A 51,859-nucleotide genomic window follows, 5' to 3' on the forward strand; every position below is an offset into this window, starting at 1 on the left:
TGGGACACATGCTGCTACAATTGGTGGGACACATGCTGCTGCAACTTGGTGGGACACATGCTACTGAAATTGATGGTGGCACATGCTGCTGCAATTGATGGTGACACATGCTTCTGCAATTGATGGTGACACATGCTGCTGCATTTTGGTGGTGACACATGCTGCTGTAATTGATGATGACACATGCTGCTGCAATTTGGTGGTGACACATGCTGCTGAAATTTGGTGGTGACATATGCTGCTGCAATTTGGTGGTGACACATGCTGCTGCAATTGATGGAGACACAGGCTTCTTCAATTTGGTGGGACACAGGCTGCATTTGGTGGGACACAGGCTGCATGTAAGGAGGGACTCTGCTGGGGGCAGGCGACGTGGCTAGTGACACGCTCAGGGCTCCCACTGATTCTGCATTATGGTGAGTTGAATGATTTCATTTTATATTACAATGTTATAATAGAAATAACGTGCTTCAATCATCCTGACACCATAACAACCATGGTGCCAGGATGATTGAAGCGCTAACACCAGGTGTTTGGAATATCTTTATCTGCTGATTGTTAAACTTTCTGGAATACACACATTTCTATTGTTGTGTAGGATCTGGGCCTGCTGTCCCTCCATCCCTCTCTCTCATTCATCTCAGACACTAACCACACCACCTTAGAGCCACTCCCACTATTTCACTGAAACCACGCCGATTTTCACCAAGTGGGAGGGGTCAAAAAGGAAGGGTGGGGTCTGGCACCCCTCCCCCCATCCTAAAACTTCACCAGCCACCACTGCTTGCGTCGCCCTTCCATGTGTTCCTTGCTGTGAAGGCCAGTTATTGGTGAGGGCAGTGGCCAGTTGTTTGTTACTGATGTAATATTGGTGAGGGAACACATTAGATACCTTTGATGCCATTGTGCTATGTGCTGGGTGTCCAATGTGCAAGTTCAGTTGAACTTGCACAATTTCTAACCCGCAGCAATGTGAACCTAGGCTGAATATTTAAGAGTTTATGTTATAAGGCGAGCAGCCATCTTGTACTTTTAAGGTGGTGGACCTATTTCACTACATATATATTCGGCTGACGATTTCCTACAGTTTTCACCTCATTGGGTTTTTTGGAACTTTTATGGACTATTAATATATGAATTGCACATATACTATCAGGTATTGATTTTTTGATATTCTATTTATCTGTTCACAAATGTTTATAATGTTTATTCCATAAATGCCAAACCAATAACAAACCAAAGTGTTTGGAGGCTTGTCTCCACGCCCTTCTGCCCCCAACTCCTGTCTTTCCCCTAACTACACTTGGCTCTTATGCCGCATACACACGACCGGACTTTGAGGGACTAGGTCCGACGGTCTTTCCGACGGACTTTCGGCGGAGTTCCGACGGACTTTCCGAATTAACGGACTTGGCCACACACAATCACACCAAAGTCCGACGGATTCCAATGTGATGACTTACGACTGGACTAGAATAAGGAAGTTCATAGCCAGTAGCCAATAGCTGCCTTAGCGTCGGTTTTTGTCTGTCGGACTAGCATACACACGAATGGATTTCTCGGTCCGGCGGAGTTCTGGTGGAAAAATGTAAAACATGTTCTATTTCTAAAGTCCATCGGATTTTTGGCAAGCAAAGGTCCGATGGAGCCCACACAAGATCGAATTGTCCGATGGACTCGTTCCGTCTGACCTTTGCTGTCAAAAAGTCCGGTCGTGTGTACGCGGCATTACTCCCTTACTTTTCCTTCCCTCCATCTGTCTACTGTTCCCTCTCGTCTTCTGTAAGGCAGAACCATGTAATCATGCCGAGGTGTTCTTGCAGGGATGCTTAATGATCACAAACGAGATCCATTCCCTGTGCAGTCTCAGGTCTACTATAAAAAAAAATCTGCCACTTGACACATAGTAGTACCTCTTAACAGAGTATACAATGGATGCACCCATAGGGATAGTTTTTTTCTTGCCCACTGTTCTTCCAAAAATAAGGTCTCACTATACAATGTGTTAGGATATTGTTAATGTACTGTACGGTATGTGTAGCTGTACCTCATGTCAATGAAATTAATAAACCCTTGCTCTTTAACCCCTTCCAGCCCGCAATATAGCAAAATTATGGCTGAGAAGTGGGTCTGTTATCCTGACTGGGTGTCATATGACAAGCAGGATGAGTCGTGATTGCGTGCCCGCAGGAGCGCGCAGTGCAGCAATTGGTGGCGTGGTGTGTCAGTCTGAAACACTGCATCTTCGATCGAGGTAAAGAGCCTATGACGTAGACTTTTTACCATGTGATCAGCTGTATCCAATCAGGAAAAGACGCGTATTGGCTTTTCCTCTACTTGCGCGAGTAGAGGAGAGCTGATTGGCTGCTTTCCTGACAGAGGGGGTTGTGCTGATTGATTATCAGTTCAGCCCCCTGAGGATGCCCATCCATGGCCACCAGGGATACCCACTTATGACCACCGGGGATGCCCAGCTATGACCACCAGGTAAGCCCACTAGAGTCCACCAGGGATGCCAATTAGGGATGCAAATCAGTGATGCCTGCCAGTGCCTCCTGATGAGTGCTGCCTATCAGTGCCATCTATCAGTGCTGCCTATAAGTGCCCTGCAGTGCCACCTATCAGTGCCCATTAGTACCCTTCATTACCGCTTATAAGTGCCCATCAGTGCTGTATATCAGTGCCGCCTATTAGTGCTGCATATAAGTGCCAATCAGTACTGCCTCATTGGTGCCTGTCAGTGAAGGAGAAAACTTACTTACAAAGTTTTGAAAAACCTTTCTTTTTTTAAAAGATATTGTTTTTTTCTATTTGTAGCATAAAAAATAAAAGCCCCAGTGGTGATCAAATATCACCAAAAGAAAGCTCTATTTGTGGGAAAAAAATTGTTAAAATTTTGTTTGGGTACATCGTCGCACGGCAACGCAATTATCATTGTCATCAAATATGATAGTGCTGAAAGCTGAAAATTGGTCTGGGCAGGAAGGTGTATAAGTGCCCTGTATTGAAGTGGTTAACCAAGCCTATTTCTGACATTTGTTGTTTACAAGTTAAAATCTGTATTTTTTGTATATTGTGAAAGATGATGCTATACTGAGTAAATTGATAAATAACATGTCATGCTTTAAAATTGTGCACGTTCGTGGAATGGCGACAAAAGAATGTAATAGAAATAAGCAGGACAGGGCCTCTTTAATGTGAGAACTGGGGTCAAAAAGACCTCAGATCTCACATTTCCACTCGCGATTGCAGTGTGATTCAAGACAAGGTGATTCCCCGTTGTGCCAGATGACACGTCAGAGAAAAGAGTCATTTAGGGTCAGATTTGTCCGCCGCAATGTCGCAGTACCGCTAAAAAATCACAAATTGCCGCCATTACCAGTAAAAACGGAAAAAAAAAAAGTCCCTAAATCTATCCCATAGTTTGTGGACGCAATAACTTTTGCGCAAACCAATAAATATACGCGTATTGTGATTTTTTTTAATTTTTTTTACCAAAAGTATATAGAAGAATATATATCGGCCTAAACTTTATATATTTTTTTTGGATATACATTATAGTAGAAAGTAAAAAAAAAAAAAAAAAACGCAGAGGTAAAAAAGTAACATTAATACATTAAACCAGAACTAAAGGCAAAATTTATGTTGTTAATTTTTTACGTCTGCGTCCCATAGGGCAGATTTCCCTTCACATCCTTTCCAAATTTTGTCTTCAGTTACACTTTTACCACCTCCCGCCTGCAGAAATAACGGGTGAGTGGTGGCTCTATTGTTCTGGGATGACATCATATGACGTCGTTCCACTCTCGCCAGTGCATCACGATCTTGGTAAAGAACCGATGACAAGGCTCTTTACCCATGTGATCAGCTGTGTCCAATCACAGCTGATCACGTGTAAAGCTGTGTCCAAACACAGCTGATCACATGTAAACAAGGAAATGCTGGTTGTCGGCATTCCTCTCTTCACACTGACAGAGTGTGAGGGGAGGAGAGTCAATCAGCTCCATTTCCTCACAGGGGAGATCTGCACAGATAATCAGTGTCCTGATTATCATTGCAGCTTTGTCAGTGCCCAGCAGTGATGCCAGTCAGTGCCCAGCATTGATGCCCAGCAGTGATACCAGTCAGTGCTGCCATCAGTGCCTGCTCATCAGTGCCGCCAATCAGTGCCACCTATCCATGCCGCCTATCAGTGCCCATAAGTGTCGCTTATCAGTACCACCTATCAGTGCTGCCTATTAGTGCCTCCTTATCAATGCCACCTCATCAGTGCCCATCAGTGCAGCCTATCCGTGGCCATCAGTGCAGACTCCTCAGCGCACATCCTTGAAGGAGAAAGATAGAAACTAAAGCCGCGTACACACGTAGCGGTATGTCCGACGTACTTAGTCTGGCGGACTTCCCGCCAGACTGTCCGTCGGACTTTCCGAACGGGCTTCCTAGCCCACATACGGCACTTTTTGAGCGGACTAATACGGCGTACTAAGTCCGCCGTACTATCCGCCCTACTTTTGAAATGAACGAACTCGCCCACACACGTGGAGGAAAGTCCGCTCATTTCGAGCGCGTCTCCAGGTAGGCGGGGCCCGCGAAGGAGACGTCGCTGGCCCGCCGCCTGGTACGGACTTAAAGGGAAACCCCAACGCCGAAAAAAATCGGCGTGGGGGTCCCCCCCAAGTCCACAACAGACCCTTGTCCGAGCACGCCCCCCCCCCCGAGCCGTACCAGGCCGCGTGCCCTCAACATGGGGGGTGCCTTGGGGAAGGGGGGGCCGCGCGGCCCCCCCACCCCAAAGCACCTTGTCCCCAAGTCCCGGAGGATGCTGGGACTGTCGCCATGTGACATCAACCCATGTGATCAACCCATGTGACACCGCCCCTTGTCCCTATATAAGTGGCAGCGCAGCGCGTCCCTGGCATTGCGGCCGGAGAGATCGTCGAGTCAACATCTCCTGGAGAAGAAGAAGAAGAAGAAGAACGGAAGGCGGCGGCGGCGGCGACAGAAGACCGGGCCACCGCTTGTAAAAGAGCTATAAGAAGGCGCGGTGGCCCGGCAGAAGAACCGAAGAGGGGGACAAGACCCCCAAAGTCGGAAGAAGAGGCCGGCGGCGAGGAAGAAAGCCGGACTCCTCCGCTAGCAAAAGAGCTACAAGAAGATAGCGGAGGAGTCCGGTGAGAAGACCCCCGAAGACGGAAGACCCCCGGAGCTGTGCAATAAAGTATTTTATCTCGTGTGTTGTGTTTTTTTTGTACTTTTATTTTACAGGTAGGGTGGGGGGCCGGTATCCGGGGGCCCCCCTTATTAAAGGGGGCTCCCGGATTCCGATAAGCCCCCCGCCCGCAGACCCCGACAACCAACGGCCAGGGTTGTCGGGAAGAGGCCCTTGTCCTCATCAACATGGGGACAAGGTGCTTTGGGGTGGGGGAGCCGCGCGGCCCCCCCTTCCCCAAGGCACCCCCCATGTTGAGGGCACGCGGCCTGGTACGGCTCGGGGGGGGCGCTCGCTCGCCCCCCCTTTCCTGGCCGGCCGGGTAGCGTGCTCGGACAAGGGTCTGTTGTGGACTTGGGGGGGACCCCCACGCCGATTTTTTTCGGCGTTGGGGTTCCCCTTTAAGTCCATACCAGGCGGCGGGGCCAGCGACGTCTCCTTCGCGGGCCCCGCCTACCTGGTGACCCACTCGAAATGAGCGGACTTTTCTCCGGGCGGGAAAAGTCTGCTCATTTCAAAAGTCCGGTGGCAAGATTGGTGTGCAACACGGCATTCTAAGTCCGCCGTACTTTCGGGTCAAAAAAGTATGTTTGGCGGACTTGAGTTTGCCGGACTTTTCCACCGGATTGTTTGATCGTGTGTACGCGGCAAAAGAAACACTTATTTTTCAAAATGTTTTTCAAAAAAAAAAAAAACCCTAGTGGTGAATAAAATTCACCAAAAGAAAGGTCTATTTTTCTCAAAAAAATTATAATAATTTTGTTTGGGTGCAGCGTTGCATGACCACGCAGTTGTCATTTAAATTTTGGCATTGGCCTGGGCAGGAAGAGGGCAGGGCTGTCTTAATAGCATCATGGGCCCCTGGACAAAGTGATGCTCTGGGGCCCCTACAATGGATACAGTGCAAGTAAACAGACATCAAGTAGGTAGGAGGCAGACAAACGGAGCTTCCCCCTTTGGATGGAGCTCCACATTAACCAAATGAACAATCATTCTGTACAGCAAAGAGACAGTGGGAAAATACTACATACATAAAGTAACAAAGCTGTCCTGTGCATATAATATATCTGCTAGATTGATGCCTCCCCAGCACTATGGCCCCTCTACACCCTATATAACGCCCAGCACTCTGACCCCTCTACACCCCAGATATCCCCCCAGCACTCTAACCCCTCTACACACCAGCTATCCCCCCAGCACGCCGACCCCTCTACACCCCAGATATTCCCCTAGCACTCGGACCCCTCTAAATCCCAGAAATCCCCCCAACACTCCAACTCCTCTACAACCCAGATATGCACCAGCGCTCTGACCCAGCTACACCCCACATATCCCCCCAACACTCTCACCCCTCTACACCCCAACTATCCCTCCAGCACTCTGACCCCTCTACATCCCAGATATCCCCCCAGCACTCTGACCCCTCTGCACCACAGATATCCCCCCAGCACTCTGACCCCTCTACACCCTAGATATTCCCCCAGCACTCTGACCCCTCTACACCCCAGATATCCCCCTAGCACTCTCACCCCCCTATACACCCCAGATATCCCCACAGCACTTTGATCCCTCTACACCCCAGATATTCCCCCCAGCTCTCTGACCCCTCTACATCCCATATATCCCCCCCAGCACTCTGACCCCTCTACACCCCAGATATCCCCCTAGCACTCTCACCCCCCTATACACCCCAGATATCCCCCCAGCACTTTGATCCCTCTGCACCCCAGATATCCCCCCAGCACTCTCACCCCTATACACCTCAGATATCCCCCCAGCACTCTGATCCCTCTACATCCCAGATATCCCCCCAGCACTCTGACCCCTCTACACCCCAGATATCCCCCCAGCACTCTGACCCCTCTACACCCTATATATCCCGCCCCCCAGCATTCTGACCCATCTACACCTTAGATATTAACCCAGCACTCTGACCCCTCTACACCCTAGATATCCCCCCAGCACTGTTACCACATACCATAAGATACCCCTTGTATTGTGACCCCACTACATCCCTGATACCCCAATACACTGTGGCCTCTCTACATCCCACAACCTCTACCACCCAAACTACCCCAAGCATTGCTACCCCCTATAAACCCCAGATCCCACCTCAGCATTATTTTCCCCTATACACCCTTGATAGCACCATTATTCCATCCATGTAGTACCCCCTTTTCCATTGGAGATAAAGTGCATGTAAACTTTTGCCCACCTCCAGCACTGGACTCACCTATACCAATCAAGCAGGCAGAAGGATGGGTGGAGGAGGGCGCATCCCTCCGGGCATTCCAAGCCCTTCCGTGCAAACAGTGCTGGGCAGCTGGGCTCACCATGACACCATCCACAATGCTACTTCCTCAGATGGGCACTCAGTGCTGCTGACTCAGCAGCTCCCACTCCAGGTCCTACCCCGCAGCCTTCGAGTCCCGAGCATTCAAGCTGCATGGGGTGGGGTCAGAGCATCACTGGCGCTCCTGCCCTTCCCCTCCCTGCTGGCTGTGAAATAATGGGTATCATTCTGCACAGCATGGCGTACCGCTGCCAGCCTGCCTCCCCTGTGTATCCATCACTCTCAGTGCCATCATAGGGCCCCCAATTTTGGGGCAGCGTGGGCCCAAGGATCAGCTGCTTTGGGGAAAGTGCAGGGGACACCCAGGCACCTGGGGCCCCTGGGGAGTGCCCAGGTGTGCCCACTCATTAACACAACCCTGGAAGGGGGTGTAAGTGTACTGTAGGCAAGTGTTTAACAATCATGAATGCTGAACAGCAAAAGAGATGTGCCTTAGATAAATGGTAGTCGGTCTGAAAAAATAGCCCTCTGTCATGTGCATTTCAATACATTCATTAAAGATCTTATTAGTATTTTTATTTTATGTGCATTACATGAACAGATAGTTCATAGATAGATAGATAGAGACGACATTGTCTATGTGAAGCACTGTGTCATGATTGTGACAGATAAAACAAGGACTGTGTGACAGATCAATGACTGATGCTGACAGATTGTAAAAATCCAGTAAAAGAGAACTGAGCGGATCTAGGATTAAAGTTTGATATACAGCAGTTGTACTCAGATAACTGATTAATCCCAGGAATAAAGTATTCTCATTCTCCAGTTACACAGAATCGGCTAACTGCCCGAGGTACCGCATATGCAATTTATTCCAAACAGCATGCAATTCGTTCTCCCAAGCAATACATTGTTACCACTGTGATATATTTGCAAAGCCAACCCTCTGGGTCAGTCTGGGAAACATAATTATATATAAATATATGTTTTTTTTCTCTTGGCCTGTGTACCTTTTTTTTTTTTTCTGCATCTGAGCTGTTTTCCTCCTCATACAGGATAACAAGACGGCAAAAGCTACTCAGAAGAACCTAAAAACACCCTGCACTTAACGCTTTTCTTAGCCCGAGGCCCTTTTTACATATTTGAGAAAAAAATGTTGACAAAATATTACTTCCTTAATCATGGCTATGTAGAACTACTCCTGCAGGAGTCGCTGGCTCTGGTCCAGCACTTTGAGGCCTTCACTGACAACACCAGTATATCTTTCTGTAAACCCCAGCAGGCACACAAGAATTATACTCACAACTCTTTAAAAGAAAAACAGACTGCATTTGCAGGTTAGAATCATAAAAGTATACAACAGGGTATATTGGCACATGAATATCAATAAGTAGTATGAACACAATAGTGCCTGTATGATTGACCTTGCAGGTCTTCTTGAAGATATTTCAAACTCAAGCATACACTGTGACCCCCCCCCCCCCCCCAAGGGCATAAACAGTAGCTCTCCATATGAGATGAAACCCCCCAAGTAACCAACTGGAGTAACAAACATAGACCAACTATACCATTTGTAAGCTCTCAAAGATGCTAGATTTAGGCCTGCAGTAAAAAGCCTTATGCCGCGTACACGCGATCAGAATTCTCATCGGAAAAAGCTCTGATGGTTTTCCCGACGGAATTCCGACGGAATTCGGCTCAAGCTGTCTTGCCTACACACGGTCACATCAAATTCCGATCGTTTATAACGCGGTGACGTAAAACACATACGACAGCACTAGAAAAAGGAAGTTCAATAGCCAGTAGCCAATGGCTTCTGTCTCGTAGTTGAATCTGAGCATGTGTGATTTTTGGCGTGTCAGAATTGCATACACACAATCGGAATTACCGATAGAAAGTTTTTCTGTTGGGAAAATTGAGAACATGCTATAAATTTTTGGCTGGCGGAAATTGGGACAGCTAAATTCCGATGGAGCATACACACGGTCACATTTTCCGATGAAAAACTCTCATCGGTCTTTTTCTGGCCGGAATTCCGATCATGTGTACGCGGCATTAGAGTTAAATGCAATTCTGACCTCAGGGTAATGTGGTTTAGAAAAGTCTTTTGTGATGGATTTTCTGCTGGCTACGTTGGGGCCATTTAAGAACATTGATGCATAGGATAATGATTCACAGGATAATGATAATTAAGGAGGTTGACTTAACCACTTAAGCCTCAGACCATTTTGCTGGCCAAAGACCAGAGCACATTTTGCGATTCGGCACTGCGTCGCTTTAACTGCCAATTGCGCGGTCGTGCGACGTGGCTCCCAGACAAAATTTACATTTTTTTCTCCACAAATAGAGCTTTCTTTTGGTGGTATTTGATCACCTCTGTGGTTTTTATTTTTTGCGCTATAAACCAAAAAATAGTGACAATTATGAAAAAAACACATTATTTTTTACTATAATAAATATCCCCAAAAATATATAAAAAAACAATTTTTTTTCCTCAGTTTAGGCCGATACGTATTCTTCTACATATTTTTGGTAGAAAAAACACAATAAGCGTTTATTGATTGATTTGCGCAAAAGTTATAGTGTCTACAAAATAGGGGTCCATTTTATGGCATTTTTATTATTAATTTTTTTATTTACTAGTAATGGCGGCGATCTGCGACATTATGGTGGACACATCGGAAAATGTTGACACATTTTTGGGACCATTGTCATTTTTACAGCGATCAGTGCTATAAAATTGCACTGATTACTGTAAAAATTACACTGGCAGTGAAGGGTTTAACCACTAGCTGGTTAGGAAGGGGTTAAGTGTGTCCTGGGGAATTTTTCTAACTGTTAGGGGGAGGGGCTGTGTGTGACACATCACTGATCATAGCTTCCGATCACAGGGCTTGTTTACATTAGCATCTCCCCGCTCTTCAGCTCCGTGAGGCGATCGCGGGTATCCTCGTGGACATCGAGTCCGTGGGACCCAGGATCCAACTCATAGAGCTCCCGGCAGGGTTGCGCGCGCACCACCAGCGGCGCGCATCTGACCACACGGCGGCAAATTCAAAGGGACGTACCTGTACGCCCTTTTGCCCAGCTATGCCATTCTGCTGACGTAAATGTAAATGAGACAGTCGGCAAGTGGTTAAGGAAAGAGGGAACTCTTTTGGTGTGGATGGATACTTGAGAGAGGCAGGCCCAGTTGAACTCAAGGCCTTCAAGGTGCCATGAAGTGCACATTTGCAATAGTTGAATGAAATGGCGGGCATAGCTGCAATAGTTTGGTAGGCACAGTGTCAGCACTCTGGAGTACAGAGCAGATAGCTGGACTGTGTTAGGCCCTGCCAAGAACAGCATGAACAACTCACACAACAGCAGGTGACTGTAAGTCATTTGCGGATTCCTGGCTCTTGGGTACAGCAGTGTCCTGCAAACTCAGCACAGGAACCATTCAGCATACACAACACAGCGCAGCACTTATTATCCCTTCCTGCTTTGGTTGCCTTGCTCCCCAACTGCCCCACTCTTCCCTGGGCTTTCCATTTTATACGACCCCCTCCTGCTCTCAGGAGCACATGGGTATTGTAGTTGCTCCCCAGTGATGGTTATGGCTTGCATCCTCCTCTAGACTACATCTCCAAGAGTGCTCCTGCAGCATTCACTGCCCTCTTGTGGAAGAAAAAGAGTTCTGCAATCAGTAACAACCTGTGTTACAGGTAGCACCATTTAAAGCAATCCCTACCTATGATTTAATGCTCTTGGCACAATCAAACACTCTAGGTTCAACTAAAAAAACAAACAGGTTTTTTTTTTTTAAGAGGAAACCCTAAAATCATAGGCAAGGCATATAAATACCAAACACAAAGGTGTTTAGTTACTAGTAGCACTGTAAAAACAATATGTGCATTAAAAGGTGCTTAAAAAATTCATCATAAGGGCCGGTTCACACAGCGAGGCGATGCGAGGCGACACGGCTCGCCTCGCCTCGCTCCCGCAAGTCGCCCCCATTCTGTACAATGGAACCGTTCTGAGAGGAGCGACTCGAGTCGCTCCGACTCAGAAAAAAGGTTCCTGTACTACTTTGGGGCGACTTCGGGGGCGACTTGCATTGACTTCTATACAGAAGTCCTCTGCAAGTCGCCGCTGAGGTCCGTGCAGGTCGCGGCGAGGCAAGTCGGAGACGCCTCGCCGCGCATCGCTGTGTGAACCGGCCCTAACAAGGTCAATAGTGTCACCAAACATGAAGATAAAAATATTTTAAAAAATAATAAAATCTAAAGTGAATATTCTTCCACCAGATCTAATTGCACTCACCGGCTTATATTGTCTCTCTTATTTCAGATAGGCAATCAAAGTTCAAACAGAAATCCCAATAACTGGATTCCAATATAGTAGGACAACGCTCTTCCTCTGCTCCTCCTCGTAAATGGTAAGTATATCAAATAATAATTCTTTGATAATTTGGCTGTATTAGTTTTGTTGCTTAGGCTTGTTTTCCCCTTTATTTTCAACTGGTGATTTGATCTGGTCATTGACACTTCCATCCAACGATCTGAAGTCATCTCAGCTGATCTTATGTGGAATGAACAAGAACGACAAGCCATTGATATCACTCCAAGAGACCATTAGAGAGTGACCTGAACTGGATGGATATCAATGGCTTGTCGCAACCGAGGTGGTTGGAGGAATCCTACCCGCTGTGCCATTGTATTCTGACAGCGGGACTTCTCCACTGTCAGGATACACTAATTCAGCAGCTGCAGCCAATTGTCCACAAAAGTTTTCCAACATTTTCATTCAACAGAGATCGATCGTTAGATTGATTTCTACTGAGTGAAAACGGCCATGCGTAGATCGAAATTCTGCCCTGCTCCCCCACCCCCGAATTTTTTTTATTACAAATACTTTAGCTGCTAACTTTTAATATTAGGACATTTAGCTGTCCTGGAATCCAGCGATGTCGGCACCCCAGCTGTTTCCTTTACAGGCAAGAAACCGGCAAAGGAAACCTTGCGGCTTCACGGCCGGTTCCATACTGCGCATGCACGAATTGCGCTGTGCTTTGTGAATGGCCCAGCGATGGGGCAAGGAGGAGGGGGGGGACAAATGTCCGGGGGACCACACTGCATTTTTCCGCAGCCAGGTCTCCCAGAAATGGGAAAGGGTACCTGTCAAAAACAGGTACCCCTTCCCCCCGAAAGGTGCCAAATGTGGCACCGGAGGGGGGGGGGGAGAAAGCAGAGCTTCCACTTTTGGGAGGAACTCCACTTTAACATCTGCTATGGCCAGCTTAACATCCTCTGGAGCTCCCTACTTCAGTGTGATCAACTATCTCCTCCTCTGTCCACTTTTTAGGGTACAGGGCCCTTCTAATCATCTTGTCTTGAATAAATTGTATTGTAACTGTGCTGTCTCCCATTATACTGTACAACAAGATGAAAAGTGTTGGCACTATATATATATATATATATATATATATGTATGTATATATATATATATATATATATATATATATATATATATATAATATATCCTGTATGATTATAATAATAAGGTAGGAAGGAAAGGAAGAAAGGATAGAAAATACAAGAATATCTGAAGCTTGTAGGAAAACCGCAGTGATTATCATTCCTTTCCACAAACTAGCTGACAAGGAACCATAAAGAGCTTATAATTAGATTTTTCCACTTATGGAAGGAAATAGGGATGGCAAAAAGGAAGACAGGAAGGAGACATAAAAAAGGCCTTCAAAATTGTAGTACTCTTTGTAAATTAGATGTGATGCTCCATTGACAACCATGTAAAATACCAGCATCTTTGCAGGCCGCAGTCCCCGGTCTCTTCTCTGTATACACTGAACTGCATCCTCAAAAGGACAAAAAAATGGCTATCACAGATCCTATATTTTTCTTCAGGGCATTGGATTACTCACTCTTACCCAACTGATTTATGAATAATGTGGAACTATGGGGGGGGGGGGAAAGTGACATATACCGTATGCTGCAGTCTGTCTATAGGATTAATACATCATCAGTTTTTGGTTCTAAGTCTCTCCTGTAACATATATTTAGTAACTATAAGCCCTTGTACACACGATCGGAGATTCCGACGGAATGTGTCCGATCGGAGCGTTTTGTCGGATATTCCGACTGTGTGTGGTCTGCATCAGACTGTTTCCGTCGGAGTATCCATCGGACCAAATTTTCCAACTTGCCGGAAATAGTTTCCGACAAAATGCTCCGATCGGACACACTCTGATCATGTGTAGAGAATTCCAATCGGACAAAGTGCCACGCATGCTCAGATCAAATTCCTACATCAAAGTTATTGGCTACTAGCCTGAACGTAGTCCCATCGTAACTAAATTACGTCATCACGTTCTGAAAGATCGGATTTCCCGACAACTTTGTCTGACCGTGTGTATGCAACAGTTTCGGACAAGATCCATCGGATAAAATCCGACGAACAAAATCCCACAGATTTGGTTGTCGGAATCTCCGACCGTGTGTACAAGGGCTTAGTCCTGCCAGTAGATTTGTTGCCGCCCCCTACATTTAAACCCATCGATTTAATGTAATATTAGAACCAAAGATATGGGATTTTTAAGGTGCCAAAACACGAAAACACATAATATAATAAATAACAAAATAAACATTGTATTAGAAACATCTAAAAATAAACATATTATTGTCATAAATACCCATACAATACATGGAACAGATGCAACAGATTGGATCTCTACATGTTTTGCCATAACGATGGCTTCCTGTGGAGAACTTTTATCAGGCACTGCATGTATGAACACTATAAATTGAAAATAACAAAATTTAGACAAAATAGTAAAAAAATATGATTTAATAATAACAAACACTGCATCACAATATTAGACCAATTTCTCAAGTGTGCAAAGGCCTGTGCATTATTTCATAGGTCTCCATTACCTGGATGTTGATAAGTATTTTGCATTACAATCCAATAGATGTTTGGCTCCAAGAACCACAAGGATAGACCAATATGGATAAATTGGTGAAATCACTGAGCGAGGCACAAAGACGCCCCCTATTGGCCCATCTAAGAAGGAGATTGCAGGTGTAAGTGGTCCATATAAGACTAAACCATCAACAGAGATAAAGTAGTTGTTTTCTGCCTACCTGTAAAAACAGTGGGCAGCAATGAATCCTAGTTGGAAGGTAGTAGATCCAAAAATTTCCCAATTGTTTTCCTGTTCCACAATGGGAGAGTGAGCAATGGATAGTTTTCAACTAGATAACTAGATTTAAGGTTCAAAAGAACCGCCTTGGACCTAGGTCAAAGAATGGCATATGAGCTAATTATAACTACTAAATACCTCCTTCTATTGCCTTTAATGAGAATCCCCTTTTAGTAAAAAAAAAACTGCTTACCTTACAGGATACCAAGCAAAAAATTCCTCTACCTCTTCTGTACAGAGCCACGGTTAGTTTACCACTGACTGGCAAATTTTTACATCCCTTCCACCTCCAATGGCGCCGGTGGCAGGGCAGATGCCAATAAAGAGCAAGTACACATGCCAGAGCCACATCGGAAATTACGTCAAACATCCATTGATACAAAAAATCTCGTGTCAGATGATGCGGACTAGGCGCCATGCTGGAAACAAGCCCATAGGCTGCAGAAAATAGCCACCGCCCCTAATGAGACATCACTGAAGAAATGATCAAAAACCATCTGAACAGTGACATTTCACTATAGGGACCAGGCAAGAAGCACCGCTCTATGGCACCACCCCAGTGAGCCATACAGGATTCCCAATGCTCACCAATGAATGATGCCCCGGGCGTCCGTGTGATCACCTAATCCCAGTCTATAAGCCAATTGTAGTCCCATCAAGGACTCTACCTGATGTGTACCGGGGAGTTTTCTCCCCAAAGCTTGAGACAAATGTCTCTAAATTTAGGATCAGGTAAGTAAACGGTGATTAAGGAGCCTAATTGAAAAATAAAAAAATTCATTTATATGAAAATATTGATATTAACATAACCAATTCCATTAAGAATTATCTATTGGAAACAAAGCAAACAATGTAGCAGGCATAACACTGTACACTAAAGTTACAAATATTTTTTCAAATTACAAAAGTACGGTAGGTAAATGTAAATTAAGGCCACTTCATGGAAAACCATAAAGTTTATAGAAAGGGCTGGAAGCTAATGGATTCATTCATACCTGAATGACTAGTGGTTGCCAGGGTGTGAATCCATCTAGTTTCGCGCTGCAGAAGAATTCTATCCACATCATCCATTTTTTTTCTCTGCTGACTGTCTGAACTCATATTTATATTAATTTTGCTTCATTTTGGTTATATTTTTAAATTGTGTTTTTTCTTTACAATTGAAGATGGCCTATTATAGAGGGGCCGCTTTTGATGGCCTAATGGATAAAATTCACCAAGCCCAGGGGGCTTCATTTGGAGGAATCATATTGGATCGCTTCTTTATTAGCCTAAAAAGACTTTTGGAGAAAAAATGCTTAATTATTTTGGAATAAAAAATACTTCCAGAAATATATTGGGGATAAGATTGTAACATGGGGTCTGAGGATTAAAATTTTTCCTACTTTACACAAGATAGAATTAGAATATAAGAATGTATGGGAAAACAATCTCCAATCCTGTTCCTTCAAAATTATGGAATCCCTGTACCAACGGTACCAAAAAGATTGAAATTGTCCACAATGATATTGAAAAATGATATGTCTATACTGGCAATCTGACCGCTGAAACCTCTTTCGAACCAGAAGGAAATTGCCCTTAATAATCACATGTAGCGCCGGCTCCTGAAGAGCACATGTTATGTCTTTTTTTCTATTTAAATTTCCTAAAACCACAGTTGGGTTTTGGAGTCAATTATACCAATTTATGGTTTCAGTACCAGTCTAGCTGGATTGCACTATGTTCTGCTTGGCTACAGGTGGTGCTGTCACCATTGGCAAGTGTGAGAACGCAGTTTAGCTAGGCGCATTGAGTGCCATTCTTTCTCAGAACCAGCCCAGTGGGAGTGTCATCTTGCTGTGCATTCTGGGAGAGGGTACTTAAGGTACTGACATCACGTGCTTCTGGGTTCCAGTCCAGAAGATCTTTCTGTCTGTTTGGTCCTTGTTCTCCTGACCAGCCCCCATGGCCCTCATGGCCTGGGGTGCGGATCCATCCAATTCCGAGTCTCAGGGCTGGCTAGCCCAAGGCAAAGTAACTGGAAGGAGGATTCAAAGGTGGTCCAGTGCCGTCTCATCTGTGGAGAGGCCCAGCAACTGGAGAAGCAACCGGGGAGGACACTTCGGGAGAAGGCCACGCTGAAGGCTGGCTTCTCAGAAAGAGCCTGGAGGCTCAGTTGAAAGACACCTAGCGAATCTACACTCGAACGGTATCGCCGGACCGGCTGCGAGATACTGGTACCATATGATGGCTCTCTAAATTTGTCTACATCCTTCATTTACATCTAAGTGGCAGAGACTTTATTCACAAGTGTTCTACAACAAGTCTGTGGCAGAGACTTTATTCACAAGTGTTCTATATCAAGTCTGTGGCAGAGACTTTGTTCAAGTGTCCTATACAAAAGTCTGTGGCAGAGGCTTCGCTTAGTGAGAGGAGGTCTATCCGGTAGCTGTGAGAATCCAGTTGTGAGTGGCAATTCTCTGGATTTCTATAGTGAGAGACTTCCTATCTTGTACAGTTCCAAGAGTACCTGAATTTCCTACGTAACCCTCTACCCTTCATTGAGAGACTGTTCTGTCTACTTGTTGTCCAATAAATATACTTAAAGTGGACCCAGTGTCAGTTTCTACAGTTCTTTGGGCCACCTACCTTGGGAAACCCCTAGACGCACACGAGGTCAGAAAGGTAACGGTAAGCCCAACAAAACCAGCCGCTCCTTCGGGGGTCGGTGCTACACACATATAAACCTTTGTCGCAGATATCCTAAAAACAAAAGACAAAAAATACTGTCGTGATAGAATCGCATATGACTCTAATACTACCTATAATGAATTCTCTGAGAATAAAAATCTGTCCATCAAAAGAATTATTCTAATCAGGATCCTAATGACTCTGATGGTTCATCTATGTTTTCTTTTTTTTCCTCTCAGGCGTGTTCTATCCAGACACAGGGAGCAAAAGCTGGTCCTCAAAAAGGTGAATGTGATGATCTGCCATCTAATCTATCGGCTTCTACGCATACTTCACATGATCGTACAGGGCAAGGTTTTCGTTCTCAGAGTAAAACTTCACATAAACTTCTTTCTTTCACTGTATCTGGTGATAATGTTTCTGCACTTTCTTCTTGTTCAGCACACAATGTTTCAACTCTACCTAGTAAGCCAATCCTTGACCAATACTAATTCTGGGGACATGCACGTCACGCCCCCTTTGGGGCACCAATTTTTGCTCTACAACCCACACCAGATCCCAAAAAGTTTTTAAATGTATTCACAATACCAATCAAGAATTTGAACAAGACATGCTTCAAGTGATGCTTTCTTATTCACTAACAGATGATCAAATCCAGGTTTTGAGTCTGGATCTGACCTTTTGTCCCAATCAAGAGGTTGATGGTTTTGAGGTCATAAAGGATGTAAATCTGTCTGCTAGGAAACTTATGTACAAAATATTTTTTGATAAGGATTACAAAACCTCGCAAGTAGCATCTTCTTTGAAAGAGATTTGGAAAAATGAAATAAAGGCTCTGAACAATTTAATGGAGCTATGGGAGGAAAGCAATCCTCTTGATGACCCTCTAGAGTATCCTTCACACTCCTTTCCTGTTGAAAGAAGCTTTCTACCACCACACATGTACAAACCAACAAGGCACGCTCGTTCCCTGTTTTGCAGGAAAACCTGAATATTTGGGCGGTGTAAGTAGAGCAGTGGATGGTGTCAGTAGGGCAGTGGGTGGTGTCAGTAGGGCAGTGGACGGTGTCAGTAGAACAGTGGGTGGTGTCAGTAGGGCAGCGGACGGTGTCAGTAGGGCAGCGGGCAGTGTCAGTAGAGCAGTGGGCGGTGTCAGTAGAGAAGTGGGCGGTGTCAGTAGGGCAGTGGACGGTGTCAGTAGAGCAGTGGGCAGTGTCAGGGCAGTGGGCGGTGTCAGTAGGGCAGTGGGCGGTGTCAGTAGAGCAGTGGGCGGTGTCAGTAGAGCATTGGGCGGTGTCAGTAGAGCAGTGGGCAGTGTCAGTAGGGCAGTGGGCGGTGCCAGTAGGGCAGTGGACAGTGTCAGTAGGGCAGTGGACGGTGTCAGTAGGGCAGTGGACGGTGTCAGTAGGGCAGTGGGCGTTGTCAGTAGGGCAGTGCAAAGTAACAGATTATATATCAGACAGTGCCTGTGCTCCCCCAATAGAGACCTCCATTACAGCGAGACAAAAAAAAAACCTTACCTTCCAGGAGCCGCTGAAAAGATGTGTGTGTGAACCTGTTAGGGGGCGGAGTCTGTAATACCATGCTTTCTCCTGCAAAAGCGTCCCTGGTTGCTAGGACACCAGTCCAGTGGCCCTCCATTCACTGTCTCTGGTGGCATCAGTGCTGGTGGCTGGGTGGGAGAAAGAGAGTGCACAGACAGTGCAATGTGACCTGGGTGCAGGACATTAGCCCCACTGGAGCGGAGGAAGAAGGGGGGGAGGTGTGTGCTGTTTTGGGGTACAGAGCTGACAGAGGGGAGGGGGTAGCTGACAGAGGAGCAGGGGGTAGCTGACAGGGGGGAGGGGTAACAGAGGAGGGGGCTGACAGAGAGGAGGGGTGCTGACAGAGGAGGGGGGTGGCCGACAGAGAGGAGGGAGGGCCGACAGAGAGGAGGGAGGGCTGACAGAGAGGAGGGGGCTGACAGAGGAGGGGGGCCGATAGAAAGGAGGGGGTCTGACATAGAGGAGGGGGCCGACAGAAAGGAGGGGGGCTGACATAGAGGAGGGGGGCTGACAGAGAGGAGGGGGGGCCGACATAGAGGAGGGAGGCCGATGAAGAGGAGGGAGGGCTGACAGAGGCTGACAGAACGGAGTGGGCTGACAGATGGGGAGCCTATGTTGCTTTGTCAGGTTTTCAAGAGGAGAGAAACCCGGGCACAGCTGTCAAAACCCCAACTATCCAGGTCATTCCCATACAGGTGGCAACTTTCGCATGACCGCAGTGCGGCCCGGGGAAATCCGCCCTCCACTGTGCATGCGTCAGATTTCTGTTTCGCGCATGTGCAGTGCGGTCCGGGGAAATCTGGCCTCCACTGCGCATGCGTCGGATTTCCGCTTCGCGCATGCGCATTGCGGTCCAGGGAAATCCGCCCTCCACTGCGCATGCATCGGATTTCCGTTTTGCGCATGCGCAGTGTGGCCCGGGGAAATCCGCCCTCCACTGCGCATGCGTCCGCTTTCCGTTTCACGCATGCGCAGTGTGGTCCGGGGAAATCCGGCCTCCACTGCGCATGTGTCCGCTTTCCGTTTCGTGCATGCGCAGTGCGGCCTGGGGAAATCTGCCTTCCACTGCACATGCCGTCCGATTTCCGGTTCGCGCATGCGCAGTGCGGTCTGAGGAAATCCGCCCTCCACTGCGCATGCGTCCGCTTTCCGTTTCACACATGCGCAGTGCGACCTGGCAAAATAAGTTCGCATAGGAAGCGCTATACAAGTCACTGACTCACACATGATCGGAATTTCAGCCAGCAAAATACAGATGAGAGCTGCCAGAAAAAATTTGAGAGCATGTTGTCAGTTTTTCCGTTGATTTTTCCGATCATGTGTATGCAATTCCGACTCCAAAAAAAACTCACGCATGCTCAGATCCACCTACGAGATGGAAGCTATTGGCTACTGGGTATTGAACTTCCTTTTTCTAATCCCGTTGTATGTGTTGTACGTCACCGCTTTCTTGATGGTCAGATTTTGGTGTAACTGTGTGTAGGCAAGACAGCTTGAGCGGAATTCTGTCGGAATTCCGTCGGAATTCCGTCGGGAAAACCATCAGACCTTTTTATGACCATAATTCGGATCGTGTGTATGCGGCATTAGAATCATTAACCACTACTCTCTGAATTTGGTCTTTTAGCCAGTTTTCTATCCATTTACAAATGGATTTTTTTCAAGCCTGAGTGTAGACTTTACCTTACACCAGGGTTTCTCAACCAGGGTTCCATGGAACCATAGGGTTCCGTCAGAAGTTGCTAGAGGTACCTCGGGGGGTAGGGGGGGGGGTAATTCTTCCCAATGACCACAAGTGTAAGGACCATTCTTCCCACCGACCATCACACTAATGTATCATGAGTTATAGATTTAAAATTTTTAGCAGGGGTTCCCCGAGACTGAAGAAATATTTCAAGGGTTCCTCAGTGTTGAAAAGGTTGAGAAGGCTGCCTTACACATTAGCTGTGTGTGGGGAATGGTGTCAACCGCTTTTGCAAAATCCGAGCATACCACGTCCACAGCCACCCCTCTGTCCAAGGTTTTACTTACCTCCTCATAAAAAGAACACAGATTTATTTGACAACTGTCTTTTATGAATCAATGCTGTCTGTTGCTTTAAATATTTTTTACCAGCAAAACTCATCTATGAGCTCTTTTATTTTACTTCTCAGCGAACTTGCTGGTGAGTGTTCTCATAGTCCGTTGATCTTCCTGCTCTCAGTGCATTATTGCAGCCTCACCGTGCCCATCATTGCAACCTCACCATGTCCATCATTGCAGCCTCACCGTGTCCATCATTGCAGCCTCACTGTGTCCATCATTGCAACCCCACCGTGTTCATCATTGCAGCCTCACCGTGTCCATCATTGCAGCCTCACCGTGTCCATCATTGCAGCCTCACCGTGTCCATCATTGCAGCCTCACCGTGTCCATCATTGCAGCCTCACCGTTTCCATCATTGCAGCCTCACAATGTCCATCATTGCAGCCTCACCGTGCCCATCATTGCAGCCTCACCGTGCCCATCATTGCAGCCTCACCGTGCCCATCATTGCAGCCTCCCTGTGCCCATTATTGCAGCCTCACCGTGCCCATCATTGCAGCCTCACCGTGCCCATTATTGCAGCCTCACCGTGCCCATCATTGCAGCCTCACCGTGCCCATCATTGCAGCCTCACCGTGTCCATCATTGCAGCCTCAATGTGTCCATCATTGCCGCCTCACCACGCCCAGCATTGCCACCTCACCGCGCCCATCGTTGCCGCCTCACCGTGTCCATCACTGCCACCTTACTGTGCCCATCATTGCTGCCTTACCATGCCCATCATTGCCACCTCACCATGCCCATCATTGCCACCTTACTGTGCCCAAAATTGCCGCCTCACCATACCCATCATAGCAGCTATACTGTGTCCATCACTGCCACCTCACCGTGTCCATCATTGCTGTCTCACCATGACCATCATTGCCACCTCACCGTGCCCAGCATTGCCGCCTCACCGTGCCCAGCATTGCCGCCTCACCATGCCCAGCATTGCAGCTATACTGTGCTCATCACTACCGCCTTACCGTGCCCATCACTGCCGCTTCACCGTGTCCATCATTGCTGTCTACCTGTGCCCATCATTGCAGCTATACTGTGCCCATCACTACTGCCTTACCATGCCCATCACTGCCACCTTACCATGCCCATCACTGCCACTTCACTGTGTCCATCATTGCTACCTCACTGTGTCCATCATTGCTACCTCACCGTGCCCATCATTGCCGCCTCATCGCACCCATCATTGCCGCCTCACAGTCCCTAGCACTGCTGCCTCACTGTGCCCAGCATTGCAGCTATACTGTGCCCATCACTACCGCCTTACCATGCCCATCACTGCCACCTCACTGTATCCATCATTGCCGCCACTCCGTGCCCATCATTGCCACCTCACCATGCCCATCATTGCAGCTATACTGTGCCCATCACTGCCACCTTACCGTGCCAAACATTGCCGCCTCACCAGTCAGTGCTTGTGCCAGTGGATTACGCACAGTGCGCATCTTCAGCTGTGTCACGGAGCTCCGTCAGAAATGTTCGCTGGTCTAGGACAGTGATGGCGAACCTTGGCACCCCAGATGTTTTAGAACTACATTTCCCATGATACTCAACTACACTGCAGAGTGCATGAGCTTCATGGGAAATGTAGTTCCAAAACATCTGGGGTGCCAAGGTTCGCCATCGCTGGTCTAGGAGGAGAGCTGTTACAAAGGTCCCGCCCTCCTCCCAGACCAGCTTGTGTGATAGACAGAACACTGCGTCTATCACACGAGCTGGTCTAGGAGGAGGGCGGGACTTTTGAAACAGCGCGGCTGAACATTTCACACACTGAGTTCCGTGACACAGCGTGACCCTGCTTTGAGCTATGCTGTGGCTGCAGGGCAGACAGCCTATCAGGAAATGTCCCGGTATCCCGGTAGGCCAGTCCAGCCCTGCACACAGGTAGCACCAATACATAAATCCAATCACTATGGAATGTGTCAAGGTAGATGGTGATTGTCCAAAAATTGTATGAGAAGGTGTGAAAGTGGTGAAGATACCTTGTTCTAGTTACATCATCCCATCCTTGTGTCAGGAAGTCTGCTTAGGTCACCTGAACAGAATCCACAATCGCCGCTGAGACACGGAAAGCCGTGATCTGTGTGTGTAAACATACAGTTTCCAGTTCTCTGTGGGAAGAAAATACAGATCATCTGTTCATACAAAGTATGAACAGCGATCTGTCATCTCCCCTAGACATTCCCTTCCCCTTTCAGTTACAATCACCTCCCAGGGAACACAGTTAACCCCTTGATCGCCCCCTAGTGTAAACCCTTTCACTGCCAGTGACATTTTTACAGTAATCAATGCAATTTTATAGCACTGATCAATGTATAAATGCCAATGGTCCCAATAAATGTGTCAAAGTTGTCCGATGTGTCCGCCATAATGTCGCAGTCCCGATAAAAATCTCAGATCGCCGGCATTACTAGTAAAAAAAAAAAAATTTAGAATAAAAATGCCATAAATCTATCCCTTATTTTGTAGACTAACTTTTGCGCAAACCAATCAATATACGCTTATTGCGATTTTTTTTACCAAAAATATGTAGAAGAATACATATCGGCCTAAACTGAGGAAAAAAATAGTTTTTTTTATAAATTTTTGTTTTTTTTATAGATTAATTAAAATAGTTTTTTTATAAATTTTATAAACAATTCAAATTGTTTTTTTTATCAAATTTTGGGAATATTTATTATAGCAAAAAGTAAAAAATATTGATTTTCTTTCAAAATTGTCGCTATTTTTTTGTTTATGGCGCAAAAAAATAAAAACCGCAGAGGTGATCAAATACTATCAAAAGAAAGCTCTGTTAGGCCGTGTCAGCCAAGACATGTTTCCATGTTCTGTATTTTCTAAATGTTTATTGTATATCCTATCTGTTAAAACCAATAAAAATTATTGGAAAAGAAAAGAAAGCTCTATTTGTGGGAAAAGAAGAACGCCGATTTTGTTTCTGTGCAACGTCGCCCAACCGCGCAATTGTCAGTTAAAGTGACCGAATCGCAAAAAGTGCTCTGGTCAGGAAGGGGGTAAAATCTTCCGGGGCTGAAGCAGTTAATGAAGGAACAATATTTAGTAACTCACATGGTTGATGATTAAAACTGGCACATCTAAGTATGTAGGGATCCAGGTTAAAGCTGTCCACATAGACCGTCCTCCGCAACGCCATCGACGTCATCCCTTCCATGCTGTGCTCCATGAGCGCTTGAAGCCTCACTTTCAGATCACTCTATTGCGGGGTAGTCTTCCCGGTCACAATTGCAGACCGACAGCGGTGAAAGCCAGCGATGCGGAGGACGATCTATGTGGAGCTTTACCCCGGATCCCTGCATACTTAGAGGTGCCTCTCTCAACAGCGTGAGTTGCTAAATGTTGTACCTTCATTAAATGTAACCATATTGCTACACTTAGAGGTGCCTCTCTTCTCTTTTATACTCTGGAGCTCCTGATGGATTTTGCTTCCAATCCCCTTGTGGAGGCTTCCATTTGTTAATAGAATTTTTATAGTTACAAAACCTGATCACATTGCTATAATCTTTTTATATGGACTGTAAACTGAAGGACTTATGAATAAATGGTTGTGGAACAAAATCATCTGAGTTTCCATTATCTCTTTTGGGGAAATTCGCTTTGATATGCGAGTGCTTTGGCTTACAAGCATGTTTCCGGAACGAATTCTGCTCGCAATTCAAGGTTTTACTGTATATGTGATAGAGTCTTGCTACCCAAAAAACAAAACGAATTATGTATGTACTAGAAACACAGTGTGGGTTATTTATGAAAGGCAAATCCAATTTGCACTGCAAGTGCACTTGGAAGTGCAGTCGCTCTAAATCTAAGGGGTAGATCTGAAATGAGGGAAGCTCTGCTGATTTTAGCATCCAATCAAGTGCAAATGCAATGCTGTTTTTTTATTTTCCTTGCATCTCTACCTCTAATCTACAGTGACTTTACTTCCAAGTGCACGAGCAGTGCAAAGTGGATTTTCCTTCAGTAAATAACCCCCAGTATGCGTGTGTGAAAGGTATTCAAAAGACCAGCTGCTAGCACTGATCACATCCCCATATGCATAAAAATCAATATATAAGAGTGCAGCGCTGAATCGTGAAATATAAACAAATATCAAAAATCATTGAATCAAAAAACACATAAAGTGCAAAATTAAATGTCCATTCAATAATGTGCAGAAAAGTCCATATTAAAAAAAGGGAAAATTCCACAAATGTGAAATATGTGAGCCAACGGCGCAATAAATATATTTGTGTATAATTAAATTGATATGTGCCCAAAACCCCGTGTACAAAAAATGAATTTCTGTGTTTGCTGCAGTCAAAAATTGTGTTCCACCCTTGGGTGGAGAAAAAAAAGAGGGACTTATTGATTGAATTCCACAAATGGATGTTGATTGATGAACAAATAAAAATATTGAAATCCTATGTAAAACGTCCAGACCACCAACGAATCACCTCACTTGTGACCCCCCCCCATGGGTATAGGCTCACCTCTGGGAGTGCGAGCCCCCAAACTAAGCAGGGTCAGACAATGCCTGTGAGCCCCCCCAGGACGCAGTGAGAATCCAACACATATGGCTCCTAAACTTCTCCCAAGATCTCCTCCTCAGTATGTCATCAGCAGAGTATATACAGAGAAAAAGACTCCAATAGTGCTTGAGTTGTTTAAAACACTTTAACATGCGTTTATTAAAATGTACAGTGTACTCACAATAAATGTGTGGGTGCTTCCAGCGCACCACACTAATACGGACATGAAATTAAAATGCAACATCGAGCCGCACATCCAAAATCTCGATCAGCTCCTCAAATCGCTATAGAGCCCGAGTGCCTTCACCGTCCTAGCCCCTCCCCTAACAGTAACATTTGAGTTCAGTTTTGTAATTTATTCCCAACTACAGTTTATATTGATGTGCTTTAAGGAGTCACTTCATTCCGTTACACTTATAAAGAGCTGTCGGATAATGCCTGCCTTTCTCCCTCTCTGTAGAATGTGTCTCGACTAGCGGCATAATCCCCGGACGTTGGGGAGGCCGGGCAAAATGCAGCAGTCCAGGGCACTGCGATGGATGTTCATGTTGTGGACGCCGTACCACTTCCTGTCATAGTACTCTGCTTCAAAGGTTGTTTCGAAACCGTTGAAACCTCCAATCACATAAAGGAGATCCTCCAGTACTTCAATCCCGAAGTTGCTGCGTGGGCTGAACATGGAGGCGATCTCGGTCCAGATGTTGTTGGCTGGGTTATAGGCCTCGGCACTGCGCAGTTTGCCGCCTGCATTAGATCCTCCGACCTGTAAGAGACAACACGTGTTACCGTGTTTACTTCATGTGGCAAACAGGTTTCACAAGGATGATGGGTATGGTCTTAAAGGTCACCTTAACATGAAGGACCATGGCTGAATATAGCATGTGACCCTTGCAGTGTGGAAGGGCCCACTGTATTTTTTTTTATTATTGTTCTTAGAGTTGGGCTTTAAGAGCATACTCTTCTAGATTCTTGCATTTACTTTTTGTTGGCCTTATCGACTTTTCTTGACTCTTGACCCAGGGATTCCCTAATGACGTATGGGTGATCCCGCCCCCCTCTGATGTAACGCAGGTGCGTTACATCAGAGGGGGCGGGGTCACCCATACGTCACTGGGGAACCCCATGGCTTCCCTCACCAGTGTCAGAGGGGGCGGGGTCAGGTGACAGGTGGCCCCGCCCTCCTAATATAAGAAACGTCAGTGCTGGGATCCCCGCAGTGTCTCCGCAGTGGAGACAGAAGACTGATGCATGTATGGACAGCGCAGGACTGTGAGATCCCCGTCGCTGGATCAGATCAGCCATCGCTGATCGCAAGAGTGGATTACCACCGCTGGAATCTTTTTTTTATTTTTTTTATTTTTAATAAAGGAATTTTTCAAGTGTGTTGTCTTATTTAAACATTTTTACACTTTCTTTGTGAAATGGTAGGGGTACTTTTGTACCCCCTTACCATTTCAAACAGGGGGGCCGGGATCTGGGGGTCCCCTTGTTAAAGGGGGCTTCCAGATTCTGATAAGCCCCCCCGCCTGCAGACCTCCACAACCACCGGCCAAGGGTTGTGGGGATGAGGCCCTTGTCCACATCAACATGGGGACATGGTGCTTTGAGGGGTCACAGACCCCCAAAGCATCTTCCCAATGTTGAGGTCATGTGGCCTGGTACAGTTCAGGAGGGGGGGCGCTCTCTCGCCCCCCCCTCTTTTCATGAGGCCTGCCAGGTTGCGTGCTCGGATAAAGGGTCTGGTATGGATTTTTAGGGGGACCCCCACGGCAAATTTTTTTTATATTTGATGCGGGGTTCCCCTTAATATCCATACCAGACCTGAAGGGTCTGGTATGGATATTTAGGGGGACCCCCACGTCAATTTTTTTTTAAATTTGACACGGGGTTCCCCTTAATATCCATACCAGACCTGAAGGGCCTGGTAATTGAATTTAGGGGAACCCCCACGCTTTATTTTTTTTATTTATTTTTTTATCAATGAATGAATTGTCGGCTAATACAGAGAACACTTATTGAGTGTTCTCTGTATTACGGGAGCCGACAATGGAAAGTGATTTTAAAGCGGGAGTCCGCCGGGAGTCCGCGTTTTTTTTTTTTTTTTTTAAAGCCAGCAGCTACAAATACTGCAGCTGCTGACTTTTAAAATAGTGACACTTACCTGTCCAGCGCGCCCGCGATGTCGGCACCCGAAGCCGATCTCTCGATCGGCTCTCGGGTGCTGCCGCCGCGATCTTGGGTATGGGAATCAGAAAGTGGAGCCTTTCGGCTTCATTTCCTGGTTCCCTACTGCGCATGCGCGAGTCGCGCTGCCCAATAAGGATGGGCCCGCTGCCTCTGGGATCTGTGTGTTTCCCAGCAGGCAGCGGGGCATTTTCGGAAAGGGGCGTAATCTACGCCCCTTTCCGCAGAGAGCTATCCCGGAAGTGGGTGCAGATACCTGTACTGTACAGGGACCTGTAGGGAGGATTCCAATGAGTGGAAGGTCCACTTTAGGGTGGACCTCCGCTTTAAAATACTTTTTTTCCTTGCGAAATGACACTTTGTGCAGGGACAGTTCTAAGCATGGGAAACATGCGCCCCTTCACAGGCATACTATAGACACCCCCCAGGTACGAAATTTAAGAAATATTACACTTTTATTGTTTCACTTTAATCATTATTAAAATCAATGCTCCTGAAAAAAACGCAGTTTTTAAAACTTTTTTTTTGCATTGATCCATGTCCCCTGGGGCAGGACCCAGGTCCCCAAACACTTTTTAGGACAGTAACTTGCATATTAACCTTTAAAATTAGCACTTTAGATTGTGAACGTTCGAGTCCCATAGACTTTAATAGGGTTCTAAAGTTCACACAAAGTTTAGGTCTGTTCGCAGGTTCTGGTGCGAACTGAACAGGGGGGTGTTCGGCTCATCCTTATCAGGGAGCCTATAGAGGAGTGATTCTCAACCAGGGTTTCCTTGGAACCATAGGGTTCGTCCAGAGGTTGCTAGGGGTTCCTTCAGCACTGAGAAATTTCTGCCTCTCAGATAAGTTCCCACTGACACCATTGATCTTTTTAGCTATTTAGGTAATTCCTCCCAATGACCACAAGTGTAAGGACCATTCTTCTCACTGACCATCAAGCTAATGTATCATGAGTTGTAGAGCTCTAATTTTTAGCAGGGGTTCCTTGAGACCGGAGAACTATTTCAAGGGTTCCTCTTTGTTGAAAAGGTTGAGAAAGGCTGCTATAGAGAAACAAAAATGATCTAACCATAAATGGGTTGAGATAGACAACACTCTCAGATAAAGAAAGATACCTTTAAACTGTTCAGTTTAAAAAGGAGGTTCACTCTGGAAAAAAAGAAGAAATGTCAGCAACTACAAGTCCTGTAGCTGCTGACTTTTTTAACCCACCCACCGCATATATACTGCGTCAGGGCGGTCCTATTGCAAGACACGACACACCTGTATGTCGTTTTGTGTATGAGTCACTGTGGGCGCACGTGCGAGCCCGCTGCACAGCAGGGGAGCCGATGAGCGGATCTGGCGGACGCGATGTCCGCCTGCTATCTGCGATAGCTCCTCAGAGAGGCAGAACGAATTGCCATTGTAAACAAAGTAGAGTTCAGACAGTAGAGATCAGTGAGATTGTCTGTTCCTAGTGATCAGGAACAGTGATCTCTCTGTACTCCCAGTCAGTCCCCTCCCCCCACAGTTAGGAACACCTCCCTAGGATACACTTAACCCCTTCATCGCTCCTAGTGTTAACCCCTTTCCTGCCAGTGTCATTTATACAGTAATCAGTGGCTATTTTTAGCTCTGATCACTGTAATGTCAATGGTCCCAAAAAAGTGTCAAAAGTGCCGATCTATCCGCCGCAATGTCACAGTCCATCTAAAAATCGCAGATCATCGCCACTACTAGTACAAAAAAATAATAATAATAAAAATGCCATAAATCTTTGTCCTATTTTGTATACACTATAGCTTTTGTGCAAACCAATCAATATGCGCTTATTGCGATTTGTTTTACCAAAAATATGTAGAATAATACATGATGGCCTAAATTGATGAAGAAATTATTATTAATTTTTTTTGGTGGGGGGGGGGGGTAATTATTATAGCAAAAAGTAAAAAATATTGTTTTTTTATTTTTCAAAAATGTCGGGCTTTTTGGTTATAGCGCAAAAAAATAAAAATCGCAGAGGTGATCAAATACCACCAAAAGAAAGCTATATTTGTGGGAAAAAAACAACAACAATTGTGTTTGGGTACAGCATCGCATGGCCACGCAATTCTCAGTTAAAACAACGCAGTGCTGTATCGCAAAAAATGGCCTGATCATTAAGTGAGTAAATCCTTCTGGTACTTAATGTGGTGCTCCACAAAAAAAAAATTCCTAAAAAAAATATTATTCTTTTTTTAAACTCACCTCTAAATGCCTGTTGCTAGGAGGTCTGTCGTAGTCTACCTCCTTCAGTGCCTGGGCTGGTGACATCAATTCCCCTCAGCGCAGGAAGGGCTCAGCTCTGCCCCCTCGCTTTTGGCTTCACAGCCAGCTTGGCTTCACAAGTTGTGCTGCACATTGTGAGTGGTCCCAGTCTTCTGGGACCTGTGATGTGTCCCAGAAGACTGTGGGGAGGGTGGGAGAGGAGAACTTCTGCTCAGATCACCTAGGAGATCTGAACGGAAGTGGGAGCGGGTACCCTTTAAAACTAGGTACCTGCTCCCCCCCCCCCCCCTCCCCAAAAAATGAAGTGCAAAAAAAGTGACAGTGGAGAAGGACTTAAAGCAGAACTTCCCCTGTAGGGTGGCATTCCGATTTACGATTACCTATAACATTTTGCATACATTTGTACAAACTATGGGCTGGGAGAAATTGAAAACCTTCTCTGTTTTTCTCAAAGAAGTTCAACAGGGGTGCTGCTTGCACTGTGCGAGAATGCACCTACAAAATATGGAATATTTTTTTTCTTACCTTGGGTTTGATTCGCTAAAACCGGTGCAGCTCTGCAAAGAAACCAATCAGCTTCCAGGTTTTTTTTTGTCAAAGCTTAATTGAACAAGCTGAAGTTAGAAGCTGATTGGACACCATGTAAAACTTCACCAGATTTTGCTCTCTCCAGTTTAAGTAAATCAACCCCAATGAGTAAATGGAGTTCCCCACCTTACCTTAGGCAGTAGGTTGGTGATGTATTGCCTACGATTGTTGGGGTTGTGCTCAATCCACTTGATGATGGCTTCAAAGACGAATTCCTCTCTTTTAACAACAAGATTGTCTTTGGTAATAAGATCCTCAAACTCTGTTAGGGACAGATCCAGAAACTCCTCGGAGGTCAATGCTATTTTGTGAAAGTGGTGAAGAATGTACGCATGGCTGTTCTCATGCAGCTTGGGGCAATGAACCTGTCTGGAGAACCTGCCAATGCCAATGCAGTTCTCAGGACATAGCTGGCCAATGAGGAAATCCGAGCATCGCCATTTTAGACCCAGGATATTGAACTGCTCTGCGGCCATTAACAATGCTTGTGCGTTCTCGGAATTGATGGATACTGCATTGGTGTAGATATACTGGAGGACCAAGCTCATTATGTCTGGGGAAATTCCGGGTATATGACACACATTATTTTCTCTCTCTGTCCATCTTCCAGAAAACAGAGCCCTGGGAGGAGGAGAAGAATTAATGTTAGACTTCTTTTATTAAAATAAAGTTTTTCATCATTTAATATGTTGTTTTTTTGGGGGGGGATTTGCAGTAGCACAAATGCTACACATAGGTCTGTAGTTGATGGAAGCCCAGGTAAAGTGAATGTTGTATGCGCATTGTAGACATACAATTTAATAATAAAAATGTTTTATATAAAAGTGGGTACTGACAAAAGGCCATAAAAACAATGCATGGACATGCACAGAACACGGGGTACAGCTTGCGTGTTTCGGGGGCGCACCCCCATCCTCAGAGCTAAGCCAAGCTAAGCTATGTATTTGGATGAAATGCTGATTCAAAAGTTGGGATAAGGCTTAGGAATGCCAAGCTGAGGAGCTTCATAGAGGGGAAGTGTACAAAGCAATGCATGAGATTTCAGCAAGCCTTCAGCTCCAGTCTGGGAGTGTTGAATGCAGATCCTACATTCACCTTTATTGGCCAGAAAAGTCTCTAATTTGCCCTCAGGTTTAGCTTCACTTAGTTGCTGGGGCCTAATCCTCCCTGACCTTATGGCTAGGCCATGCCCAACAGCCATTGAAGCAAAACGGTCTCTGTGACCAGTGGAGGCCAACTGTCACCAGACAGGGGAAGGCAATGGGAGGCCATTATACCATGGAGGTCAATTTCCATTGAGTACTAATGTTGGCTGCAGTTCTTGGACAAGGTTATAGCAGATTGATTAGAGCTAAACGGGTCTAATTTGTGTGCCAGTAATGATTTATCTACACTTACCTAAAATAAAGGCTGCATACAGAGAGAATGATCTTATGGGCTTTGAACTCGGCATCGTCCACCTTTATGATAACATCACAGAATTTGTCCTCCAGCCGCAGCTCATGGAATGTGGTCCAGGCCATTCTTCTAATTGTCTGTTCCAGGATGTCAGTATTGGGACAGGCGGATAGAGCCCTGAAATCCCAATCCATGGCCAGGCCTGGAGGTCCTGCTGTGTCCTTCCGTGACATGTCTCTGTCTCCACTGAACTGACAGTTGGCTGTACTGCTGAGCTTACCTGACATTTTAAAACTGACCAATCAGAAGCTGCTTTACTACGTATTGGCGCCTTGTCATTACAGACAACGCTATTGGTTGTCTTTTGCATTGATAGCAAATCATTATCAATATAAAATACATCTGTCACTTTAAAGCCGCATTAAACCCAAAAACAAACATTTATTATATTGCAGCTTTCCAAAGATGTGGGGGCTGCATTCATTTTCCTTTTTTTTTTTAGGTTTTTCTTTCATTTATTTTCATCTGGTGATCCAGCCAGTAAGTCTGTTATTCTCCCAAAAGGTCAATCTGTCCTGCAGAAGTAGCAGTTAGAGGGATGAGACAAACCCTATAACACTGACAGGGGTACTTACAATGATCAGATTTTATTTATGCATGTAAAACCTTTATCCCAAAAGGAGCAAAACTGATTATCAGCGCAGATCCCCCACATGTTAGGAAAGCTGCTTATTGGCTCTCCTTTCTACTCTACGCCCTGTCAGCGTGAATAGAGGAAAGCCGATAGCTGGAACTTCCGAGTAACGCTGTGATCAACCGTGATTGGACACAGCTAATCACATGGTAAAGAGCCTACGTGATAGGCCAGTGATGGCGAACCATGGCACCCCCCCTCCCGATGTTTTGGAACTATATTTCCCATGATGCTCAACTACGATCCAGGGGGCATGAGCATCATGGGAAATGTAGTTCCAAAACATCTGGGGTGCCAAGGTTTGCCATAACTGTGATAGGTTCGTTACCGTGCTTGGTGATGTGGTGTATCGGAGGAATAAAAAACTTTTCTTTTTTATTCAATCTTTTTTTTTCATTTTTTTACAAAAAAATAAAAACCCCAGCAGTGATTAAATACCACCAAAAGAAAGCTCTATTTGTGGGAAAAAAATAATAAAACTTTCATATGGATACAGTGTTGCACTGCAGTGCAGATCACATGTGCGATGCGATTTCAGCCATACAGCTAGTACAGCTGAATTTGCATTCCATTCGGACCAAACTTGCACAAGACCATTTTTTTAATTCAGAATCGGATCGCATGGATGTTCACAGCCCCTGCGATCCGATTTATGTTCGAATTGACAGTTCGCACTGAGATCTGCGAACCAATCTGGGGGTGTCATTAACTTTGTATTGACACTCCCAGCAGTTTGCATATGGCAGTGTGAATTGCCTGCGAGTCGGGTGCGATGTGGGAACCTGCACTGGATTCGCAGGGTTCTCACATCGCACTAATGGGAACCGAGCATTAAAGTGCGACAGCGCTGAAAGCTGAAAATGGACCGGGGGCAGGTAGGGGGTAAAAGTGCCCGGTACTGAAGGGGTTAAGTAACTCAGAAGTAAAATGCATCATCCTTGAAGGGAACGTTCATGTTTTATGGTGTGATTAAGCAACTAGAAGAAAGCACAAAGACAATTTATTATTATTATTTTTGATAAAATTGTTATTTATTTATAAATTTATTTTTTTGAGAACTTTATTATTTCATGAATATACACAATAATTATATTTTGAGCTTTGGCACTCTTTCAAGTTTTGTGTTCCACTGGGACCTACACCTATGTGCGTTCCAGCAGTTCCCCCTTTCCAGCAGCGATTCAGCAGCTCAGCTTCCCCTCCCAGCAGTGACTCATCCTTCATCTTCTCCCTGCAGTGACTCCACAGCTCCCCAGTGATCAGTAGCTCAGCTCCCCTTCCCACAACTGACTGAGCAGCTCCCTTTCCCTCCCAGCAGTGACCAAACAGATCAGCGCCCCCTGTCACATACATCTAGGGTTGCCACCTTTTCTTCAAGTCAAACCTGAACACTTTAGCGGCACACAGCTAATTTTTTTTTATAGTATAAACTCTATATTTTGCAATTATGGTAAATAACATTTCTAATCATATGAAGTTAATCACAAGAGTCCCCCTTTACATCAGAGTTCACAGAGTTCCCCTTTTACATCTGAATCTGCAGAGTTCCCTTACACTGTAAAAAGGTACTCTGCAGACTCTGATGTAAGGGAGAATTCTGGGGGCTCTAACATAAGGGATGCTCTGGGAACCCTGATTTAAGGGGGAACACTGAGAACTCTGATGCACGGTGAGGACTCTGATGTAAGGGGGAACACTGTGGACTCTGGTGTAAAGGGGAACTCTAATATAAGGGGTGCTCTGAGAACTCTGATTTACCTTAGTGTACTCACTCAGAGGCAGGAGAGAGAAGGGGGAGACTTTAGTCACAGACAGGGATTGATGGTGAGCTCACTCACGCCTTGGCACCTCTCATCCAGATGTATCTAAGGCTGCTGGACTTCAAATTTCCAGCCCCCCACTTTCCTTTTCTGAGGCACAGCACCAGGGATTGGAGTGTGGGCAGACACAGAGGGGTAGGGGCAGGAGGAAGAAGAGGAGATTGAGCCCTCTCTCCTCTCCTGTGTGTATGTGTGTGTGTAGGGGGGGATTGTTAGTGCTGGCTTTGGGCAGTGTGAAAAAATTGTAACAGACACTCTTAACTTAGACAACTGCAGCCAGCAACCCTGCTGGGAGGCCATAGTCCATTCTGAATAATGTGTCCGGGTTTCAAGTAGCTTGAAACCTGGACACATGATTCCAAACCCGGACTGTCCGGGTGAATCCCAAACAGGTGGCAACCCTAAACTTTCCCCTTGAATGGGAGTAGCATCTATGTTCCTCCAAAGAGTGTCTGCCTTTTGTGGCTCTTGAACTTTGAGAGCATGAGCACGAGCATGCTGAGCTGAAAAAATCAAAGCAATCCACATAAGGAGGCACTCTTTTCCTAAAACTTACCACATGATGGTCTCACACCTTTGACTTTGAGGGTCTTTTGCATAAATGGTGACTGACTCATGGTTTGAGAACAAATAGGAAGGCCAGCTGAAAAAGAAGGATAGCAGGCCAATTATCTGGGTAAAAGTCATATTCCCTTTAGAATATAAGCTCTACGAGCAGGGCCCTCCCGTCCCTTCTGTATTGAACTGTACTGTAATTGTGCTGTCCCCCCTCTACATTGTAAAGCGCTGCTTAAACTGTTCACACTATATAAATCATGTATAATAATTGTAGCACTACTGGTTAGATTTGGTCTTACTGTTACCTTCTGTTCTCCTCGTTTCACGTCTAGGGGTGTCCCGTGGTAAATGGCCCAGTAACTCGAGAGACTGACAACCGATCCACTTGAATGGATTTTATTTGCAAAACGTAGACAATGAACAGTCTCTTAAATTGGGATCAGAGGGTTGGAAAGGAAGTTCAGGTACTCTTAGCTCTTGTACACACGGTCGGAGATTCCGTTGGAATGTGTCCTATCGGACCGTTTTGTCAGATATTCCGACTGTATGTGGTATGCATCGGACTGTTTCCGTCGGAATATCCGTCGGACCAAATTTTCCAACTTGCTGGAAATATTTTCTGACAAACTGCTCCGATCGGACATACTCTGATCATGTGTAGAGAATTCCGATCGGACAAAGTGCCACGCATGCTCAGATCAAATTCCTACATCAAAGCTATTGGCTACTAGCCTAAATGTAGTCCCATCGTAACGAAATTATGTCATCACGTTCTGAAAGATCGGATTTTCCGACAACTTTGTCCGACCGTGTGTATGCAACAGTTTCGGACAAGATCCGTCGGACAAAATCCGACGGACGAAATCGGACGGATTTGGTTGTCGGAATCTCCGACCGTGTGTACAAATGCTTAGTGTCAAAGTCAAAATGTTGAAGAACTTGCTTACTTTGACTGCATCCAGAGAATAGCCATTCGCAACTGGATGTTCACTCAAGTTGAACAGTCCTTTTCTCACAAGGCCTACTCAGGAACAAATCTCTGCCACAGACGTTGTTGTAGAACAAGTAGGGAAACTAAACTTGAAGAACACTCATAGGATACCTGGATCTTTCAGCCAGCTTGGCGATATCCACTAGACCGGATTCTCTTAGGTACTTCAGCCCTTCCAGGCTCTTATTAAGAAACCAACCCGTATGTGGTCTTCTTCTGAAGAGTCCTCCCCTGGAATGCTTGAAGTCACTGGGTCTCTCCCAAACCAGAGACGGCACCCAGCCACCTCAGAATCCTCCTTTAGTTTCCTTGCCTCGGGCTAGTCAGCCCTGAGACATCAAAATCGGGTGGATCCGCACCCCAGGCCATAGCCTTCCTGGGGGCTGGTCAGGAAGACCAGGACCATGAAGTCAGTAAATCAATCTGGACTGGAACCCCAAACCACGTGATGTCCGCATCTTAAATACCCTCTCCCAGAAAGCACAGCGAGAGCGCAACTCACCCTGGGCGGGCTCCGAGAGAGCAGCTTAAGCACCTAACCAGACCATAGTTCCAGAAGAGACAGTGCCCCCTGTGGCCAGGCTGAACATCTCACAGTCCAGTCAGACTGATGCTGAAGTCTAAATTTACACAATTGTACCCAAACCAAACTGCAGTTCAGGTATAACTTTAACTTTGAAAAACGCATAGCGCTTGCTCTTCAGGAGCCGCCACTACATAATAATAATAATAATAATATTCACCCTTTCTTCAAAGCAAAGACGAGAAAGATTCTCCTTCAATTGTCAATACAGGTTTTTATCCTCGTTAGAGATTGGATATAGTATTGCTTTAATGCCTGCCCGCAGTAAATGCGATGTTTGAAACCTTGGACTGCATTTTTTTTCCTCAAGAAAAATTGGTGTAAGATACCTTATAACATGAAATCTCTGTTTTGGTAGGAAACTCAACACGGCCATACCGGGAGTGACAGGAAGTCTGTCCTGTTCCCGCAAGATGGGGCGCAAAAGGGATAAAGATGTGTGTGTGTATATATATATATATATATATATATATATATATATATATATATATATATATATATTCTATTATACTTGTTATAAAAAAATATATATATTTTTTACTCTTACCTCCACATTTCAACTGCTTCATCTAAAGTCCCAATCTCCTTTTGAATACACCAGATACAGGGATGGAGCGCCTAACCGTGCCTCATTTAAAGTCCCAAACCCCCGTTTTATAAGTTATTGTCAGAAAAAGTGTTTGGGGACCCGAATCCTGCCCCAGGGGACATGTATCAATGCAAAAAAAAGTTTTAAAAAACAGAAGTTTTTTCGGAAGCAGCGATTTTAATAATGGTTAAACAATAAAAATTAAATATTCCTTTAAATATTGTGCCTGGGGGGTGTCTGTAGTATGCCTGTAAAGTGCCGCAGTTTTGTCGTGTTTAGAACAGTACCACAGCAAAATTACATTTCTAAAGGAAAAAAAGTACTTTAAAACAGATCGCGGCTATAATGAATTGTCAGGTCTCAGCATAAATAAAACTTATTGAAAAAAACGGCATGGGTTCCCCCCCACCCAGTCCATTACCAGGCCCTTTGGGTCTGGTATGAATATTAAGGGGGGACTCCAAACAAAAAATGAAAAAAAAAAATCCCAAAATCCATACCAGGCCCTTCAAGTCTGGTATGAATATTAAAGCGGGAGTCCGCCGGGACTCCGCGTTTTTTTTTTTTTTTTTAAGTCAGCAGCTACAAATACTGCAGCTGCTGACTTTTAAAATGGTGACATTTACCTGTCCAGCGCTCTAGATCGACACTCGGGTGCTGCCGCCGCCATCTTGGGTATGGGAATCAGGAAATTTCGGCTTCATTTCCCGGTTCCCTACTGCGCATGCGCGAGCCGCGCGGCGCAATCCGGACGGTCCCCGCTGCCTCTGGGAACTGTGTGTTTCCCAGCAGGCAGCGGGGCACTTGCGCAAAGGGGCGGGCAGTTGCGGAAAGGGGCGTAATCTACGCCCCTTTCCGCAAACAGCTATCCCGGAAGTGGGTGCAGTTACCTGGATTATCCAGGTAACTGCACCCCCCTCCCCCCTGAAAGGTGCCAATTGTGGCACCGGAGGGGGGGGGGATTCCGATGAGCGGAGGTCCATTTTAGGGTGGACCTCCGCTTTAAGGTAAACCCTGCGCCAATTTTTTTTTTAAATGGCGTAGGGATCCCCCCCCCCAAAATCCATACCAGACCCATACCAGTGGGCAGCATTTAGCAGAAATGATGGTGGATATGAATGATTCCTCTATTTACATATCAATGCGCTGGTCTGTGGCTATTTACATAACAATGCAGATTATTCACATGTAAACACAGTGTCTGCAGTTGAGTCATCTGTACACAGCAATAGGGCAGAGCTAAGCAGCATTAGTAACAGAACTTCACACTGAGATATCGGGACACAGCAAGGGGCTAAAACTTCAAGGGACAAGGGAATTTAAACTGGGATAGTTGGCAAGTATGAGGCTAAGGGCCACACAACAATGACAGGGCCCAGGGCAGCTGCCCCTTTTGCCCTGCCTTAAAGACGGTCCTGGGACTTTTTGTAAAAAAAAAAAAAAAAAAAAAAAAGACGCCCCTGGGTATGCTGCCATGTTGGCATCAGGAAAAACGTTTGCCTATAGTTCTGCTTTAAGACACTCAAGCAATTAATTTCCATTTCTACTGAGAAAAGTAAAAGGTCTTTGAACTAGTGTGAAGTTTTCCCTTCATTGGAAAGTCCTAGAAAGCAATAATTAGTTCTTCCTTTACCCATGTGAGCTTGTTATCACTTGCAAAGGAGCCCCAAAATTGCCTGATTATTGCGAGTCTTATATAGGTCACAGCGCTTGTTAATACTGGCTCCTGTGTGGTGGACCTTAAAGCTGAACTTCGGGCACAAAGTCTAATTTATATATATTCCTTAAAGAATATGTAAACCCAACATTTCAAATTCCTGATATGTGCTTGCTGTACCATGTACTTGTATGAAAAAGTATTCTGTTTCTTTGTATTGCTTCCTTTGTGTAAAATCCCTGGTGTTCCTGCTCTTCCCTCTGCTTTCTTATTATAAACTGACCACACCAAACAAGAGCGCCCACTATGGTCAGTTTTCTAGCTGTACTGGGAACTCAGTGTGCTCTCCTCCAATGCTCATACTTCTGCTCACCCTTTTACTGGGAAAATCTGTGTGCTTCTGTTTCACCTCCCTCACCTCTCTGTGCTGCTAGGAACAGAGGGAAAAAACGTTTTTTTTTTTTATAATGTTTTTATATCTATACACAAATGTTTTGACTTTCATTTCTATTTTAAACTGAATGGGTTATTTTACAAGGTGAGGGTTTACATACGCTTTAAAGTAGAACTGAAGGTAGTTTTGTTTTTGTCATTTTGGATATATTTTTATATTTTGGATGCAATTTGGATGCAAATATATATATTTGGGGGTTTTAAGTAATTTTCTAGCAAAAAAAGTTGATTTTTACATTTAGGAGCGAAGTGTCATGCCGCGTACACACGACCGGACTTTTCGAGGGACTAGGTCCGACGGACATTCGGCGGAGTTCTGACAGAGTTCTGACGGACTTTCCGAATGAACGGACTTGGCCACACACAATAACACCAAAGTCCGATGGATTCGAACGTGATGACGTACGACCGGACTAGAATAAGTAAGTTCATAGCCAGTAGCCAATAGCTGCCCTCGAGTCGGTTTTTGTCCGTCGGACTAGCATACACATGAGCGGATTTCTCGGTAGGAACTGGGTCCGGCGGAAAAATTTGAAACATGTTCCATTTCTAAAGTCTGATGGATTTTTGCAAATCAAAAGTCCGCTGCAGCCCACACACAATCGAATGGTCTGCTGGAATCGTTCCGCCGGACCTTTGATGTCGAAAAGTCCGGTCGTGTGTACGCGGCATCAGAAACGGCCCAGGAGTGAAGTGGTTAAGGATCAGCACATGGAGGGTTAAGTTTTATAGAAAAAGTATTATTTTCCATCTTTAGTAACGTGTTCTGTTCCCCAGTATTATATTGCCTACTCACCACCTGATTTGGCCCCGTAATGCCACACTACGGCGCTGAAATTGTGTGCATTGCTTTCGGTTGTGTCGCGGCTCCTCAATAGGTGAGTTTGACAGCTCAGGCCGTCTGTAAAATTCTGCAGCCTGAGTTAAAAAACGCAGAGGCTCTGCCGCCTGTTACTACCCCCGGCCATATGTGTGAAAGAGCCCTTATACCTTTTTTATGATAAACTATGGAAGGAAATATATCCAGCATAGAAGACCCTTTCGCATAGGTAGGGTTAAAGGAGACACTACTTCCAAAGTGCATTTTTCATTGGAAAAATTTTAGTTATTCAAAATTATAGGAATTGCAGAGTTAAGCTTATATACAGTATGTGATCTTTTTGCCTAAATTTCTACAAAATACTATTCGAAAAACTGTTTTCTACTTTTCCAAATTCAGACTGTTCTCACGAATAACTTCTGTATTCCGCATCAAACATGGGAAACAGCATCACCTTATGGCAGAAAAGTATAACTGCAAGGTGGAGGAACGTTCCACAAGGTTTGTATGGGGACTCTGATAGAAGAGCCAATTCCTAACTAAATAGGCCAATGACATTACTCTGAAAACACAACCTTGTCTATTGATGTCAAATATATAACAATTTAATCACACCATTTTGTTCTACTGATATGTTCTCTTTTGGAGAATGTTTTACACCTCAAAATTATTCTCCAAGCCTCCAGTGGGTAGTGGATTCCTATGGTTTAGGAGAAGTCTACTGAATATGTTGAGGTCACAATATTGACCAATATTTATGACTTTAGATCCAGCACCACCACCAGCCGGCCCATTGATTGTCATTCGTCACCTACAGAGGGGGGTGGATGGATGGCACGTGGGGGGGGGTTGTGACGTTAGCTTCTCGCTGCCATTTGTCTCTCTCTGGGGGGGCAAGAGAAGGCGTGGGGTGATGGTGTACAATTGCTGTTCAAGACGCTGCATTTTAAAGCTTGTCTGAGCTGCCTGAAAAAGGGGACAGAGAGCTGAAGTTACACTCTGTAAAGCTCAATGAGGAGAGCTCAGAGAGCTGATTGGAGGGAAGAGACATTCCCCCCCCCCCCCTTCACACAGCACACAGGAACAGAGCTGAGGCTGTCAATCTGCTGGAAATCCCTCCCCTGTCACCATTTTTCTCTTGGCGTCAGTAAAACTTGTCAGAAGTGACTCATGCTGATAACAGAGGAATGAAGCAGCAAACAGAAATGACACTTAGTGCTGCTAATTGAGACAAGTACACACTATAGAGGAATATGCTTTGTTCATTTTTCATGTCTGAGGTTTACAACCACTTTAATTGTGTTCTTTCAAAGGCTTTACTTATATAAATGACAGAGTCACTTTAAAATCAAATATATGTTTATTCAGGTTTTAACATATCAAATATTACAAGAAAGAGCAAATAGGTTGCTAAAAGTGAAGGAGTTAATATGGGATCCAACAAGAACAGTGTACCCATCTGTATACAAAAAACACAAACTGGTATGTAGTAAAGTATGTGTAGCGGTCTCCTCAACTACCAAGGGCCTGATGGTGACCCCCCAGAGTCAGGGAGAACTGACATTCCTCCTCAGGGTGCAGGGTACTAGGCATAGTGGGTGTGGTGCAAGGTGAAAAGATGGGCGCCAGTCACTTTTTTTAAGAATGAACAAAGAGAGTTTTATTTTTCTTAACAGGAACAAAGGGGAGAAAGAGAGCTCTCGCCACCGCCATAGGAGTCTATGAGTCCGGCGTCCTGAAAGGGGCTGGGCACATGGATAGAGGGGCGGCAGCAAGGATAAGGGGGATGGCACCCGTGTGCCTACAATGCACGGGACGCCATTGCTCACTAGACTTCTTGGACTCTCGGCCACCTGCTGGATTCCCCATGCTTCACCCACAGCTAACCGCTGTACTTTATCTTCAAACTTTACTTACAGCCACCTGCCGTACTCCTTCAAGCTTTACTCACAGCTACCCGCTGCCTTCCTGGATGAGTCTCCACTGAAGCTTTCCCACTTACTTCACTGTCCCCGGCTAGTGAAGCGTCTGTTCTGGTACTCCTTCAGAACTTCATCCCTTCCAAACCTGTCTCCGTTAACAGGAGTGGTCATCCCTTTGTGGCAACTGCTTCTTCTTTACCTCCGGCAATGATCAGGCTCCCTTCAGGCCGAGCCTCTAACACATGTGGTTCCGCCCCAGGCTCTGGGCTTAACCTTGGCTGCTCCTCCTTTGTGGAACCCAGAACTAGAGGCGATTCAGTTCGCATTGTGCGCTATACAAGTATTTCATTAATTCATTCAGAACTGCTGGATAGGCCTTAAGTGGACCTAGCAGTCAGCATGCCTCTTGGATAGGCCTCAGACTTGAGGCCTAGCAACGATGAGCTTCTCAACACACACCCACGCCGCAGCCTCAGGCGGGAAGAACCCTGATCACCTGACTCCTCCCAAAAGCATAGCCTCCCACCACACACAGCGGTCAAAAAAACTCCTGCTGATTGGCTAAGACAACCTAGTTACCCATTACCTGAACTGATGATAATCCATCATTCTAACGCCAAAAGCAGCAGTGCCACCTATTGACAGAAGAGAGAGACTACCCCAAACTCAGACTTAGGACACGAATCAGTGGATCAACCTACCAATTAGCCAGGCTGGTTACCACCTAGCGCAACTAGATTTATTAGCAGCCCTGTTTAAGACCAGGGTGCTATATATATATATGATTTATAACAGGCAAGAAAACAAAAAGAAAGAAAAATAAAAGAAGCCATACAGCATAATGCCCTGTACACACAGTCAGACTTTCCGACGGATCTTGTTGATGGAAAATCCGATCGTGTGTGGGCTCCATCAGACTTTTTCCGTTGGAATTTCCGACACACAAAGTTCGAGAGCAGGAGCTAAAATTTTCCGACAACAAAATCCATTCGTTTAAATTCTGTTCGTTTGTAGACAATTTCCGATGGACAAAGTGCCACGCATGCGCAGAATAAATTACGAGACGTAACAAATGTGCTTCTGGAAGAATTGTCAAACATTCCCATAGTCTTTATTAAAATATTCAGGTATACAGAGGTTGTGCAATGATAAACAGATGTACAAAGTATATGAGGACAGTACAGTTTTGAAGATCCCAGGTAGTGTTAACCCTTTCCTGCCTGCCTTCACATCCCTTTAACCGCTTGCCGACTGTATATAGGTACATGATTTTGCATCTCCGGGTCGGGGGGCGCACACGCGCGCTGCAGGCAAAGCACTCACGCAGTGATTGGAAAACAGCAGGAGCCAATCAGCACTCGATGTCTGCCAGGACATGCCAATCATTCCTGAGAGAGGCAGAACAGCTGTCTGCAGTTGTAAACAAGGCAGATCGCTGTTCTGTTAGTAAGGAACACAGATCTCTGCCTTTCCATGTTACAAGCACCTCCCTCACAGTTAGTAAGCACTCCCTAGAAACACATTTAACCCTTTTGATCACCCCGATGTTAACCCCTTCCCTTCAGGTGTCGTTAGTACAGTGACAGTGCCTAGTTTTAGCACTGATTAATGTATTAGTGTCCCTGGTCCCCAAAAAAGTGTCCAATTTGTCCACCATAATGTCGCAGTCCCACTATAAGTCGCTGATCGCTGACTTTTTATTGGATATGTTTTATAGCAGAAAATAAAAAATATAGTTTTTTTCAAAATTGCTGGTCTTTTTTTTGTTTATATTGCAAAAAAACAAACAAAAAAAAAACGCAGAGGTGATCACATAAATCTCTATATGTGGGGGAAAAAGGACATCAATTTTATTTGGATACAGCGTCACACGACCACGCAATTGTCAGTTAAAATAACGCAGTGCCGTATTGCAAAAACTGGACTGGTCATGAAGGGGGGTAAATCTTCCAGAGCTGAAGTAGTTAAAAGGTTCTGAACGTGTAAAGGATCAGCAGTTTTGTGACCACTGTGATTGGCTATCATAGTGGTCACATGATCAGGAGTCAGTGTCACTGACAAGCAATCGATAGTGGGGACCAGGAGATGTCGTTGTGATGTGTCTGCTAAAGAGCGGAGTGTTAGAATTGTGGATATGGAAATGAGTGCGATTTACACACGCAAACGCAATAGTGTGAACATTGACTAACAAGAAGTGTGCTACTGGTCAAATCACTGGGCGAAAATAAAGGAGAAGGAAAAAAAAAAAAAACAATGCAGCCACCAAGTCTAAGCCCCTGTACACACGGTCGGAGATTTCCACAACCAAATCCGTCGGATTTTGCCTGTCGGATTTTGTCCGTCGGATCTTGTCCGAAACTGTTGCATACACACGGTCGGGCCAAGTGGCGAAAAATCCGATCTTTCAGAACGTGATGACATCATTTTGTTACGATGGGACTACGTTCAGGCTAGTAGCCAATAGCTTTGATGTAGGAATTTGATCTGAGCATGCGTGGCACTTGGTCCGATGAAAATGCTCTACACATGATCGGATTAGGTCCGTCCGGCCCAATTGGGTCGGACGGAATCAGTCCGATGCATACCACACACAGTCGGATTATCCGACGACACGGTCCGATAAAACGCAATCCGACAGATTATCCGACCGTGTGTACAAGGGCTTAGAACTGGTAAGGTTTGTTTTTTTCTTTTTTTGGTTTAGTACTGCTTTCATTTTTGTATTTTTACCATATTATTAAAACATGTATGCAATGGATAGCGTGCCAGTTTTTGTGGTTTGTAACATTATCATTTGTGAAACTCAAAATATAAATACAATGTTCTGTCCTCAAATTAATTAAAAAAAAGTTTCATCCAGTTTATACCATTGCATTATACAAACCATGAACACCTGGTTCCACAATCTTGTTTTTTTATTTCTGTGTCCACATGCAGCAAATCTGCAACACTGTGTGCCAAAACTTACCAACCAATCAGCAGCCAAGCAGTCTTCTTTTCTTTTGCTCTTCAGAGCAGTCTGCTTGTTAACCACTTGTCTACCTGGGCAAGTTTTTAATTTTTTAGCACACATGTTAAAAGCTGAATTTTTTGATAGAACTTATTGCATTCACCCCCTCCTTCTCATAAAAGTATATATTTTCTGAAAGCAGAGACCCTGGAGAATAAAATGGTGGTAGTTCCAATTTCTTATGTCGATATTTGCATATTTTTAGGAAAAAATACACTAAAATTATTATTGATTTTTTGTAAACGAACACTGCATTATACCTATTTGACTTGTAAAATATAATAGATTGGATTGTTCACAAGTAAGTAGATACCATGCACGTCAAGTCTTAAATATTGTGCATGCCCATAGAATCGCCAGAAACGTTGGTAACTAAAATTCTCCATAGGTGATGCTTTGAAAAGCTTTACAGGTTATGAGTTTAGCATTATTCGTGAATTATGGCCCTGGAAATATTACTCTCATTCTGACATTCATGATAACACCTTACATGTGTGGTACAATCCTTGTTTCCATATATTTGCTCGCCCTTCGCCACCCTTTTTATATAAAGTGTGTAGGGGGTAATAAAAGGGCTGGTTCACACCAAATAAAGCACTCCAGATCCGTTTCGAATGCATTTCTATGCGTTTTTGATGCATTCCACTGTGTTTTTGGTGCGTTTTTTAAGTGATTCTGGATTCATTCCAGGTGCTTTTTTTCCCCCCCCCTTCTTTTTCCTGATTTTTTCACTATATTAGGGTCCAGCATGGTTTTTAATGCGTTCCAGTGCGTTTTTGATGCATTTCAGTGCAGTCCAGTGCAGGAAAAATGCAGCATGCTCTACTTTTTTTCTGGAACTGGCTGCACCGGTTGCACCTCCGATGTCATTGGAAATAAGTAGGTTATATGGTTTCCAATGACATCGGGGGTGCAACCGGTGCAGCCAGTTCCAGAAAAAAAGTAGAGCATGCTGCATTTTTCCTGCACTGGACTGCACTGAAATGCATCAAAAACGCACTGGAACGCATTAAAAAACATACTGGACTCTAGTATAGTGAAGAAAAAAAAGCACCTGGAATACATCTGGAACGCATCAAAAACGTGTTTAAAAATGTGCATGCAGAAACGCACCCGGAATGGAGCTGAAGTGCGTTTTTGTGGTGTGAGTCAGCCCTAAAACTTTTTTTTTTTTTTACTTTATTGCTATCACAAAGGGCCTAACAAGCCTCCTATGTGATAGCATGAGCAGGACACAGTAATTAAGAATGAGCTGTCAGATGGAACCATAGGATCAGGATGTCAGCCCTCCCGGAAGTGTCAGATTCAGCAGCATCTTCAGCACTTTCTTGACTCTACAGGAGCAGCATGAGCAGAAGGGAGTAATAGGTGAGTATTCCATGTTTTCTGTGTAGGGGATCATTTACTTTTAATATTTTTGTTAAGTCCTCTGAAATCGCACAATTTCAAAGCCGCATGTCAGTGCGACTTCAGGTGCGACTTGGAAGACATCTGTGTGGCTTCATGCACAGATGCCTATGCAAATCGCACCTGAAATCACCTAAAGTAGTGCAGGAACTACTTTTTCAAACAGATGCGGCACCACAAAGTTGGCATTGCACCGATTTGAACAGTGCCATTGCTGACAATAAGGTGCGACTTGTCATGGGATTTAACCTGTCAGATACCATGACAAGTCATTTCGGGTGCTAAAGCTGAGTTTGAGTGCCCCGCCCACCCCCCTTCCCCCCATGTTGCAAGATACAAATGCTTGTCTAGTATAGGGGTGCAGGCCAGGACAAGGGGTATTACTTGCCATATCCCTCATTGCAGCAGCCACCAGTACTGTTCTCTTATATCTGAAGCTCTGGGCTGTGGGCGGTCCCTTAGCATCATCATATACAATGCGGGGCTATTTACCCTACATTGTACATAGAAGATGCAACCGCTGCTGAAAGCGTCTTAGCCCTTGTACACACGGTGGGAGATTCCGACGGAATGTGTCCTATCGGACCGTTTTGTCGGATATTCCGACTGTGTGTGGTCTCCATCGGACTGTTTCCGTCGGAATATCCGGCGGACCAACTTTTCCAACTTGACGGTAAAATTTTCCGTCAAAATGCTCCGATCGGACATACGATCATGTGTAGCCTACTTCGACGGACAAAGTGCCACGCATGCTCAGATCAAGATTCCTAGACCAAAGCTATTGGCTGCTAGCCTGAACATAGTCTTACTGTAACGGAATAACGTCATCACGTTATGTACAATCGGATTTTCCGACAACTTTGTCCGACCGTGTGTATGCAACATCACTTCCGGACCTCTTCCGGAATTAATCCGTCGGAATTACTCAGACGGATTTGGTTGTCGGAATCTCCGACCGTGTGTACAAGGGCATAGCCACATCATGGCACTGATGGACATGTATGGGCACTGATGGGTGGCATTGCTGGGCATCACTGTTCTCTTATTACATACTGGTGCCAATCAGTGCCCATTTGAACATGTGGATGGCCCTGGTGATCCAGTGTGGTCATCCGAGGAGTGGCTGCAGGGCCGCTGATAGAAATCATGGGGCCCCGTACAGCCTACTTGATGGGGCCCCCTTCAGCTCCACCCTGGCCCCGCCCATGGTCCCTCCTTCAGCCCCACCCCTGGCCCCACCTATTGTCCCTCCCCAGACCCCGCCTTGACACAAAGTGTAGGTTTGTCTACAAGTAATATTTGTTTTTCTCCAGCCAGTTATAGGTTTGATTATCCAAAAGAAATACTGTTTTCAGATGAGAACAGACCTCTTTAATATCTATATGTAATACAAACCATTAATGAATAAATAAAATGGTATTTTGAAATTGAATTAGGGAGATTAAACAAATGATAAAGGTTGAAAAAAACAACAAGCCAGGTCTCGTTAAAGATAGTTTACTGTAGATAGTTTTCAGGTGTATTGGCAGGGCAGAGGCGGCTCTAGGCTTTGTGGGGCCTTAGGCAAAACTTAGGCATGAGGCCCCACTCACACCCACAATGGGAAAAATAATTCAAGTGATAAATAACTGTATAAGGAGGGTAGTTGGACACAGTACAGGGGGGAGCAGGACACAGCACAGGGGAAGGGTAAGAAGGCACAGTACAGGGGGCAGGAGTGTACAGCACAGGGGAGGGTAAGTGGGCACAGTACAGGGGGCAGGAGTGTACAGCACAGGGGAGGGTAAGTGGGCACAGTACAGGGGGCAGGAGTGTACAGCACAGAGAGGGAGGGCAAGTGGGCACAGTACAGGGGGCAGGAGGGTATAGTAAAGGAGGGAGCAGGAGGGCACAGCACAGGGGGAGGGTAAGTGGGCACAGTACAGTGGAAGGTAAGTGGGCATAGTACAGGGGGAAGGAGGGTACAGTACAGAGGGAGCAGGAAGGCACAGAACAGGGGGGGGGGAAGTGGACAGAGTACGGGGGCAGGAGGGAACAGTACAGGGGGAGCAGGAGGGCACGGCACAGGGGGAGGGTAAGTGGGCACAGTACAGGGGGCAGGATGGCACAGTACAGGGGGCAGGAGGGTATAGTAAAGGAGGGAGCAGAAGGGCACAGCACAGGGGGAGAGTAAGTGGGCACAGTACAGTGGAAGGTAAGTGGACATAGTACAGGGGGCAGGAGGGTACAGTACAGGGGGAGCAGGAAGGCACAGAACAGGGGAGGTAAGTGGGAACAGTACAGGGGGCAGGAGGGTACAGAACAGGGGGAGCAGGAAGGTACAGCACAGGAGGGAGGGTAAGTGGGCACAGTACAGGGGGTAGGAGGGCACAGCACAAGGGGAGGGTAAGTGGGCACAGTACAGGGGGAGCAGGAAGGCGCAGCACAGAGGGGAGGGTAAGTGGGCACAGTACAGGGGGTAGGAGGGCACAGCACAGGGGGAGGGTAAGTGGACAATACAGGGGGCAGGAGGGTACAGTACCAGGGGAGCAGGAGGGCACAGAAGATGGGGAGGATAAGTGGGCACAGTACAGAGGTCAGGAGGGCACAGCACAGGGGGAGGGTAAGTGGGCACAATACAGGGGGCAGGAGGGCACAGTACAGGGGGGAGGAGGGCACAGCACAGGGGGAGGGTAAGTGGGCACAGGACCAAGCAGCAGGAGGGTACAGTACATGGGAGGGTAAGTGGGCACAGGACAAAAGAGTAAGGTAAAGGAGGGAGCTGGAGGGCACAGCACAGAGGGAGGGTAAGTGGTACAGGGGGAGTGGAAGGAAAGAAAGATACCCATTACATCAGAGTACCCCCCCCCCCCCCAGAGACCCCCCTTATAGCAGCACCCCTTGCCCTCTTTAAGATCCACATCATTTGTATTGCCTTACCGGCATGAATAAGGTACCGTGAGAGCCGAAGATGGGGGGGCGGAGCTGAGAGGTGGAGCGGGGAGAGAGGCACCGAGCGGAGGAACAGACTGGCCTAGCTAAGAATCCTCCTTGAGTGGAGCGCAGTGCCGGAAGTTCGGGACTTGGTCCGACACTGGCTTCATCCCCTGATGGGTCAGCGGGGCAGACAGGAGAAGGGGGCGGAAGGAAGAGGAGCAGCAGCATTAGCAGCTCTCTCTCCTTTCCTGCTTGTGAGGGGAGGATGGAAGTGTCAGCGCTGGCTCTGAGCAGCTGTCCCTGGCTGTGATTCGGAGCTATCAGTGAGCTCCGATCAATCAGTAAACAACCCGCTATCTCTCCATGTAGCGGTGAGCAGAGTCAGCACTGTGTTGATGGCGGGGGGTGCGGACGGTGATCGGTGGAGGAGAATCTTTTTTTTTTTCATTAAAAATTGACTTTGCAGTTCAGGTTGCCCGGGCCCCCCTGCTGGTCAGGCCCGGTACAGCAGGGCCAGTTGTACTGGCCTATCAGCGGCCCTGAGTGGCTGCGCTGATAAACAGTCAGCACAGACTACCCCCCCGTGAGGAGAGCCACTGATCGGCTCTCCTCTACTCGCGTCTGTCAGACATGAGTGAGGAAAAAACGATTAACGGCTATTCCTGTTTACATCATGATCAGGCGTAATTGGACACGGCTGATCTCGTGGTAAAGAGTCTCTGCGGGAGAGCCTCCTCGTACTGACAAACCGCACCACTGATTACTTTGGCAGCGGCTGTTATCTTGAAGGACGTCATATGACTCTCAGTCAGGATAACTGAACCACCGCCCGGCCGTCATTTTGCTCTAGGCTGGGCGGGAAGTGGTTAAAGCATTTTTAGAAGCGTATTACAAGCGTTTTACAGCTTCAAGAGGGATTCCACATGCAAAAAAATATATTAAAAGCCAGCAGCTGTAGTATAAATACTACAGCTGCTGACTTTTAATAAATAGACACTCATCTGTCCCGGGGTCCAGCGATGTCGGCAGCCGAGACCGATCGATTGCTCGGGTCTCGGCTGCTGCCGCCGCCTTTCTAGGTGAGGGAATCAGGAAGTGAAGCATTGCGGCTTCACTTCCCGGTTCCCTACTGCGCATGCGCGAGTCACGCAGCGCACTAGGAGTGGCCCACGCTGTCTCTGGGGCCCATGTGTGTCCCAGCAGACAGCGTGGCGGGACAGGAAACGGCATAGACTCCCATGGGAGTCTATGCCCGGAAGTGGGTGCAAATACCTGTCTTAGACAGGTATCTGCACCCTCCTCCCCCCTAAAGGGTGCCAAATGTGACACCGGAGGGGGGGAGGGTTCCGATGATTGGAAGTTCCACTTTAGGGTGGAACCCCGCTTTCAGGAAGAGGAAATTAGGGATGGAGAGCTGCTATTTGAACATTTTATGAGCGTTTTTCTGCTCAAGTCAGGCGTTTCCATTCAAGTCTATGGGGCCAAAAATGCTTGTCATCTGCTAAAAAGAAGCTTGTGTAATTTTTTGAGCTTCAGGCGTTTTCCTTCAGGTGATAGAATGCCCATATGTGAACAGGGGCCATTGAAATGAATGGGATTTGGCTTGTTGGGCATTTTGGAGCTTCAGAACCAAGCGTTTTACAAGCTGAAAATCTTTTAGATGTGAATGGGGCCTAAACAAGCCAGGACTGCCGGCGGAGGACTGGGGCTGCTCTGTGCAATACTATTACACAGAGCTGGTACAGTAAGTATTACATATTTATTTTTTAATCACTTCAATACAGGGCATTTTCACCCCCTTTCTGCCCAGGCCAATTTTCAGCTTTCAGCGCTGTCGGATTTTGAATGACAATTGCGCGGTCATGCAACACTGTACTCAAATGAATGAATTTTTATAATTCTTTTGGTGGTATTTGATCACCTCTGTGGTTTTTATTTCTTGCGCTATAAACACAAGAAGAGTGACAAGTTTGAAAAAAACAAAACATTTTTTTACTTTTTGCTATAATAAATATCCCATTTAATAAAAAAAAAATAAAGATTTTTTCCTCAGTTTAGGTTGATATGTATTCTTCTATATTTTTGGTTAAAAAAAATTACAATAATCGTATATTTATTATTTATATTTATTATATTTATTAGTTTAGTATAAGTATATGTTATAGCGTCTACAAAATTGGTGATAGATTTATGGCATTTTTATTATTATTTTTATTTATTTATTTTTTTTACTAGAAATGGCGGCGATCTACGATTTTTTTGCGGGACTGTGACACTGCATCGGACAGATCAGACATTTTTGGCACGTTTTTGGAACCATTGACATTCATACGGCGATCAGTGCAATAAAAATGCACTGATTACTGTATAAATATGACTGGCAGGGAAGGGGTTAACACTAGAGGGCGATGAAGGGGTTAAATGTGTTAAATAGGGAGTGATTCTAACTGTAGGGGGAGGGGACTCAAGGGGAGGAGACCGATCAGTGTTG

General features: G+C 45.7%; 1 protein-coding gene across 1 annotated transcript; it reads right to left on the minus strand.

The window, feature by feature from the left end:
* Positions 1-25,776: 25,776 nt before the first annotated feature.
* Positions 25,777-31,165, minus strand: LOC143927043 (kelch-like protein 10). Its single transcript, XM_077451017.1, has 2 exons — positions 30,682-31,165; positions 25,777-26,288 (listed from the first exon to the last, which is right to left on the minus strand). The coding sequence occupies exons 1-2, from the start codon at positions 31,096-31,098 to the stop codon at positions 25,998-26,000; spliced, it is 708 nt and encodes a 235-aa protein (XP_077307143.1). The 5' UTR covers positions 31,099-31,165; the 3' UTR covers positions 25,777-25,997.
* Between the last annotated feature and the right edge of the window lie 20,694 nt (positions 31,166-51,859).

This window comes from Lithobates pipiens, unplaced genomic scaffold (genome assembly GCF_037356315.1).
Source record: "Lithobates pipiens isolate NorthernLeopardFrog02 unplaced genomic scaffold, aLitPip1_a1.2 Scaffold_23, whole genome shotgun sequence".
Taxonomy (NCBI): Eukaryota; Metazoa; Chordata; class Amphibia; order Anura; family Ranidae; genus Lithobates; species Lithobates pipiens.

Bases quoted from the DNA above. Each gene is read 5' to 3' on its own strand.
- LOC143927043 (XM_077451017.1), bottom strand. From the start codon at position 31,098: ATGAGCTTGGTCCTCCAGTATATCTACACCAATGCAGTATCCATCAAT. The intron at 26,289-30,681 runs GTAAGGTGGGGA...TGTCTCTTACAG, and splicing joins TCACCAACCTACTGCCTAAG to GTCGGAGGATCTAATGCAGG.